This window comes from Pimephales promelas, chromosome 21 (assembly GCF_988280905.1).
Source record: "Pimephales promelas chromosome 21, fPimPro1.hap1.1, whole genome shotgun sequence".
Classification (NCBI taxonomy): domain Eukaryota; kingdom Metazoa; phylum Chordata; class Actinopteri; order Cypriniformes; family Leuciscidae; genus Pimephales; species Pimephales promelas.
Window position 1 is genome coordinate 6,426,011 of NC_142789.1, and position 60,948 is coordinate 6,486,958.

The following is a 60,948-nucleotide window of genomic DNA, read 5'->3' on the forward strand; positions in this document are numbered from 1 at the left end:
GAGCAGAGCTGCTGGGGCCGTTTGTGGGAGGTGATGAATCTCTCGTGATATGCAATGTTTTTCTCTTCTCTGCTGCAGCCAGTTACCATACAAAATCATTGCACAAATTGCAGACTTTAGCTAGACACGATCATCTTTACCTTGGGTGTTAACTAATGGAGGACTTCACAACAAATGATTTGTGGTCTCTAATAGAGCGATTTACTTGCACAGGCAATCTGTATTGTTTTACCATTTCAATTGCTGAAAGAATTTTGCAAATCAGATAACGGCAATCATTTCCAATTATCTCATTATCTTCCCTGCAAAAACCTGCTTAAAGGAGAACTCCGGTGCAAAATGAACCTTTGGTCTAAAAACACATTGGTACCTAGTCAACCGTTCTCATGATAATCGAATGTAAAGAGTTTTATCTCTAAAAACTGTTTAGTGTATAATGCTAGTATATGGGGGCATATAATAAGTAAAAAGAAATTGCTAGTTAATACGACTAACATGGCTCAAAATAGCCCCACACTGACACAATAACATAATGAGGGTCCATACACGCAAAACGAAGCATTGAGAACTTTGTAAGAGTACAGACCGTTTAATAAGAAGATACTTTATAAAGACAGTCCACTTCGTGTATATCTTTGGAAAACAGTCTCGATAAGTCGAACCACGAACGCTGTTCATACAGTTCAGAAGTTCGCTGAACTTCATACAGTTCAGCTCATTTGGCACATCGTTCGTGGCTCGACTTGTCGAGACTGTTTTCCAAAGATGGCGCCTCCTGTATACACGAAGTGCACTGTCTTATTAAACGGTCTGTACTCTTACAAAGTTCTCAATGCTTCGTTTTGCCTGTATGGACCCTCATTATGTTACGGTGTTAGTGTGGGGCTATTTTGAGCCTTGTTAGTGGTATTAACTAGCAATTTCTTTTTACTTATCATATGCCCCCATTACTTGCGTCATACACTAAACAGTTTTTAGAGATAAAACTCTTTACATTCGATTATCATGAAAACAAATCTCAGAGAACGGTCGGCTAGGTACCAATGTTTTATTAGACCAAAGGTTCATTTTGCACCGGAGTTCTCCTTTAAATCAACCTAAAAAGGTTTTCGAGCCTTTCTCGTTTAAGCGGGTCTTATGTGGTTTAAATGGATCTAGCTTAGCTGTTTTAGGCCCTGTTTACACCTAAGATGCGTTTTGGTCGTAGACAAGTAGACGAGGGAGACACATGCCCGTTTACACCTGGTGTTTTAATCCGTCTCTTTTGTCCACTTTCAACCACTTCTGTCCTGATTTCTTCGAGTAAATACTGTATGTGCGGTGGGGGTTTCAGATCTTTCGGCAGCCGCAAGACCAATGCCGAACGCAGTGAGTGTCTATTAGAAATCACACTGTAAAAAATCTTTTCAAGATTTGTTATCACAACATGTTTTCTTTTGTCAAATCAACTTTATAATAATTTATTTAGTTGAGATAACTTATTATTTTGAGTTTCTAATGGTTAAATTAATCTCCTTCATTGTATTAACTCACTTTTTCCAGTTCAATCAACTTAAAATTTGAAGGCAACCCAGGTTACTTACTTTTTTAAGTTAAACCAACAACATTTTTTTACAGGGTAGTAATCACAACATTTTTTCTTTTGTCAAATCAACTTAAATAATTTATTTAGTTCAGATAACATATCATTTTGAGTTTCTGATGGTTAAATTAATCTCCTTCATTGCATTAACTCACTTTTTCCAGTTCAATGAACTTAAAATTTTAAGGCAACCAGGTTACTTACTTTTTTAAGTTAAACCATCAATATTTTTTTTACAGTGCAGGAATGGTGAGAGAACATTGTGCTTGGGATGTTTTTGTCTTCAAACCAGACTTGGGTCTACAGCCAATAAAGTTTAAATTCAGCCTGGCTAGTGCGCTTCCCGTAATGTTTATGTATTAGGATCAGAAGGAGGAGAGTAGACGGCCTTTTGTGGCACATTCAATCACACGAGCGTCTACACTGCGAAAACAATCCGGTCAAATGCGTTTTCGACTGGAAGTGGTCGAGAGTGGGCCATTACCATTTTAGACCCTGTTTACACCTGTATTTAGCGTCATCCACTTGTGATCCGATCGACCAAACGCATCTTAATACCAGGTGTAAACAGGGCCTTAGAGGCATCCGGCGGGGAAAGCGCTCAAAACCCCTTTAAAACAACCGACAGACCAATCTGACCAGGGAAGACCTGCAAACCAGTTTAGGCTTATTTAAGATGGCTTTTCAGCTTGTAAAAGCAAGAGAGCAGATCTGATGTCTGTAGCATAGGAAGGAAGTCATGTCTGAAAGTCATTAACAGTCTGTCTGTAGTGTTGAGACCATAAGGAAGAAAGATCAGACGGCCATTAGCAATAGCGCTAAACAAGGTCCTTTTTTTGAACCTGTCTGAGTCCTGTTTATATCATCTGGAAAGTCTTGCCCCTCAGTCGTCTTGGCACACGAGCCAGGGTTTTCCCTCCGTGAGTCACTGCTGACTGATAAACTTTCTCTCTCCCCTCTACCCTGCCACTTCTTTCACTTTTCTCTCACTCGCTCTCTCAGCAGACCGGGTGTGCCGACAAGGAAGACACAGAGACGTTGTGAGTCGTGTAGGGCTGAGCTACGGTCTGGGAGACTGGGAGGAGACAGAAAAAATTACACACAGGGCAGGGCTTCCCTCTGACTGTCTCACGCCACGCAAACACATGTAGATATTTTGCAAATGTCTTTTCTTGTGAATGCAACTTTTGCGGGCTTATTCGAAACTTAAAACTGGTTAGCTGAGTCAGAGGTTTAAAAGCTACACTGACTTCCCTTAGATTTCAGTTAATCATTTGTCGTTTGAAAGTCTGAATAGGTTTCGCTCTTTATCATCATGCCTGGAACATCCTGCACACTTATACACACTCGCCTGGGTTTGCAGACCATGACTTACCTTCTGAAAGTTTTAATATTTGTGGAGATGGTGTAAAAGCAGTCAGTGTTCCTAGTGTACTTCACAAATGCCTTACTGCACATGACCCTATTTAGCTAGAACAGAATGTTTGTACATCATGTGTCTCTGGTGTACTGTGTGTCTGGTGAACATCTGGCCCGTCATATACTCTAAAAAATGCTGGGTTATTTTAACCCAATTTAGGGTCAAATATGGACAAACCCATTTGCATTTTTTTTTTTAATCCAACAATTGGGTTTGTCCATATTTGACCCAAAAGTGGGTTAAAAAAACCCAGCATTGTTTTAGAGTGCAACCTATAAAAAGATTTTCCCTGAATAGTTGATCTGTACTAGTGTAATCCTACACTGTTTTTAGTTACTCTGTTTTTAAAGTGGAATCTGTATTTCAGACTGCACTTTGCACTAAAACGAGCTTGTTAAGAAAAAAAAATAAAAAAAAAAGACAGTGAGCTGACTATCTAGTCGGTATTTTTAGGCATTATAAGCGTGCTCCTGACATGAGCATGATTATACTTCCTTCTAAGTTACCTTATTTTGGTTCAAATCTAAGGCAGTGTCATGTATCCTTCATAAAGATGTTGAACTAAAAATATGTGAATCTAATACACTATTTATTGTGTATTGTAATGCCAACTTGTTACATGCTAATGTCAAACTGAAATGTGAGGCTGAATTCGGAACAGCATTCTAGTAAACCCCTCTTACTATTTCTCTCACATCTTATTACACAAATAATAAGAACAGTTGAGTCTTTCATACGTCATGCAAGGAGTTAGCCTGGCTAACGTTACTCTAAAAAAGTAATTAATTACTAGTTACTAATTACCTCTTCAACAGTGTAATTAGATTACTGTACTAATTACTTTCTTTAAAAAGTATTTAATTACTTTTAATTACTAATTACTTTCAAAATCCCATATCAATCTCAACCAGCTGAATAATACAAGGATAGACAAAAATCTGTTTTAATTATTGCAAATAAATACTATAAAATTGCATGAATTATCCTTAAACTCACCAAGGTGAAGAAGGTTACATTATAAAAACATACTTTTTAGTATCAGACAATACATTTTGATGTTAAACCCACTATTGTTTTATGTCTGATCTCATGACATTTCACACTTTCTTCATACATATTTTAAAATAATTCATTCGAATTTGTACGAGTGCGGTCTTAGACACCTCATAAAATGCATACGAATCACTGTGAGATCGGATTGATCTATACACAGTATTTACCTCAATTACATCAGAAGTAACTGTAATTAAATTACAGATAAATGAAGAGTAATCCCTTACTTTACATTTTCAATGGAAAAGTAATTAAATTACAGTAACTAATTACTTAGTAATTAGTTACACCCAACACTGCTAACGTCAGACATCGAGATTGAGACGTGGTCTGGGAACCACATGTTCATTTTCTCGTAGCCTGCACTGTAAAAACTAAAATTGTAATTTTTACGGTAAAAAAAGAGGTAGTTGTGGTTGCCAGAACTTTACTGTCAAAAATACGGTAGCAATGTTATTGGTTTTACAGACTTAACTTAAAATTTAGTAATAAACCGTATTTCGTTATCTGATATAATGTCAATTTACCAACCTATTAATTCTTTGCGGTCACGTGACTACCATGGATACCTGGCGGGCAACAAACAGTTAACCAATTGACAGTTTTGCACAGTAGCATTTTTACAGTCTTTTACCGTGAAAATCACTATTATTTTTTACAGTGAGAGACGTGGTTTACGAATGCCCATTTTTATTGGGTGCTACGAATGTCTATCAAATGCGCCTGTTCGTAGCCAATCGTTTCAATTATACCAGATGTATGTAGAGCGACAGAAATTAGACGAGGAAGATGGGTCCGAGATTTATGTGTTCACGATGGCGCATGTATCTAAGTCTTCATCGAAAGGTAATTTCGCATCTGCTTTGGTGTGTCACATAGACATCGTCATCGTCAGGTTGGTTTAGCTGCAGTGACTGAGTGACTTCCATGATGGCGACTGGCTCTTTTATTTAAAAGATCTTTAATTGAGTCGTCATACAGGACATTTCAGTTTATCCTAATCATAAGAATACGAGTAAACTCTCCTGGTCAATACTGTTTTTGGAGGCACACAGAGCTGCTTTTGTTAATGTTTCAAATCTTTCCTGATGTTCAATTTGTTGTAGGCTTAAAATATCACAATATTAGCGACATGCTAATGTTTTTTTCACTGTGTTTATGCTTATTAGAGTAGGCATATCACATTTGTGTCATTAGCCTAGCAGCATGCTGATGTTTTTTTTTTCACTAGATTTTATGTTTAATTAGCAACACGCTAATGCTTTTCATTGCTGTTTTAATTCTTGTTGTGTCGCAGAATTAGCATAGCAACATGCTAATGTCAATTCTGAGTCTCCCACATTTGTGCTTTATCTAAGAAGTACCATTTGTGTAGCATGCATAGCTGCTACGTTTCAAAAATCTCATGATGTTTATGTAGCCTTAGAAGAGAACTGCCTCTAGACAAAACAAAACAAAAAACGAACTGTCTCTCCAATCAACAGAACTGAACTGTTAAATATTAAAGGAGTAGTTCACTTTAAAAAAAAAAAAAAAACTTTTGCTAATAATTTACTCACCCCCATGTCATCCAAGATGTCCACATCTTTCTTTTTTCAGTCGAAAAGAAATTAAGGTTTTTGATGAAAACATCCCAGGATTTTTCTCCGTATAATGGACTTCATTGGGAACCAAACGGTTCAAGGACCAAATGAGAGTTTCAGTGCAGCTTCAAAGGGCTTCAAAACGACACCAGACGATGAATAAGGGTCTTATCTAGGACCCTTCGAGTCATGACTCGAAAAAAGATTTGTTCATTTTGATGAACGAGTTTGAACAGGAAGGTCACGAATGCTCATCACAGAAAAGAGCAAGGCGAGCATTTGTGCTTATAACACTTAAACTTTTTTATTTATTTTTTAAATGACCGATCATTTCGCTAGATACAACCCTTATTCATCATCTGGTGTCGTTTAAAGCCCTTTGAAGCTGCACTGAAACTCTCATTTGGACCTTGAACCGTTTGGTTCCCAATGAAGTCCATTATATGGAGAAAATCCTGGAATATTTTCATCAAAAACCTTCATTTCTTTTCGACTGAAGAAAGAAAGACATGGACATCTTGGATGACATTGGGGTGAGTAAATTATCAGCAAAAGTTTTTTTTTTTTTTTTTTTTTAAGTGTACTAGCCTACTCCTTTAATAGACCATTTTTAATCACAACATTAACCTGTGCACATAGTTGTGCATATCAAAGTCAGGATAGGCTATACGCACACATAAATGTAATTAATACAGAACTCTGGCAGAACGGGAAACTGAATAACTCTCTTATAGTAGTCAATTACAGTTACTATGTAAAATGTCGCAGCATCATCACCAAAAAAAAAAAATCCTGAGGTGACGCATGTTGTTGCAGCGGTAAATGTGCTGCAGGCTTTTAGAAAGCTGATGTCTGTTATCTGTGTAGTTTCTGCTGAGTTTCTGCTGTGTGTGTGTGTGTGGTCAGCAGCAGGTGTGTTCGCATAGTGACGCTGTTAAATGACAACAGCTGCGTGTCTTCTTTAAAAATGGGAGGTACCAGATTCAGTCACACCTGGTTGTTCTGTTTCTAACTAAACAGTTACTCCATGACTTGACCTCTTTACCTCCTCATTTTCCACATCATCACAACAGTGGACAGTGTTGGAATTATACAAAGATTTTCAAAGGGTCAACAATTTGTAATTATTTTCTATTGCTATTTTGCCTTTTTTTTTAACAGTTTGGCTCACTCTACTCAAAAGTTAATTTGGTGTTCTTATAAAAAGATGCATAACATGGCACTTGTGATGAAGAGTAATATGTCATGTCAGCTTGCCAAAAGTTTTTCACCACACATTTGTGTTATGTATGAATATTAAAGTCATAAATAATGACAGTACTTATTTGTAGCAGATGTCCTGATCCTCATGCAAAGCTAATGCAAGTTAAGCATTTATCTGTGGAACATGTCAAGTAATGTTATGAAAGCATTGTCTTCTCATACAAGGCCACCCAGTCTGGAGAATAATTATGACACACCAACAAAAAAAATAAAAATATCACTAAATTAACCAATTATGATGAAAAGTTCAAATAATTAGAACTGTCTTTCATTATGTTCACCACATATATATCTGATAAAACCTCGAAAATGTGTTTTAGTTTCATGACCCTTCCTAAGTTCTAACTTTCCATCGGTATATAGACCGAAGGTCATTTCTCTGTCTCAGTTCTGTTTTCTGTGGAAGTCAAGAGAAACTGATTAAAGAGAAAACTCAGTTATTTCTAGTGATTCTACAAGTACATTTTGGTACTTTCGATTTGAAAGACATCATGTGGCGCATCTTTGTTCCCATCTTTGTTTAAACTTGACTTTTTCACTTTCAGAGTTTAATTTGCCTTAAAGGAGTAGTTCACTTAAAAAAAAAAAAGACATCCATGTCATTCTTTCTTCAGTCGAAAAGAAATTCAAGGTTTTTGATGAAAACATTCCAGGATTTTTCTCCGTATAATGCACTTTACCGGTAACCGAACGGTTCAAGGTCCAAAAGACAGTTTCAGTGCAAACTTTTCAAAGGGCTTTGAAACGATTCCAGACGATGAATAAGGATCTTATCAAGCGAAACGATCGCTCATTTAAAAAAAAAAAAGTGATGCGCATTCGTGACTCTCCTGTTCGAACTCGTTCATCAAAATGAACGAATCTTTTTTCGTGTCATTTGGTTCATTCAACGAACTAAATAAATGAATTGACTCGGAAAAAGACTCGTTCATTTTGATGAGCGTGTTCGAACGGGAGAGTCACGAACGTGCATCGCAGAACAGAGCAAGGCGACCATTTGAGCTTATAAAACTTAAATTTTGTTATTTATTTATTAAATGAGCGATCGTTTCGCTTGATAAGACCCTTATTCATCGTCTGAAATCGTTTAAAGCCCTTTGAACAGTTTGCAGTTCGTACTGAAACTATCTTTTGGATCTTGAACCGTTTGGTTCCCACTGAAGTCCATTATATGGAGAAAATCCTGGAATGTTTTCATCAAAAACCTTAATTTCTTTTCGACTGAAGAAAGAAAGACATCTTGGATGACATGGGGGTGAGTAAATTATCAGCAAAAGTTTTTTTCAAAAGTGAACTACTCATTTAAACCCAAAGAGTGCACAAAAAGCAACTTTTCCCACTCTTAAACACATGTAAATGACCTGAAAAAAATACTTATGACAAATCTGTTTAAAATGATACACTCTTAAGCTTTAGAAATCAGTCTAGAAAAAGTGGGGTACCGCTCATGGTGCCAATAAGTGCTACTCACTTTACCTTACAATTGAATGCTTGGTTGTGGAATAAATGAATAATTAGTGACAAATGCAGCAGGAAACAGAACATTAAAGATGTCAATATAAACTCCAAGTTTAAAATACTTAGTGCGCCTTTCAAAATGATGTGTGAGTAAAAATAAAGAAACAGCTTACATTAGCCTCCTGTTTCTTTTTCTTTTTTTTGAGTTGTACACACTGCACCCTATGCTGTAATGGCCAGAAATATCCCAGTTAACACAATATCAGAAGTGATTGTTCCAGTGTGCAGCCCAGAACTAATTTTAGAAGGCTGAGACATTTGTGTGGGATCAGTGTTTAGGCATAGATATATATTTGTATATGGATAATGAGGGAGAAGCTGTCTGGTCAGACTCATGCACGTTCCCGCATTCAGATCGGCGCCGTTCCGAGGAGAGTTTAATTGTGCATAGGCCAAATAGGCGTATTAGGGCGACTTGGGTTTAGCCAAAGTCTGCAGACGATCAAAACGATTTAAATACGGAGCTTCTTTCCACTTTTCTCCATTTCAACCACTGAGAGGAGGGTTGTGTTGTTGTGGTTATTCTCACAAAGCACCCATTTCCATTTCAAGCCACTGTGTGTATGTGTGAAGTTTATTTAGTTCCAGTAGTTAGGCGGTTATTACTCCTATGATGGCCGGGTGGAAGCACTTTCTGTCCAGACGTTTTTCCCAGCCTGTGGCGTGAGTGAGTCAGCCAGGGATCTTTCGGTGTGTGAGTGTCCATAAATAAGCAGATTAACATGTTTCCCAGTCGTAGCCACCGTACGAAACCTGTCTGGAATGTTCTGGCCTTTCTGTTTTACACATTCCTCCTCACCTTTCAGAGAGCAACTCTCCATCGAGAGCCATTGGAAATGCTAAATATATCCTGAAAAGGATTCTGGTTTCTGGATGGCGGAGTTTCAGGCAGTAGCAATTGTGGGACAATTGAATGAGTCAACTTTCCAGTGCTACTCTTCCATACCCCCCATACAAAACCATATACACACACTGCCCCTCCCAGCTTCTTTTTGTTGGTCAGAAAATAGGGATAACAAGAGGGTGTGTGTGCATGGCAATGGGGTCGTCTCTATTTTTAGTGTCGGTTGAGTCAGCCCTGCGCTTGAGGTCGGGGGCTCAATCTCTTTGATCGTAATTATAACTCGCAAACTCATAGCTACCAATTCTAAAGCAAAATATAAAATGTCTTCGGCGCAATTTTATCATCTTGACATTTTTAAGCATATCCTGCATTTAGTGTTGCACTACTTACATTTAACTACAAGTTAAGAAAACTACACAGAGCACGTGAATCTAATCCGGGTTTTGTTAGGTAGAATGACACAAACTTACAAGACTTTGAGCCTGTGTTGTGGTGTGTGTTCGAAGAAACGCACTTTCCATGGAAGCTTATGTGTAAGGCATTGCAGCAGAATACATGTCAATGCTTTTAAAAGTTAACCATTTTATGACTAGTGTCATAAAATTGCTTACTTACCTACTTTGTGCACAGTTAACGTCTCATTAACGGTAATGACCATGTAAAGTTAGTAAACTTTGTCATTTTTACAATGCAAGCAAAATTGTAGAGGCAACAGTTCATAACAGAGTTGCGCTACTTGAACTCACACTCGAATATATCACCACAAAACGGTATTTATTGTTTGAATTTCTTAAAAATTACAAAATTTGAAAGCTGAGACTTTATTTCAAACCAAAAGTAACCTGCTCGGTCTTGTCTGATTCCTCTTCATTGTCAGTGTCCTCTTTGCTCTGCAATGAATTTTTCACTGTGTGAGAACATGATTTGTGGGTGAGAGTGGAAAAGCTTGTCGTACACTGTAAAAAAAAAATATTTCCAATTTGTTATCACAACATTTTTTCTTTTGTCAAATCAACTTAATTTATTTAGTTGAGATAACTTATTATTTTGAGTTTCTGATGATTGTATTGACTCACTTTTTCCAGTTCAATCAACTTAAAATTTTAAGGCAACTAGGTTACTTACTTTTTTAAGTTAAACCAACAATATATTTTTTTTTCAACAGTAACTAAGAGGGGCAGGTCTTTGTGATAGGTCGATTTCAAATCATTTCAATCTTTCTGGACTCGGTCGGACAAGACACAGACTTGGATGATAAGGACTCGGACTCAAGTCTGACTCGGCCCCAATTTGATTGGCGGACTTCACTGTAAAAGAACAATGAGTAAAATTTACTTAATTTTTTCAAGGCAAGTTTTTGCACTGATATTTTTTGAGTGAATTTCACACATATAATTAAGTTAACTATACTTAACTAAGTTATGCTAATGTTACATAGGAAATGAAGTCATTTTTACTTAGGTAATTAAAGGTTGAGTAATGTTTATTCTATTTAATTGATTTTTCTTTGTACAACATTTCACTCAAACAATACAACTTTGAATTTGACCACACTTTTGATTTACTCAGAAGTGTTTAAGTAATCAATACTTGCAGTGAGTCTCATCACTTTTTGATATTTATATGTGTGAACGCAGACCTCAATGATCATTTTTGTGTTTGAATGTGTCATTTTAAGTAGTAAATTAACTCCAAAAATCACAAAATTACTAATCCTAACAACAACAACAACAACAAAAAAAGATAAAATAGTGTAAATACATATGGAAAACAGTTAAAAATAAACCTCATTAATTATTCATGGCCCAGTGCATGATGGGAACATAAGTATCAAAAAAGTTGAGTACTTTTACTTAATTTTTTAATGTCGATATTTAAGCTTTTATTTCTACACGATTGAATTCAGTTCTACTATAGAATTGACTTCTTTTTTTTTATCCTTACCTGAACTAACTTTTTTCATGTAAATTGCATTGTTTTTTTCTGCAGTATGTACTTCACCACAAAATCATTTTTATCAGTGTTGGACCAAACACTATTTTTGTATAACAGAAACAATGGTTACATTTTACAATAAGGTTTAATTTGGCAATGCATTATATGATCAATGAACAACAATACTTTACAGCATTGTCAAAGTAGGTTCATGTTAATTTATACATATGCTATTAAACACTGGAATTCATGTTGGTCCGTAAGACATTAAATAATGTTATTATTTTGTTATTACATGTAGAAAATGTGAGCATTAACTAAGATTAGTAATGTTGATTAAACATATTGTTAATTGATATTTCATGTAAGCTATTGCATTGATAGACCTCTACTATAAGAATTGTTATCAATAAGCGCTTCACAATTCGTCTGAAAGGGCTTGCCACGTACATAAACTTGTATTGAATTTTCCAAGAAATAAAGCAAGAAATCAATGCAAATAGTAACATTCATTAGATAAAATTCATCAAATATCTTTTATCTTTCATTTACCATTCAGTGACGTCCAATCTCACTTGTGGTCAAGATTATTCCACTGGGGATACCTCTGTGGCATTAAGAAGAATGACTCCCGTATCCTCCCTTCACCCATTTCAGCTGTTTAACTTCAGTCACCACAACATGCGACTCTCACTCACTCTCCCACCCCATCCCACAGCCGACCCAGCCCCTCCAACCCCCTATCCACTGTGGCTGGGGCTCGGGACGGCTGAAGTTCAAATGGGTTGCACTTAAGGATTCCTTTCAACTCAGTGGGTCAGTCAGACCTGTTGGCGTAAGTGCAAAACCTCACTCTGGAAGGTCCACATCACATGAAGGCCATGTGTCATTAAAGGCTTCCTGCCGCTTTTGCACGTTCCTTTCAATTAACTCCCTCCTCAAACAAAGACACAAGCACATGAGGCCAAACAATGGCTTCTCTTGTGTCAGTGAAGCCTGAGGTGAAATTCCACTGTTGGTTAATTTGAGTTAACTTTAAAAGACCTCAGCAGAACACAGAGGACGCTTTAAGTGCACAACGCCGTTTATGTGAAAGGCGTGCTGTGCTTCAAAAGGAAAACAAAATCATATATCTTACATGCGTGAAATGCATGCATGTCCATCACTTGGAAAAACTAAAAATATTGCAATATTGCAACCCCATATGTGGTGCGTTAAAAATAGAATGCAGACTTTTTGTAAAACATGACACAGTATGTGTTTTCTCAGCATTTCTCATACAAAGAATCTTGGTAACACTTTAAAGTGCAAACTACAGTAATATTGCAACCCCATACTGAATTAAGTACATGCGTGATACATCCAAAATAGTACTTACAATTCGTGACTTACAATAGTAACAGTATATTTTGCATAATAAAATTGTGCACAACTAACCCTCAACCAAATCCTAATCCTACCCTGACCCTACATGTAGTTCATTAATATTACTCAGTACTTAAATGTATAATTACATTGTAACAGTGGAAATACATGAATCTCAAACTATAACAATGCTGCAACCCCTTAGTAAACATAATGCATGCATACAATAAATAGTTTTGTAAACAGCATGAGAAAAATTCCATCAAACATCAAATACTCCCAAATATAGCACTGAAGGAAATGCATGTGTGCAATGCATTTAAAACAGCATACAAATGTATTGCAAGGCGTGTTGTCTGTCAGCAAGGACAAAGCTCATCACTTGGAAATACATACAAGCTGTACAGTATACTATAGCAAATCTGCAAACTAACTGAAATAAAAGCATGTGACACATGAAAAAAACTTTATGCAAGCTGGAGAATTTGCTGTTGTATAGACCCTTTTACAGTTGGTAAACATGGTGACGTTTTTTTGTGGGCGGAGCTTAGGTGGAGGCAGAAAGATCCATCTGGCCGCCTCACTAACGCTAGTTAGCAAGGATTGTTAGCTTGTTTTTTAACAATGACTGGAGAAAATCCGATAATATCTTAATGTGTGAGGTCACTCAGTGTCCAGGACCGCGATTGTTATTTCCAAAAGTTATTTTTAACGGACGGAACCAAATTGGCCGACCAGTAGCCGCCTACACGCACACTCAATGCATGGACGATCTGACAGGATTAACGTACGTTACCTCGGGAGAGTGGCCTGACTTCTTCACCTACCTTATAGAGAAACCGATCGTAAAGAGAAACTGAGGGCATATAAATCTTTAGATGCCTATATGGTCCTGTACAAGACTTGTGTGTACGATCCGCAGTTCTGCCGAGTCAGCGCCGAGACCACGACAATGTAAAGAGTGACATTACAGTGCGATTTTATTGTGAATATTTTCTAGAAATAAAAGTTCCAGATCCAGCATATTCATTTTTCATCAATTCTTGCACCAAACAACACAACAAGATGACATTTAATAATAGTAACAATTATTTAAGCTCCTTATTATGTAGCCGAATCTGTGCTGTTTTGCATTGACCGCCTCCAGTTTTCACTTTGTTTTGCCTCCAGCTAGCGCCGTGACTTGACAAAGCCCATCACTTGGAAAGCTCTAACTAACCAATTTTTAAAATGAAATACATCCATACACTGCTTGATAAACAGCATGCGTTGTATTGTGTTTGTTTTTTTCGTCAGCATTAATAAAACCTATCACTTGCAAATACTTAAAAGCTGAAATTATAGCAATACTGCAACCTCATACTGAATATTTAAGACTGGGTTAAGTGTAAAGTCATAAAAGGCATTTAAATGAACAGTAGAAACCCCTGCCATGTTGTGCTTGTTAAATAAAATCTCCACCAGGAGCGAGCAATTGCCCTTGATCTCCCCACTGTAAATGACTTTAAACAGAACATATTATTTTTTTTTTCTCGGGTAGAACTTGCCCATAACACTAAATGAGACCACCCATGATCCAAGGATCATTTAATTGTTCCCATGACATCGCTCTCTGATTCACACTCGCATGCATGCTTGTGCCAGACTTTACACTTACGATGTCTCTTCTGAATCAGCACATGCAGTTCTGACCAAGATCCAATTTAGTTTCTTATCTTATAAATATCTCAGCTGGATGCAATTTCCCTCTCTGAAAGTGATCTGGAAAAGGACATTTTAAAACGATACATCTTACACAACACATGTGATCCTGATGCATCACTGCGGACGGTCTGACACTTCAGTGAAGGCTGAGTCTATTGAGCTCTGGAGGAGGTCATGACTCATGAGAAGAATGGGCAGTGCTCGTAGTCAGAAGTCTGCCGATGCTTCTGGATCGAAGACCAAATTAGCAGCAGATCTCTCAAAAGCTAAGACATCAGAAGTGCCGGCTTACATAACAGGCTTTACAGCGCTTTCAATGCAAAAGAACAAAGATTTTAGCTGGCCAGGAGCATTGAGACCACAGTCAATAGAAGAGCAAAATTAGAACTGCTCACATTTCTGTTTTAAAAGGTGTTTTTCAAATAAATTTTATATTGCAGATAGTTCCGGTTTTGGATGTGTGCTGCCTTCTCACATTTTCGGCTACCTTAGAAGGGCATCCAAGATGTAGGTGTCTTTGTTTCCGCAGTATTTTCAATTTTGATATTTTTAGGTCAAACCGTTCTTGTCTGTCAGTCATGCAATGCAGGTCTATGGTCACCACCTCAAAGAGCATGCACAGAGAAGTCCAAATTAAACATGATTTAATGACTCGTAAATGTAAGTACACACTGATGGCCTAAGACACGAAACAAGTGGTTTGAGTGTGAAAATGAACAGTATTTATATCGGTTTTACATCCAGCCACGTCCAAGTGATCTGAGGGCGCGGGCGCTTCGGTCTGCGCAAGCGCCGGAAGTAATCTCTCACGCATGTACATCACTCATTTTGATATATCAACAGAAAACGAATAACGCGAGAGATCACTTCCGGCGCTTTCTGACGCTTGCACAGACCGAAGCCCCCGTGCCCTCAGATCACTTGGACGTGGCTGTGGTTACATGAGGTAAAACGATATAAATACTGTTCGTTTTCTCACACAAACTGCTCATTTCGTGTCTTAGGCCATCGATGTTTACTTACGAGTCATTAAATCATGTTTAATTTGGACTTCTGCATGCTCTTTGAGGTGGTGACCATAGACCTGCATTATATTACTGATGAAGCTTTGACCTAAAAATATTAAAATTGAAAATACTGTGGAAACAAAGACACCTGCATATTGGATGCCCTTGGGGTAAGCTAAAACATATCAAAAATTATTTTCAAAGTGATCTATCTCTTTAATCTCACTTTATTAACCAATTTCTTTGTTGCTGACCTTTGATGATCCAATTTATACAGGCTAATAAGCAAAAACAACATTAAATATCTTTCCTTTCCTTTTTTTTCTTTTTTTTAAGTAAGGCAAAGTAAGAGTGTTATACTTTCTTCTCCCGTGTCCTATTCTTCCGTGATCCCGAATGGCAGCACAGCTGAAAGGTTTGAGCTCTCAGGGGTGAATTTGCATTTCCTTCAGCCTGAGGCTTAAATTTCACTTTTATTGTGACAGGGCCTTCACGTTTGCCAACAATAGACATTTTGCAAGCCCAGCCCTGGTGAAAAAGTAAAGTAAAAGTAATGTATCGTATCGTATCGTTTCGTAATGTAACGTAAGTAAAGTACACTGTAAAAAATAAACCGTAAATTTTACGGTAAAAAAACGGCAGCTGTGGTTGCCAGAACTTTACCATTAAAAATATGGTAGGAATATTAATGGTTTTACAGACTTAACTTAAAATTTACAGTAATAAACCATAATTTTTTTTCTGATAAAATGTGGATTTACCAACTTATTGATGTATTGATATCTGTTTTAGACCATTGAAATATACTAACAACCATCAGTCATCACAGCAGTGATGAGAGTTACATGAGCAATCACAGCTCATCACAAGTGAATACTTGTATACGGCAATACTTAATTAAAGAAGCTGCACAATCTCATTCACACAAACATTAAGCACCATCATGGTAACACACATGAAATAAAAAAAAAATGCAATAAACATTAATTTAACAACATTAAATGTAACATATAACCCTAATGTACATAACTGATTAGAAAAAAAAAACAAAAAAACTGAGGAACCATAGTTCAACAAAAATACATAAAATGTGAAGTGTCACACAGGGAATTGTGGGAATGTCAATTTACGTTTTTTCACTGTAAATTTGTTCTTTTTCACTTTCAAAAACTGTAAATTTAATCGTATTTTACTGTAAAATTATATCACAGTTATTTACCGTGTATAGTATGGAAACTTTCTGTTAACCAATTAACAGTTTTGCACTGTAGCATTTTTACAGTATTTTACCGTTAAAATCACGGTTATTTTTTTACAGTGCGTGTAAGGATCTAAGGATATATAGGATATAGGTATGCGGATGCGGATCCGTGTAAACCCTCATGTGTGTAATGTTCGGTAAGTCTCATAAAAATATTAGACTGATAAATGGAACTCCAAACTTCATAACATTTGTTAAAAAATACTTCTTAAAACCTTTTAAATATTATTTTATTTTTAATAAATAATTAAGTATTCAAACTCATGATTATTTAAAACATGACGTCTATTGAAGTTTAACAATATACTGTGTGTGTGTGTATATACTGTATATATATATATATATATATATATATATATATATATATATATATATTAGGGCTGTCAAATGATTAATCGCTCCCAGCCCTGGTGAAAAAGTAAAGTAAAAGTAACGTATCCATAAAAAGTAACTAACTAGTTACTTTTTCAAGGAGTAACGCAATATAGTAATGTACTTTCCCCAACAGTTAATAACTGTGAAATGGATCTTTAGTCTGTCACTTGTTTAAAAAAATATATTATACGCATTATTATCAAAAAATAAAAATAAACAATGCTTTAGATTAACCTGGTCATGTATATTCAAGATAAAGGGAAAATATAATTTTGCTCTATACTAAACAGTTATGTTACCAAAAATTGAACCAAATTGAACCGAGTGATTGAACCAAAACTGTTAGTCTTTCAAAAATGTAAACCAAATTAAACACTGCGACTGTCACTATAACTTGACTAGATTTTTATTCCTGCTCATATTGGACACTCTTATTTGTCCTTGACCCTAAAACATAGAGGTCATTGAAATAGGCGTGGTTCTATTTAATTAAAGACAAGTTTCATGGGGAATCACTGACATATGCGTTCATATGGTGAGCAGGGGGGTGTGCGGGTGTGGATGGACGGGTTGGTTACAGTTCGAGGTAAATTACGTGGTAGGGGGGCTTAAAACAAGTCTATAATTATGGCTAAGACGCACGGCAACTGTGTATCCCGGCCACTCCTGCAGCCGGCCAGCACTGCACACCATATGAAAAAGAAAGGCTCTATTTCTCTCTCAATCAAGGCAAAAAAAAAAAAAGTTGCGGACCAATTCAAGAGAACCACAGGAGGGGCAAGAGAATCTGTCTTGGTTTTTTTTATGTCCATGACTGAATCAAGAAGCCCCTTATTTTATCTGCAAGGCCACCACTCCCTGAGATATAAATATAGCCCTGTTATGCTAAAAATACCCCGGCAAGCCTTTCTATTAATAGCCCTGCCGTCTGAACTAAATACTGTCAGCAACTTTAAATCAGCCAGGGCTTTTGCCAAGGAGAAGAAAAGGCTCTCTGTTTCTGTTACCGGGCTCCCCCCCTCCCTCTCTCGCACTCTTTCTAACTTGACGTCAGCCGTCACCAGCACTTTTGACTCCAGTCACCAGTCTGGTGTTTTAAGCCACTGACGGGTGCTGCCATTGTCCTGCAGTGTGACGCCTCTAGGGCTGAGCACGCGTGCGCTTTTTCCAGCAGTCTGGAGAGGAACACACAGCTAGCTATTGTCTGGTCAGCTGCACAGCGAGTGTGGCGTACAATAGCACATATTCTTAAAGCTCACCCACTCTTTGTTTCCACCGTGACTGCAACAAGTGACAGACTAGACCTTCAATTCAACGCTTAACCAGTCATGAGCTGCACCGGGCCTCAGAGAACCTCAGGATGGGTTTCATAAAGTATTGCCACATTACTGTTCTTTCTAATGGGTCAATGATGAGACGAGTGTTATTTTAGTAGCACTCATATCATATTTTATTTTATGTTCATATTTTTATATATATATATATATTTTGTTTTCACTTTAATTTTAAACTTTCAGTGACCTTAAAGATGTGAAGGTGGAAGGTGAACTTGAATTAAATGAGGATAAAAAATGTTCAACTCAAGTTGTTTCAAACCTGTATGATTTTCTTTCTTCTTCTGAACACAAAAGAAGACATTTTAAAGAATGTTGGTATTTAAAACATTGACGGTAGATGTTGACATCCAAAGGGAAAAAACACAATGGAAGTCCATGGCTACCGTCAACTGTTAAAATACCAACATTCTTATCTTAAAATATATTCTTTTGTGTTCAAAAGATGAAAGAAAGAAAGAAAGAAAGAAAGAAAGAAAGAAAGAAAGAAAGAAAGAAAGAAAGAAAGAAAGAAAGAAAGAAAGAAAGAAAGAAAGAAAGAAAGAAAGAAAGAAAGAAAGAAAGAAAGAAAGAAAAGAATTGGATCAATATGTTTCACTGAGCACAAAACCAAGCATCTGCCATGGCCGTCCCAGTCCCCTAAACTGAACTCTATAGAAAATGAGTGGGCTGAACTGAAGAGAAGAAGCGCCAACATAGATCTGGGAATCTGAAGGATCTGGAGAGATTCTGTATCTCTCCAGATCCTTCAAATGATCTCCGATCTCTTGTCAGGTGTTCTCCAAACTCATCAGGCATTATAGGAGAAGACTCAGAGCTGTTATCTTGGAAAAATGACATTGCAAAAAGTAAGTAATGAACATTATATCTCTATTTTCATATATATATATATATATATATATATATATATATATATATATATATATATATATACATGAAAATATGCCATGCCATTGGATAAAGCCATTTTGTTATAATGCAAAATACAAATGCAAAACCATAAAACTTCAATAAATCACAAAAGATCCATGTAACCCTCATGCGTAATGTTCGGTAAGTGTCATAAAAATATTAGACTGATAAATGGAAAAACCTTTTAAATATTATTTTATTTTTAATAAATAATTAAGTATTCAAACTGATGTCTATTGAAGTTCAACAATATACTGTGTGTGTGTGTGTGTGTGTGTGTGTATATATATATATATATATATATATACATACAAATTTGGTCATATTGGACACCCCATTTGTCATTGATCTTAAGACCATAATTTCCTGAGAGCTTTTAGCAATATGCTTGCTCCTTGTAAGAGCCCCTCTCTCTAAAAAGACTGTCAACATCTGCTGTAATCTCGCAGTTGGCAGTTTTAATTAAGCATGAGCAATGTGTTTATAGTGGCGAGATAAAACGCTGATTAAAGACTCTTACAGTGCAATGAAAACGTGAGCATTCACAAGCTATGATTTTATTGTCTATTTCATTTGGTCTGCCCTGCAGGATGGGTCATAAACTTGTCCAGAGTCACGTCTTTGGGTGTGTGTGGAAAGAAGCGCTGCTGCCAGCCTGAGTGTACCTGACGACCTCAGAGACCCGAGTCAAACAGAAACACACTGGGTGGCACAGAGTCATTACAGCGAGCGCACAGATCAAGGCTTTATGGGAAGGGAAAATTCAGCAGGGGCCGCCGAGTTTCTGCCTATATGTGCTTTGAAAAAAAAAAACTGAATACTGGTCTCTCTTTTTCGAGTCAGTAAGTGTAGGTGTAGCCTATTCCTGTACATACTTCTACTTTGGTCATGCTTCTAATAAAAGGAGATTTGAGATGAGTTTTGAACATGTGATATAGAAACACAAACCATTTATGTGAATTTCAATGTATCTTTTACAGTCATAACAATTTGCATTGTTTTTGTTCATTGTTTATCTTTTTATTTTGTAAAATGTGTATTCATGTAATATTTGTAATGTGCCTTGCTGACCAATTGAAAAATTTTGTTTGATTTGGTATGGTCACGAAGACGTGAGTTTTGTGTTATAATTTGAATTAAAACATTCCCATTTTGCTATAGGAGCCTATCATGAATTGATTTATACTTGCTTTGATGATTGCTGATCATGTCAAACAAGAAATTAAGTTGTGGAAGATATATGTTTAAAAACAATTCATAGCCTATATTGCATTTCATATTTCAGAAAAGTAGCCTGCGTCTCAAATCAGCGTCAGGTTCCCATTGAGACTATAGTGTGACACCATTCAATGCTGCATGTTTCTGTTCAGAAGTTGTTGTTTTTTGTATCAAAATATCTATATACAAAAACTGATTTACAAAAAATAACCTATCCTGAGAAATACTCACTGGAGTGCAATGACCATCCTTCCGGTTTGGAGATGTTTGTCATATTGAAATGAGTGTTTTCAATTAGACTATGGACTCATTCCCGTGATCACGATAACACTTATATAAAAAAAATAATAAATAAAAAAAAACACCCTGCTTCATTCTCGCACCTTGTGGGAAACAGCCAATGCACTCACGCGCCACTTCTATGCAAACAGGCTCAGCGCCACTATTTCCGCATTCCTCGCATACCGGCGGCAGAGCGCTGGGCACGACTCACCCGGAGAGCAGTTAGGAGATGCCCTATCCAAACAAACACGAATATTGTGATACTTTAAACGCCAAGAATGTGGCTAGAATCGTGATATTTCGCTCTAGTGTTTGATAAGACTCAACGTGCTTGGCGTTTTCAGATTTGCCCTTAAATGGTCAATGACGTTTCCGTGGTTCCACTGCGTAATCAGAGACTACGTCAGACGCACAATCTCTCAGGGAATGCCCGAGAAAAATACTTGGATGCCTTTCATCTCAAATGAGACTAATTTTGGAAACTCTGATTCCTCAATACTATTATTATCCCCTGATAAATCTATATCGAGTTCATTTTGACAGTGACTGTACAATACTAAGTGCATTTGTTGATACAGATTAGCATTTAGCCTATGCCCATGAGAGCACAACAAGATCACACCAACAACGTGTTTGTGATTCTGAATAATCATCATCATATTGACATCATATGAACAGCAAGACGAAGGTGTTTTGTTGAAACAATATCTCATAGGATGTACTGTTTGTTTTATCAGCAGGTGTTAGCATGCTGTTCTTCGCCTCTCAGGGTTCACAACAGCAACTGAGCTGGAAAAACAAAGCTCACAAAGAAGTGTGTGCCAGAGTTTTACAGAAAGGTGGTGGTGCTAACTTAATGCGTTGCACTAGTAACCCAGACCTTTTAGATTCAAACCGTGAAAGGATGAAGCATGAACTAGCATTTCCATTGTGCCCTTGAGGAAGACACGATCCCAGGATGCTGCTAGCTAATATGTGAGGCGGCCTTTGCAATTCGGAGGCCCCCAGCATATTCGTTTAGAAACGAAACATTACAGTGTTGCTCAGAGACGTGCAACGGCTCTGGATTTGTTTGGAAATATTTTTGTTGGTAATAGTGCAAAAACAGACAATGTTCTAAGACTAATGAATCACCTAACATTACCTTCGTGTTTATTGAACTGTAATATGAAATCAATAGGCTATCACATTTGCAATCGCACCGATTTTAGGGAAAACAGCACTCTATGGCCTGTAATAATACATACAAGGACATTTTTGACCCATATATCTTGAATTTTGGTGGCATTTTTGCCCATATTTCTGTGATAAAGGGGGCAGGGCTCTTTTTTGGAGGCCCCTTCAGTTGTGAGGCCTGAAAAACATAGCAAAAGGCCACTGTGTACTGTAACAAGTTCTCTGCTACACAACTATTACAGGTTGTTCAAGAAATAAGAGATGAGTAACCAGATAAGCTTACCTGTGATAACCTCTAATGACTTAGCCTACTGAAAAGTGCTTTTATATATTATTTTCTGGAGGTTATATCTAAGCCCTGTGCAGTCTCTCTATGGAGGAGTGGAGCTTGCGAAAGCATACGGAACTCTGCATAAATAACTCATGTCGGCATTCCTGTCAGCGCAGTGTTGTAATTAACTGTGTCAGTAAGGATATGACGTTGATTCCAGGACAAGAGGATACAAAGACTATCCTTTGGCAAACTGTGCGATTTGTTTGCACGTCACTTAGGGCTCTTGTTCTTTCTTAACATTTCCACTGAATTCATTCACACCTCAGTGGGGTAAATCCCCCCCACTCACTCCTATAGCTGTACACTCCATCAGGCTAATTTTGGGAAGACACTGTATGGGATTTGCAAGGAAGTTAAACCAGGAAATTCTTTGTTATTTTAAACTTTGACCATGGTAAGTGAATCTGCATGGCCCATTTACAATTATGTACAAGTGCCACTACAAGAAACCTATTGAATTGTCTACCACCCCTAAACCCCCCAAAGCAAAACATAAGACAAAGGAGTAAGTCTCAAACAATAATTTATTGAAACAATGTTGCATTTGACAAGGGAAGCAATACATATATTACTCTGTTTAAATTACTGGAAATAACTTAACCTAAAACAATTCATAGTATGTATGCATGTATGCAACTCAGCAGAATTCATGTTGTTCCACCTCTCAGTGCAGTCTAACAGAAGCGATTGCAGTCCATGTGTAGCTTGACATAAATGCTACTGCAGTTCATAGTTAATCGTGCCCGGCTAATACACAGATGATTCACTCAACATTTCAAAATGTTCGTTCCGCAGTCAGCGATAGTGACGTACACTCATCTCTTTCCAACCCATTGCACATTATGAAACCGGGGGCGCGCGCGCGCGAGCCCACGCCGCCTGCGTGCGAGTTCTCCAGCACAGCTTAGCCTTTCCCACACCTTGTTCCTCCGCTACCAAAGCGACCACTTTTTCCTTTTCCCACGGAGGACACGACAAGCTGGAGGGGCAGGGGGGAATCATGTACCGGGCGCACAGTTCCAAGAGCTCCGCTTTCTCTCTCACACAGCCCCTTCAAGTGACGCAGAAGAGCAGTCAACGGCGGCTAGTGCAGAGCCCTTTTGCTTTCATTCACAGAGAATGACTCTTTCATCCTTTCCTTGCAGCAAAAGCATCACGACTCGTTCAACGTTCTTGCAGGGACAGATAAGGAATCCATTGATTTTTGCAACGGCTCTCTTCACAGTAGTTGCCCACGTCCTTCAACGCCTGGCATTTGAGTGGTTGGCATTGAGAGTTCTGTGGGAAAAAAAGAATAAAATGCAACGTAAGTCAACGTCATATGATATTAAGATTCAAAATAATTTGCCTACGCTGAGCAGTGTGCGAATAGAAGTGTACTTACAGTGACTAGGATGCAGTGGAAGTCTCTGGGCTCGCTGTTATCAACGGTGGCCGGCTCGTCGAGCACCTGCGCGAGGCGCCTCAGACCAGACACGCGCAGGATGTTGATGTCGTTGTCGCAGCAGAACGCCTGAATGAGCGTGAAGTGAATCTGCAGCGCAATATCGTCCTGGTCCTCCTCATCGGTGGCCAGAACGCATAGTACGACACAATCTGGGTCTCTGTGAATCAAATCAAATGCAATTAGACTCCTGTTTTGTGGTGATATCGCAATAAAGCAACACCAGTCTTATATGGAAAGTCAGATATAGCCTACAAGTATATACTTACACATTCATTAGTTTTGCAGACTCGTAAACGCCGACTGTTAGACAGTCTTGTCTCTGTGCTGCTACCAGCAGCTCTTCCAAAGCTTGGTTCACTGTGTCCATTCTGTAAAAAACAATGCGACTATGGTAAGCGAAAAGTCGGATAATTCTCTATATAGAAAGACACCTATTGAGATTCGCAGTTGATATTTATGCATGCAATAAATAACTTACTTTTTATCAGTTATGTTGCATCCAACGAGTTCTTCCAGGGTCATTTTGCTTCAAATAATAATCCACAAGTCACCAGGAGATCTTAAAATCCAGTCAAAGTGTGCTGTCCAAAAGTATAATCCAGATAGCTTGTCACTTGGAGTTATAGTATTCCTTTGCTGTCTCAGAATTAGTTTCTGCCGACTTCAAGCGAAAGGCGAGTTTATATACCGCGTTCGAGTGGGCGCGGCATAGCAAACGCTCGTCTTTCTGATTGGTTAGAAATTTTCCAAAGGCGTCTTGCGCTCGCGCAACTATTGGTTGTGGGGGAAACTCCTGCTTTCACCCCACGTGGGCTGATTCGCGGAACGTCTCGAAAACTACCAATGCAAAACGCACCTAGCAGCTTTCAATTTGTTTGGACTGAGACCGATGGAATTTCCTTATGGAAATGATGGAGTTTCCCTATTGCTTTCGATGTGCATGTTGCAGTTTTATCTGAAACCTTTGCATCATGTAGGCTACAGAACGTATCAAGCCAGAATTTCATTTTTTTAATGCAAGTATCGCCTACTACATCTGTGGGAAAAATAATAGTCATTGTATCATATGTTTCTTAATTCTATAACATTTTACCACGTCCTGAAAATGCACGAGCTGCTTTGTCGAAACTCCCTTATATAGGCTTATATGATGACTCGTGACTCCTGACATCCTGTGCACAGTTCGGGACGAAAATGATGCATTAAAATCGACGGCGTTGTTTATTCATGCCATCTTTGCAGAATACACCGTGTTGTTGATTTTTTTTTTTTTTTTTTTTTGCACAACACAAATCGTCTGCACAGTTTACTGAGTTAATGTCTCCTTCTTGTTACCTGGAACTTTCATCAGCCAAGCTGTTCCAGTTCTCCCGGCTAATAATAGACGGTGCAGTCACAGGATCAGAGCTGTTGATGTTATCATGGGACCTTGTTGTGCTCGAGTTACGAAACCCGCCGCTGGACTGCATAAACACTGGGGTCAACTTCGTGCACTTCAATGTTTCCTCGATAGAAATGCCTTCAGGGTCATAATATGACTGTCATAAAATCATCAGCACCTTGCATGGATGTCCTTGCTGCAAAAAACACTTTCAGATAGCCTATGTTTCTGGTTTGTACAGCGAAGTGCATTTCTGTGCTTCTAATGAATCTTTCAAATCAGTCAAACCAATCAATAACTGATCTGGAATGGATCAATTAACTGTTCTAATGCGCCATCTGCTGTTAGATGACTATAAACTGATAAGTTATCGGAATAACACTTTTTGGGAAACGACGTAGGCTATTGTACTTTTGTATGACATAAATTGGAATTAATAGTAAATAAATGCTATGATCTTAATTTAAATATGAAAGAGCGTAACGGGTTCAAGCCAAGTATTTCAGCCATTAGTCCTTTAGCAGAATTATCGTCTATCAACGAGTGTCCCCTACTGGTTATGATATGTCACTACAAATTAGTTGTAATAACGGCTCAACGGGTACATTCTTGTGTAACGTTGTCCTCTATACTAGGGTGATTTTAATGTTAAATAAATAAAAAAAGTGTTAAAATGTTAGATTTGCGAGATTCTGTTACCATGGAATTGAAAAGTATCAGGTGACCACTCTGTATAGCCTACAGTGACAGTGAAATCATAAATGTAACTAAGTGTAAGATTGTTTACATTGTGATATGTTTGGGTAAGATGCTGCAACTAGTGCTGTTATTTTTAAATTGAATAATTATTGTAATTAATGGGGTTAATATTCAGTATTTCCATGAGATCTTTGCTTCTATTAAAACCTAGTTGATTGAAATTCATACCCATATCTTCAATTAAAATATGGGCAATTAAATACGTAAACATTCACATGTCTGTATATAGAATATCATATAGTTTAACCTTTCAGATTAATCTATTTTTTAGGCCTATTCTGCTTTGTCTGGCATTTTCTAAATTGTCAAAATAAAAATTATGAATATATGAAAATTGATTTATATAGTCTGTAAAAGTTTATCCCAGCAGGCCAACTTTTAATATTTGACAGTTCTTGTATAACAACTAAATTAGCAATTGTTTCTATTCTATTTATATCCTTATATCCTACTGCACATGTTAATGATATCTAAATATGTTACAATTTAAAAGTAAATCCACATTGTTCAACTAAAAAAAAAAAAAAATGCCACCACACATTATTTACTAATATAGCCTATACAAAATGATTCCCTCACACATGACATTTTCCCATTTGGAGACTGATCAGTATCCCAATTACCTTTAGGCTACATGTAAGCTTCTTAGATTTGTTTTGCCTTGCAGGTCAAATGACCTGATCATATCGTTCAGAAAACGCGAAAATGTTTTTATATTCTCGTCATAGCAGATTCCGGTCGCACGTTTACAAAAGCAACCGTTACTGTAATTATAATATTGTTGAGCCGCCACATTATCCTAGGTGTGTTTATTGGCTGTGAATCTTGTTAGTTAGCCTAATTAGCAGGACTTCAGACTACCATCGTGCTCTTTGAAGAAGGCCACAAAAGTGAGGAATAACTTGTCCGGGGATGTTTAACAGTCCTAATATACAGGAAGCTGAGTAAGGGGGTTGGCAGGCAAGCAGTCCTGACTCCTGCACGTAGGCTATACCGTCTCACGGATCCCCCTGTGGGACCTATTCATCTGGAATACACTTTACACTTAATCTTGACACCTCACCTCTCACAGTACACACACCAGTCGGGTCCATGGTGGGTTTGCATAACGTCTACGCTCAACAGGGTCTCAAAAATGCCATGATTCGCAAAGTAACTAACACACCCATTAGTAAAGTCTTGGGAACAGAGGCTGTGTGTAATTGAGTAATTAAGAGAGATTAAGTGTAAATAATCATGGCAGGCTCTACGAGAAAAAAATATCAGGTGGAATATGCTTTTGCGTTCAATGCGCATGTGCACAGGCCTATATTATTTTCAAGTAACCATTTTCCGAATGTTAAAATACAATGTATTTAAAAGGTCTGGAAGATTAAGAAACGTTTTTAAACTTTTTTAAATGACTTTTTAGCTACCAGAAGATTTATTTGTGATTATATCAATCCTACTACTGAACAAGCACACGTCGCCCAATAGACATCTTATTTCAATTGTGACGTATGGACGTTTAAATCAGGATTCTAAAATGGGATCACCTGTTTTCAGGAGCTGTGTGGCGGTAAACCGGGAAGCAGACAGGGAAGTCGCCAGGTAGGCTGTTTAACAACTAATGTTTAATTATATATACATTTTCAGATTTTTAATCTAGTTGCCTACATTTCAGTCTTTGTTAACAGCATGTCCTCACCTGGTTTTACTGACATCTTCCATTGTGAGGACACTCCGCAGTCTAAGGGACCGTTCTCATACACTGATGATGGGCTAAATGATAGTTTGGACGGGTAAGACACTTGTTAGATAATTCCTGGGATTTGGTAATATATCAGTGGTTAACCAAAATGAAACGTTAAAAGCCCTTTACTATATTCTGTAATATTTATTATAATAAAGGGGGAGGGGGGAAGGAGAAGAAAATGCATTTCAATGATTTTTATTATTTAAAGAAAAGCATTTTGTCATGTCCCTGAGGCGCTTCACTGAATTTACAGTTCTACTTAGAAAATATTTCACAAATGTGTAAGTGTGCAGCCTAATATGTAGAAATATTGTTAGTATTTATTTCTTGTGAAAATATTTTATTTTTTAAAAAAGACTCTGAAGTTATATCACTTAGTCTAAACTCAATACTTCATGCCAATAATTCTCCACCTGTAATAATCTAAGCTCCACCCATATGTGACATCATTTACTAGAAATGACATCATTCAGGTCTCTTTAACAGTGGTATCCTACTTTTTATTCACTTTTTTAGGTGTACTATATGGTGCTTTCGCGTGCTATGGAAAATATATTTTCAACTTGTGAACTGGTGTTTACTAGTGTTTCGTTCAAGTGCTTTTGTTGTCGTAATAATGTGGTAAAACGATGGAGATCCAGACCTGTTCTTTAGCTAAAACTATTGTAGACTGCTTGATCTGCTACAGCAAGAAAATGATTTGTCAACTCAAATGGTATATAATCTGTTGTATATTTTCTAGATCATGATTCGTACATATTTTTACCATTCACGACTCTTGCGTTGTTCTCCGCCATTTTGAAAAGGTCAAAGGTTATCTCATCTCGGCAGCTTGTGCATCAAAATATTCTACGGGCTGCCCTGTGGAAAGTAACACATGAGGGGGTGTTCATGTGTATTGTCCATTATTTACCATAGCACGTGAATGCACCAATAGTCACGGGGGAGGCTACTGTCAAACTTAAAGGGATAGTTCACTTTGAAATTAATTTTTGATGTGTTTTAGCTTACCTCAAGGGCATCCAAGATGTTGGTGTCTTTGTTTCCGCAGTAGTTTCAATTTTGATATTTTTAGGTCAAATCGTTCTTGTCTGTCAGGCATATAATGGAGGTTTATGTCACCACCTCAAAGAGCATGCACAGAGAAGTCCAAATTAAACATGATTTATTGACTCATAAATGTAAGTACACATTGATGGCCTAAGACACGAAACGAGCGGTTTTTACCGTTTTACGAATCATTAAGTAATGTTTAATTTGGACTTATCTGTGCATGCTCTTTGAGGTGGTGACGATAGACCTCCATTATATGACTGACAGGCAAAGAACGGTTTGACCTAAAAATATCAAAATTGAAACTACTGCGGAAACAAAGACACCTACATCTTGGATGCTCTTGAGGTAAGCTAAAACATACCAAAAATTGATTTCAATGTAAACTATCACTTAAACTAAACCCAATCACAAAAAATAAGTTTATATACATATTTATATATAATGTACTTATTTAATTGTGCACATCTGTATATTTCTCATTGTTTTGAGGTTGTAAACTTGTGACAATTTTTACACTTAATTTATGAATAATTTTAATAAAAAAAGAGAGACCAAAAAAAAAAAAAAGTAAGTTAAGTCAATGTCCCTCTTCAGACCTGTTAACTTCAACCCCATCACACTATTCTCAACAGTTCTTTTGGGAAAAAAAGGGAAGATGATAAATGAAGGCATTATAGCTGATTACCACCTGACAAATTAATAGACCAACACAATAACATTTTTTTACAGAAATAATGGCACCACAGATTATCATAATTTGTCTTTGTTTAGGTTTTTTTTTTTTTTTTTTTTGCTTCAGTCCCATAAAAATTAGGAAATTATCATAAGTGTTACATTTGTAGTTATTAATTTATAAGGGACACGAGTAGTATGTAAAGTTTTTATTTGTGTAAAATTTAACCTATTCCATTTTGTCCGATACAGAGTTTAGAATAGAAGTTGTTTACGAAAAAAAACCCTGAAAATGATAAAAGGTCTTTAATGCCTGTGGTGGGAAAATTTGATTTGTTGGTCTGATGTGTCTAATGATTTCCAGTACTAATATGAAGTGTTTTTCTAATGGCTAATCCATTTCATTAAAAAATAACTGTTTTTCAGGAGTTCGACTGAACTGATTGATGTTTTTGAAGAAGAAGAATTCTGTGAGGGTGAAATCTGGATTCCTCCGAACGAAGATTTGACACAAAAAATCATGGCCCAGCTCGAGAACTACTTTTCAGATGAAAATCTATCAGATGATGCTTTTCTGCTTAAACATGTCCAAAGAAACAAGATGGGTTACGTTAGTTTGAAGTTGCTGACATCTTTCAAAAAGGTGAGATCAAAAAACCGAAACCACGATCCGAGTAGAAGTGCGGCCATCAGGAAATGTTCTTTTCGTTGTCTCGTCACAGATTCGAGATCTGACGCGTGACTGGCGGACCACACTGGCTGCTTCGAGAACCTCTCCGCAGCTGGAGGTCAATGAGATGGGAACCAAGGTGCGACGACGCACTCCAGTGCCCGATTGGCTCCTGTGCATTCCCACCAGCAAGCTGCTCCTGGCCTGGAACTTCCTGGGCGGTGTTGTCCCAGTCAAGGATGAGTTGAATGGGTCGCCGGATGGGGAGCAGCCAGGCATCATGGAAGCCGCAATGCGGGTGTTTTCCCCCTACGGCACCATTTCATCTCTTCGCATTCTGCGCCCTGGCAAAGAGATCCCTGCAGAGTTGAAACGCTACACTAAGAAACACCCGGAACTGGGGCGCAAAGTGTGTGCCGTGGTGGAGTACGAGTATCTGGAGGGCGCGCGTAAGGCGTACGACACCCTGAGGGCAGAAGAGCGGCAGCAGGGAGGAAGGGGCGTTTGTGTGGTCCTCTTGGGCAGCCGTGGGACTCGTAAGCCGGGATGGAGCCAAAACCTAGAGGAACAAGAGTCAGAAGAAGGTATTGACAATGACAGTTTAAAAAAGCCCACCAGAAAAGCCAGGCGGTACCTCTACACTCTGGAGGACTCGGCTGTTTGCAGCTCCTCAGAGTCTGATTTTGCGCCCGCCTCACCCCGGCCCAACCGCAGGGTGTCCCGCCCTCAGGCCCTCTACGGCAGTCCGCTCGCAATCCCGCGGATATCCACTTTCCACTCGGACCCTTACAGGAATCCTCTCGGCAGTCCCGTCGGAAGCCCCCTCTTGCCTCGCAAACTTTTCGCTTCCAGTCATGTGACCTCTCCTCTGGCCACACATCTATTCAGCAGCACGCCCACTGGAGCCGGGACATCCTCCTTCAGCAGATACAAGGGCTCGGATGAGCTCTCTCCGGATGACACGGGGTTCACTGGAAGCCCGTGGGTCCAGAGACGGAAAAATGCCGCCCAGCCTGAGATGGGAAGCTTGCTGTCACCTGATCAGATTGTGAGGTCTTTGGGTGTCCGTGTCGTGCGCCAGCCTGTCGGCCCGGACGGGAGCAAGGGTTTTCACAACTGCATTGGTCGAGGGAAGGTGCTGTTACCCCACTGACCCTGGCAAATACATTATGAAGTCTTTTTTTCACTGAGCCTGTATTTGTGCAGCACAACAGAAGCACTTTTAATGCAACACAATTACTGACAACTTTATTTCTTCGATCAATGAAAATGTGAAATGTCATGTAAAAAAAGTGTATAATTAAATATTGAATAAAGATGAATTTGTATTCCAATTTTCCTGAATATTAATTTAATTAGGGGCCAAGCACCGAAGGTGCGGAGGCACCTATTGTATCTGTTCCTGTTCTTATTATTTTTCTTTCACTCTTGGAGTCTATGAAACCAATAGAACCGATTGCGGGAAAGTTGTTTTGGTTTGACATTCTGATTGAAGACAGTCCCAACATCAAATACACCAATTTTGATGTTTCTAATTCAGTCCCTCTAGCGGTACCACCTGTCCAAAGTTTCACTTTTATTATGCTAATAGCTTTTGAACCGTAAGGCCTATCAAAATTCTTTTTTCCCTTTGTTCCTGAGCTCATGCCGATTCAATTGCACCCTATGACGTCATTTTCCGTCATGAAAATATGGTCGCCATCTTGAATTTTCCAAAAAAGCTACTTTTTTGAACTCGTCCTAGACAGGTTAGTCAGATTTGCACAAAAATTTAATCAGATCATCTACAGACAATGGCGACAAAAAGTTAAAATTTAGGTTGATTCACTTAACCGTTTTTTGGTAAACCTACGAAAAATTTTACGTAGCGCTTGCAAAAACAGACATAAGGCTGTATCTCCACAACACTTTATTGGATTCAGACCAAACTTGGTACAAGCATGACCTGAGGCAACATGCAGCGTTTCGGCGCAGTGCCACCTACTGGTCCAGAGATAGGAAAAATGGCTGTTTTTGCTTATAACTTCTGAACAGTTTGTCCAAAAATTATAAAATTGGTTTTGTTAGATTCAGGGCATCATGCTGAGTCGACTGATATCCAATTTTCTCATATCGGCCATTTTGTCTGTTGGACATTTTGAATTATGTGCTAAAATGCTGTATTTTCTGAACGCATGAACGAATTGTTACGAAATTTGGTATTGGTCATCAGTACAATGTGCTGAAGGAGCCTGAGAAGTTTTTTTCAACTGCTTATAACTTTGGGTGTGGTCGACTTATTTTCACAGGAGTCATCTTTTTGAGTTCCTGAATCGTTGCCGAGTCCAACGATACCAAACATGCTGGGTTTCGTCTTACGGTTTGTGTAGGGTTGCGATTTAGCGCGAAATAAAAACAAACATTTGGCCTTAGCTTTGAAACCGCTTGTCCGATCGAGACGAAACCGCCGTCAGAAGTTGGGAAACATAGGTCGATAGTTAAACATCATTGCCCAAATGCGAAAATATTGATAGTAAGGGGTAGTAAAATTCAAACAAAGTTATGTGTCCGTCATTTTTTTCATATAAATGTCTATAACTCTAAAGCGAATTGAGATATTTTCACCAAAATTGACACACATATGTATGGGCTCACTTTGAGGACACATAAAAAATTGTGGGGCTGAGCCTCTTTGTGACATGAAATTCCCATTGACTTCAATACAGTTTTGTGAAATAAAATGCTATACTAAACAAATGCATTGGTGTAATATTACGAAACTCAGAATGTGCCAACAACATCATCCCCTGAAGGTACTCAAAATATTTCGAAACAGCCTTGTGGTCAAAATTTATAACAAAATTTCCAAAAAGGCTAATAAATTTTGAATAAATCTGCCTGTTGAAATGCCACTGGTCTTAGTAGATTCATTGGGTCAAGCTGAGAACATAGATACCAGGTTTTCCTTATTTGGCCAAACTTCCTGTCCGCCATCTTGATTTTCAGTCAAAACCAGCTTTTTCGAACTCCTCCTAAACCGTTTGTCCGATTTTCACCAAAATCGAATCGTATCATCACCAGACCATGCCGACTATAAGTTAAAGATTTCGTGTCGATAGATGAAACCGTTTTCATATAGCGCAGCAGCAAAGTTAAGGCATGATGCTAAAAGCACTATTTAGGCTTTATCTCTGCAATGCCTTGACAAATTGACGCCAAACTTTATATGTGTCATTGTCACTTCCCTCTGACCACATCACATCAGTTTTGTAACTGCGCCACCTATTGGTCAAAAGTGATAATCCATTAAATCATATTTTTATTTACAGTTTCTATGATTTTTCAGCCATTTCGCCTATAATTGTCTTTAATTGCTCATTGTTGGCATGTCTTGTCGTCTTATGCTGCTTGCAGCTATATTATTTTTATTATTTCCTTCATAGACCGTGTTTCCGAGTAAGTACTGTACACAATATCGATATTTAGCACTCAAGAATAACAAAATAATTTATTGGAATTTTTTCAGAATAAATAATCCCATTTAACAAGTAACCATGAGTCTTTTAGGCACTGTTTTACTTCTGAGAAAACACACTTCTGTACAGGGCACTAACAAGACAAATATGACATGCCCCAATATGTAAAATTACCATGCTGTAGTTCAGTACCACATGTAACTCTTAAAACGAACACGAAAATATTGTGTAACCATCACATCGTAACAGGACAAATGACACGCTGTACATGAATAATGCCCCATCGTCAGTAAACTCATTCACTAAATTATGCGGCTCCCCTCTATCTGGCTCTCCACACAGATTGACTGAATAAATATGGCAAAATATAACAGGCTTGCATAGATTTCATTTAGCAAGGCCAAATTAAATGTTCAAGAATAACTAAATTCATTTGAAGAAATTAGCATCACATTATCATCTGCAGAACTGAAATAATAGCAAATGTAAGGACAGTTGTAAAAGGTTATTCAACCATGAAAGCAAGTGCTTTTACACTCTTTCTCAAACATAAACCTGTAATTGTGAAAGCTTGGTTGGAATTGCACCGTTTATGTGGTGTGCACTATTTTAAGTGCTAGCTGTTTTATTAAGAGGCTCTCAGAGAACAACTTCACTTCATAGATCACTTAATTATATACAACACGTCTTAAATTACAGTGCATGTTTGGTGAGCACCACTATGGCACTGTCACCCCGTCACGTAACAGCCTTGAGCTCCAGCACTTTGCTCCCTATCACAATGGTGGTAGGGTCTCTCAAAAACTCAGTATCCAGCACGTATCTTTAAATATGAAATAACCACCGCTCACCACATTGAAAGAAAACATTTTCACAATTGTTCAGTTAGCAGCATTTGTCTATAAAGCAGCTAACATGAAATAATTAACTTTTACAGGTTTTATTAATGTTATCATCATCAAAACGCATCTTAAAAGGAGAACTCCGGTCAATTTTAACATTGAGCTCATTTTGTTGTACATTTGGAATGCTGTCAGTAAAACACGACAAAAATCGGTGTTGCCTATACAGTGTTATCCTCGCACCCTGTTGACTTCAATGGGGCATGTTCTAAACCTGCTTTTAGCCTCTTAACATCCTTGATTTGTCATTACGAGTGCACAGCCATGTGAGTGGTGTTATTAAGAGAGACCACGGTCAATCTGACTGCAGTAGATGTGAAAGATATTAATAAAAATTATGTTAATTAGCCAGCCAGAGCACATTCCTGTATTTACTTCCTGTTTTCGGTCGAAGTCCACAGTAGTAGATTGTCGAGTTCGCACGCGCCATCATTGGTAACTAAGCAACAGTGGAGACTCAAGACTGTCAGCCGATGACGGTGCTGTGTGGTGTTCTGAGAAAATCAGCTCAAATGGATAGTTCATCCGAATCAGATGTTGAACATCATTTAGTTAACAATGATCGCACGCACAAACTCGACAATCGACTACTGTGGACTTTTGACCGAAAACAGGAAGTAAATACAGGTATGCGAGCTGGCTGAATTAACATCATTTTTATTATTATATTTCACATCTACTGCAGTCAGATTGACCGTGGTCACTCTTAATAACACCACTCACATGGCTGTGCACTCGTAATGACAAATCAAGGATGTTAAGAGGCTAAAAGCAGGTTTAGAACATGCCCCATTGAAGTCAACAGGGTGCGAATTTTAAAAAGAGGATAACACGGTGTATGCAACACCAATTTTTGTCGTTTTTGTCTGTACTGACAGCACTCAAAAATGTAAAATAAAATTAGCTCAATGTTAAAATTGACTGGAATTCTCCTTTAATACCAGGTTTAAATGGCTTAAATTCAACTACTAAGGCTCTACGAACATGTTAGTTTATACTAAATCAACAATGTTGTTCATGACAGCAGATCTAAACCAGAATCCATCATGTGTACGTCAGTGACTGTTGAAATTGTTCACTGAGAGACTCAAACAAAACAGTATATTACATCTCTAGATATCCAAAAAATGGAGCAATATTAAAAACATTTTTAAACAGGACTGGATCACTTTTTAAAAAATAAAACTGCAGATGAACTGCATGTAACCGTAAACTGCAAGTAAATTTAAAACACTTTTTACTCTGATATTAACTTGACCTAATAAAATCCAGGTATAAATAGTTGAGCAAAATATCACAGTATTTGAAAATTTGGAAAAACAAGTTAACCAAATAAAACAACTAGGTAGCCTATTTAAAACTGTGGAACTCGAGACATGCGAAACAAAAATTATATTGGAGCCACGAATTAAGAATTTATTCTCGTTTTAGTAAATCGTGGCCACGTTGAATTAATTCGTTCCCTTGTTTTGAATTGATTTAACTAAAACAAGGAAGAAAATTAAGACAGTGGACACAATTTAGTAAATCGAGGGTACATTTCGTACAATTTACGTAAAACAAAGTAAAATGTGCTGGCGTAAGAATTCTTAATTTGCGTCAACAAAATGCATGTTTTTTATGTCGTACTCCGTATTAAACTGACCCTAATTAAGGCCCCGTCCACACTACTGCGTTTTCGTTTAAAAACGGAGAATTAAAACGAATACGATCTTTGTCCACACCAGCTTTTTGTCTGCATATTAGAATTGATAGTCCACATTAAAACGACTAAAAAACGCGGATCACGTGACCATTCACCAACACTGGGCATGCGCGCGAACAGTGGTTGGCGAATCAGGGAAGGACACGTCATGACTGATGACACCCAATCATAGAGCCGAGCGTGAGCCTCTGCGTCATCGTTTGTAAACTCCTCCGTTTTGTCTCGTCCATATTAAAACGCCCTCCGGAGTTTCAAAACGCAGCTGCAGTGTTTCTAAACTTCTCCGTTTTAGGTCTTCGTTTTTCCCGTTTTAGTGTGGACGGGAGGTGCAAACGTAGCAAAAGGTCTCCGTTTTTAAACGAAAACGCAGTAGTGTGGACAGGGCCTAAAACTGGTCTGAGGGACAAATCAAAATGATGGTGGCATACTTGTATCACTATCCTCTAGATTCAGCCAGAATTGACCAGGCATTCTTTCTTTACAGTGGAATCCCATTCACAATGCAGTAACCTGTATTACGATACAATGGCTATTTTATCAAATATATGACCAGACACTGAATCAACTGTAACCATTAAAACACACAGGCTGCTAAACCTGAGACGAGGACCAGTGCAACCGAGGCTCTCATACAGTGGTCCCGAACACGACCCCATCCAATTCCTGATCGTCGGAGTCGTCCTCGCTGAGTGAGAAGTCTTTGTGGTTGGAGAGGCGGCTGGGACTGCAGTTGGACTCTCCGTCTGTCAGAGAGCTGTTGGTCGTGGGCTTCCCCAAATCTCTGACAGGCCCCATTCTCTCTGCCTCGGCCATCTGGGACAGCATGCTGTCCAGTAATGGACGGCTTTTGCAAATGTTGTCCAGCAGCTGACATCGGTGTTGTAACTGTCCAATTAGGGAATCTTTTTCCTTAATCGTTTGGTTGAGTTTATGGATGGACTCCTCTGATTGACAAAGCTTCTCGTGGAGGAAGAAAATCTCTCTACGTGAAAAATAAAGATAGCATTTTCAGTCAGCAAATCATCCTATTGATTAAATATGTTGGACACAGTTTGCATGCCACTAGTTGCACCAATCGGAATAGTGCTGTTCGGTCATAACGTCATGTAACGGTGGCTGCCCCGAATCAATTTTGGGTTTTTTGATACACGTAAATGTAATTTCAATTGTTCGGGCGGCAGACAAGCCAAAACTTGTCAATTAAAAAAAAAAAAAAAACCAATTTTTTTTCAAGCAGTTGTTGATTTATTACAGTCTTTGGTTTATATTACTGGAAAAGATTTTCATGACTTGTTCTACAAACATAAACATCTCAGTGTAACCACAAATACAAAGTTGCTAGGTAAGGACTACAACACTTGTCCGATTTGACAATTACTTAAAGGGATAGATAGTTCACTTTGAAATAAATTGTTGGTATGTTTTAGCTTACCTCAAGGGCATCCAAGATGTAGGTGTCTTTGTTTCTGCAGTATTTTCAATTTTGATATTTTTAGGTCAAACCGTTCTTGTCTATCACGCATATAATGGAGGTCTATGGTCACCACCTCATAGAGCATGCACAGAGAAGACGATAAAGACGATATAAATACTGTTCGTTTTCTCACTCAAACTGCTTGTTTCGTGTCTTAGGCCATCAATGTGTACTTCCATGTATGAGTCATTAAATCATGTTTAATTTGGACTTCTCTGTGCATGTTCTTTGAGGTGGTGACCATAGACCTGCATTATAAGAACTGTTTGACCTAAAAATATCAAAATTGAAACTACTGCGGAAACAAAGACACCTACATCTTGGATGGCCTTAAGTTAAGCCTAACTTAAACATTTTAAATCATAATCTGGACTACAACATGCCCTAGATATTGACTGAATTTTTTTTTTGATTGTTTATTGTTCGGCCACACTTCATATTAAGGCTCCAATAGTTAACATTAGTTAATCCATATAGTTAAAATACACTTAAATATTTATAAAGCATTTATTCATCTTAGTTAATTTCAACATTTTTATAACACTATTAAAATCAAAAGTTGTATGTAACTGAATTATACCACAGGGCAGTTGAATGCTTGAATCTGATTGGTGGAAACGCAGGGCTAAACTACTTCCAGGCAGGTTTTGACTGCATTTCAAAGGTCCATCTTTACAGACTCTCACCCAGTAAATAAATATAGTAAACAATGGGATAAAAACAAATAATTATTTCCACCTTTTTTGCCACAAAATTACGTATAATTATGTACGGAATGGAAAGCACACTTTCTTTCTCCCACTCAAAAACACAGATACGGACACACACTCGCACAGAAATGTGTTGTCAGTGTTGCTCTGACGATTTTATCAGTAAAATAGTTTGACTACATAATTAAATTAAATTAAATTAAAAATCTCACTGCTTTCTCACTAGCCAAAACACTGTTGAGAGACACACAGACTAAGGTAATTAATATACGCTTAATCTCTCTGCATTAAAAACTGCTTTAGTCTGTTATCATTGGCTGAATCCTCCACTCTTAACCTGACAAACGTCTTGAGATAAATCGGTAGAACAATGTTTTGAGGTGTGGTTATCGCAGTAGAATAAATTGACTCCGGGCCGTTAAATTACTGAACAATAATGCACACCCGAGGTGTTCTTTCTTATTTGTTATAATTCAATGGTCCGGAGTCAATTAATGGACCCGAACTAAGTGAACAAACCCTTGTATTCTTTTAACTAAAATTAACAAAAAGTAATAACTTCTGTAAAAAAATTTAGCCATTGCTCATTGTTTATGCACTACCTAATGAGACCTTATTAGTAGTGTTAGCTGTTGTTCTTTATAATTCTTTTGCACTTTAATCTATTTTAAATAATGTTTACACATTGCTTTATTGCATTTAAATGTTTAGATAATTTTGTTATAAAAAGAAAGTTATTAAACATGCCATAGTATGAAAACTAGTGCTGGGCAACGATTAATCGTGATCCAATATACAAGTTTGTATTTACATAATACATGTGTGTGTGTGTGTAATGCGTATAATTATTTTGTATATATAAATACACACACTTGCATGAATATATTTAAGAAAAAAATGTGTTATTTATATATAAAATACTAATATATATATATATATAATATAAATTCTGTATAAATATACATACAATATGCACATATTTCTTAAATATATACACGCATGCGTGTGTGTGTGTGTGTGTGTGTGTGTGTGTGTGTGTGTGTGTGTGTGTATTTATATATATAAAATAATTATATGCAGTACACACACGTATTATGTAAACACAAACTTGTATTTTGGATGTGATTCATCGTTGCCCAGCGCGAATTAAAACACGTTTAACAAATGATTTGAATATCGCGATAATACCGTATAACTTATACCGTGATAAAAGCTTTAGCAAATATCGCAACATGAAAATTTGATATCACATTCATAACTGTGCTAGCTACATACAAAATACACTAGTTAAAGCAGCTTTGATGGAGCTTTTGATTTAGCACAAATTGATTTTTATTAATGGTTTTCGTGTCAAATAATCAAATAAATAAAACTAAGTTAGTCACGATTGTGTAGAGGAAGCAAATTCTTTCCCCTACTTGTCCTTGGCCTCTGTGATTTGTTGCGTGGCCGCTCTCAGTTGCTCGTCTTTGCGGATGAGACTCTCCGCCTGCTCCCGCACGGTGTTCTCCGCCTCCTCCAGCCTGTGCTCCAGCTCGGAGACCCGCCTGTGCAGCGCGGCCAGGTGCGCGTTCGCCTCTCGGATCTGCACCGGCGATGGGGATGACATGTCCCTGGACGTGCTGCTGCTGCTCGGGATGCGGAAGACAAAAGCACCGGCCCGGTCACCTCTCTCACCCACGAGAACGCCACGCTGCCGGGCTGATCATCTTCTATGGGTCTCGGACGGGTCCAGGTCCAGATTGAATGAAGCTGAACTATCTCTCGATCTCAGCATGCGTGATGCATAAGCAGCGCCGTGGGTGTCTTCAGTAAATCTTCACGTCTATAACACACTTACACTCGGCAATGCGCAGTTAAAAGCAGCGCAGAGATTTAAAACATTGTCCAATATAAGCAGGTTTAGCAGTTTTTGTTTTTCCAGGCAGCTGACGTGTCATCTCCACCAACTTCATAGCAACCTGTAGCTGCTGACCCGGAAATGATTTTAGAGCCTCGGCCAATCAGAGTAGCAGAAAATGAGAGACAACATGATTACTGACTGCACTTTCCCTGCAAGGAACTAAATAAACGGACTGGTTATCTTTATGGACTGTGCCCTTATTACAATATTATGTTAAGGCTGACACTTTGCTTTCTTTATAAATTATTTTTGTAATGTGTTCATAACTCATTTTTTAAAATAGCCTACCTAGGCTAATTAGGAAATAGGACAAAAACTACATTTAGATATTTATATAGCCTACCAGTGATTAAAATACAGTGTTTTTCCGCCATCACTTACCTCATCAAATAAACCAGCAACTCTCTGACACGAGCTGTCTTGGATTTATGAGTAAAATACAGTCTGTGGTTCCCATTATTATTTAAAGCGATGTTGGATAAAGATGTTGGCCCGCATCTATCTGGAATCTGATCCCTAATGCTGTTTTTTTTCTAAACTAGGGGGTTTAAAATTCTTATTAACCTGTAATTAACATAATGAAAATCTCAAATTATCCCTTTTTCACAGGCAAATGTTATTAGCTTGGTCCCTCATCTTTAAACACAATTTTACACCTCACTCTTATATAATTTGGAATAATAAGGACCCACTGTAAACATAAATCTATTTTCTTTTGTCCCCTTTTTGTAAGATTTAAACTTGAAATGAAAATGTACTTTGAATCTATTGAGTTTTCTAAAAAAAAATGTAAAAGCTATAAGAACAGTGGCTGCGTTTAAGGACTTGGCACTTAACCTGGAGTAAAAAGACAGAAGGAGCTTAATCTGGACTGAATTGTATTATGTTATAACAATGACAATAATTGTTGTATATGTCTTCTTTTTATTTGTTTGTTGTTGTTTTCTTTTACGAGCATTTAATAAAAAAATTATTTAAAGCGATGTTTACATATATTACGTAGAGTCAAACCCCAATTGTGATTTTAGAGTTACTTTACTTTTTTAAAAGGTTTAATTAGCTTTTCGAGATTTAATGGGGTAAGTTAGATGACAATGCGATATCGTTCATTTGTATCACATAGAAATAGACATATTTTAGTTTGTTTTAGATGTTGTTTTTTTTTTGTTGTTGTTTTTTGGACGTTGATAAATACTTTTTTCAGGTATGCTGATTTTTCCTGTTTTTTAATTGTTATTAAATATTTGTTGTTAAAACTGAATCGCAAAATGAAGCCAGCAAATTGAACTTGTTTATATTCAGGTAACTTACAGTCAGTAGTTAGTTATGCATAACATGCTTTCTGTCAAGTAAATAAATAAACCAGAAATGTGTTGCAGTCACTGATCTATGGTTGCAGTTCCACACCACGCCGACGGGGGTCGGGGGTCAAAGAAACACTTCTTGAACTAGACCACATAACAGCGCTAGAAGAAGAAGGTCGTGAAGAAACTCTCGCGATATCTCCTATATCTCAGGGTGTCCTTGATGCGGAGACAGAAATGGGCTACTGGGATCTAGAAGAGGGCAAAGACTGCGTTGCTAAAACATGGATCACCACGAAAGTAGCCACAGCCATAGGTTAGTCTGATGGACGTCTGCTCTGTAGGGTTTCTAAAGGACCATTTGAGCGTAGTTTTAAACCTGTGCATTGATTATGCGCCATAAAGGCTAAGCTGTTAGCATGTACACTCGTTAGTCAGTAGTGAATACAAGCGCACTATTTTCTCATGCCTCATATTCATATTTTTTCCGACAGTTGTTTATTTGTTTCATACTTACTGATTGTATGGCAATGTATAGCTCTCAAAATGACCAAAGAAGTGGTTATCGAGATGGTCACTGATCATGTCCTGCTTTATAACACAAAATCTAATGTCCTTTAAAACTGTTGTTGTTGTTCTGCAGGGCTGGTAGGTTCTGCCTACCACATTGTGGCTTTTCAGCCTGAAACAGCCGTCGAGGCTTTGACCAGAGCAACATCAGGCACTGCCACCATGGGTAAGACAAAATTAATCTGTGCTCCGATTTATGCACACTGTATGCTGAGCAGAAGTGTCATACAGAGGGATTTCCTTGAACTATATCGAAATTATACGAGGAAAATTAAGTCTATTTGCATGTAGTGGTTCACAGAAGTTAGTTACCTAACTTATCTACCTCCCCTTTTCTCATTACTTACTGTAAATGCATATATATATATATATATATATATATATATATATATATATGACACGCACACACACACACACACACAAGTTTGGAAACATACTACCATTACTAAATAAATCTCTTATGTTCATCAAGCCTGGATTTATTTGATCACAAATACAGAAAAAAAAACAGTAATATTGTTAAATATTATTATAATTTTAAATATATTGAATATACTGAACATATAACACATGGAGCCATTACTCCAGTCTTAAAGTATTAGTTCACTTTAAAAAAAAAAAAACTTTTGCTAATAATTTACTCACCCTCATGTCATCCAAGATGTCTTTTTTTCTTCAGTCGAAAATAAATTAAGGTTTTTGATGAAAACATTCCAGGATTTTTCTCCATACAATGGACTTCACATTTAGCTCCAAAGCTCTGGAATAGCCTTCCTGATATTGTTCGTTGCTCAGACTCACTCTCCCAGTTTAAAATTAGATTAAAGACGCATCTCTTCAGCCAGGCATTCATATGACATTTTTATCTCATAGTTACTGTAAATTTGGCCTCTAGTTCATAAACGCCAGAGGAACTCCCAAGGTTTTTTTTTTTTTTTCTCCATTGGGTCATCTGATGGAGTTTTAGGACACCATCGGGTCACTTGATGGAGTTTTTCGGTTCCTTGCCACTGTTGCCTTTGGCTTGCTCAGTTGGGGATATTCAAATTAAATGACCCATCATACCATTGATCAGCTCTACCAAACTTGGATGTCTTTTTTTCTTTTCTCTTTTTTTTCCAGTAATAAACAAACACTGTTAAGTTGTTTTGATTGATACTGTGAAGCAGCTTTGATACAATCTGTATTGTGAAAAGCGCTATATAAATATATCTGACTTGACTTCATTGGGGACCAAACGGTTCAAGGTCCAAATGAGAGTTTCAGTGCAGCTTCAAATGGTTTTAAACGACACCAGACGAAGAATAAGGGTCATTTCAAAATAAATAAAAAAAAAACTAAGTTTTATAAGCACAAATGGTCGCCTTGCTCTGTTCTGTGATGCGCGTTCGTGACTCTCCTGTTTGAACTCGTTCATCAAAATGAACTAATCTTTTATATCTAGTAATTTTGTTCGTTGAATGAACCAAATGACTCGAAAAAAGATTGGTTAATTTTGATGAATGAGTTTGAACTACTGTTTATAAAGAAATGAATACTTTTATTCAGCAATAATGTGTTAAATTGATTAAAAAAAAATTTAATAGTAAAGATTTGTTGGTAAAGATTTATGTTTTGAATAAATGCCGATCTTTCGAACCTTTTATTCATCAATGAATAGTTACTTACATATTCAATTTTATTGTAGGCTGTCAGAACATTAGATACATGAATAGAATGTTTTTAGTTTAGATTGTGTGTGTGTGTGTGATGCGAACACATACACTTGCTGTAATAATGAATTTCCTGTTTGCTACCCCTTCAGCTGCCATGGGTGCCATCTTTGGAATGGCCACTTGTCTAAGTGCACATGCCCGAGATGCACCTGAGGACCCAACTAACTATTTCATTGGTGGGTGTGCTTCAGGCGTTTTCCTCGGGGCACGAAGTAAGTACAGTATTCACATGCGCTTGCCGCTTTTTAATATTTTCCTTTTCGTGACGGAATAATCTAACAAGGTTTTGTTGCTGTTTTGAATGTTTAGCACACAGTGCCATCACAGGTACTGCAGCGTGTTTAGGTCTGGGAACTGTGGCTATGCTCACCAAGGTTGGAAAAACAGAAGGCTGGAGAATAACGGGACCCCCAAAGCTGTGACCTGATACGTCCCCTAGAATTCGATGTGTTCATATTGTATATTGCTCTCATAAATGTATTAAGATTAAAAATAAAATAATCTCTGGATGTACTCCTTATGTGTTTGACACAGAGTATTTTCTGCTTATTTATTACAATGTGTCTTAGGCCTGGTTTCACAGACAGGTCTTAGATAAAGCCAGGATTAGGCTTTAGTTCAATTAGGACCTAGTTTTATAAACATGCATTTACTGGTGTGCATCTTCAGACAAAACAGTGACACTGACATATTTTAAGAGATGTGCTCATTGCTTTCAGTTAAAACAGCTCAAACATGCATTTTAGTATGGGACTAGTCGCCTTGTCTGAAATTGGCCATTAATGTTAGCCACATGAAACATTAAAACATTGCATAAAATCCAGACTAATACACAGCAGCCTGCTGGCTATAGGGTCAGTCGTGTAGTGATTCTTCTCACCAGCAGGAGGCGCTGTGAGCTACACTGACTACGAGAGCAGAGCGCCGGTGTCCTCAAATATCAAAACAAACATCGTTATCGCTTTTTGAAGGTTGTAACATACTAACTATTTATGTTAAATTAAAGTAATACTGTCTGTATGTGCTTTATAACAAAACCTCAACGGGGGGCGGGATTGTTTTGCACAATGAAACTCCCCCAAAAGTTCACAAAATTCCGCATTTGATGTAAGGATGCTCGTCCATTTCCGGTTGTGGAGATTAAAGCGGAGGAAAACCGAGGAAAACGGGATTATGGCAGAGTCTTCAAAATTTACTGTCCTCCAGTCTTTGAAATGAAACGTACGTTTAGATGTAATTTTATATATAGTTATATTTATTTAATATAATTTTAAAAAGAAGCATAAACACAACGAGGGGTGTCTGTTTTATCTGTTTTTGTGACTAACGTTTCTTTAGTAGGCTATAACCATGGAGTATAAAATTCAATATAAATTCTCGGTATTGCATTGGACTCTACGATCGGCGGAAGTTATCGAGCATCCCTAATTTTTTTTTTTTTTTTTTTTTTTTTTCGAGCATCCCTAATGCTTCACCGGAAATACCGCCGTGCATAGAGCCCACACACAGGCTACTTTCTGCTTTATAACCCTAAGGAAACTTGCAAGCCCAATTAATGGTAGCAAGAGTAATTTTCAAGCACAAACAAAATGCATCATTTGAAGTAAAAAAGTTGTAATAGCTGTATACAGTAGCCTATAAACATCTAAATCATTTAAAAACTTGTCATAACTTATTAATTATCCATTTAATTACAGTATAATAATTATTCATGTTAATAATAATATAGGGAACCCACAACAATAAAAAAAAACATTGCCTTTTTTTAATTAATAGATAATAACAAATGAGATTTCAGTGATATTTTTACCAGTAGGACATCTCAGTTTCCATGTCAGAAATCTGGTCACCTTACACTCAAATTGGACATAAAACCCATAAGCCCATAGCACAACATGGCAGTAGTTGAACAGATAGAATTAGAATATGGAAAAATCAATGACAAATTAGCCGATTTGTTGGCCATTTGATATTTTAATGACATATTTTATAAATTTTCTTGCTGTTTTAAGTATTGTTCTGTTTCAACATTGCCATTGTTTATTGTTAAGTGGCAGCTTAATCTAAAGGCTTTACAAGAATACACTATCAATATAGCTACATCGACTCAACTGCTATATACAGTATATATATATATATATATATATATATATATATATATATATATATATATGAAGAGTTCAGATGCAAAAGCCTCTAAATGCCATTTCAAATTTTCTTCTTTAATGATGATTTTTATCAGACTTGTATATTTAAGTTCAGTAATTTCACTTAAATAACAATTAATAGGTAATTATCATTGCCATTTAAGTGGAATCACTGAACTTAAATAAACAACTTGATAAAAAATGATCTTTCTAGAAGAAAATTTCAAATGGCACTTAGAGGCTTTTGCATCTGAACTCTTCATATATATATATATATATATATATATATATATAGTGCGAGATGTTTGTTGAATGCACAAGTATAGCACATGACGAACGTTGTGGTGAGATCTTAATGTAGCCACAAGATGGCGCTGTTAAACCACTGCCATTTTTTTTTTTTTTTTTTTTTTTTGAGGGAAAATAAGCCTAATAGAATTCAAATAGGCCACTCATGTCAAATGATTACGATTGCATGAATCACTCACCATTTCAAATGCCAAAATATGTCCGTAGTTTGGAAATCATTTAAAAAACACATTCCTGTAAAGCTTAATATGGGGCCCCCAACTTTAATTTGTTAGAGCAGTTGAGTTGATATTAGAGGTCTGGGCCTCAAATAGATTTGTTTAGCAGTTTCCATTTGTTCTATTCAGGGAGAATATATAATTACTGGTTTCTGGGGTGGTCTTGTCTGGCAGAAAGTAGAGGTGTGTGTGTGTGTGGCAAGCTCAGAGCTGGAAATCAAACAGTAGTGAGAGTCTCCTCATGTATGTGTGTGTTAAAAGCAACACAGCTCCATTATCACCAGCTCTATTATGAAGACCGTTCCAAGGTGTTGGGATTTTATTAGAGACCCGTTGAGTTCACTGGACCGTATTTACAGGTGATTAGCACAGCGTTTACTGGGAGGCTTTTAAATAATTAATGAGATGTGAGAAACAGCTGTTTGCAGTTTATTTGGTCTCGGCAGCTGGAAAGCACAAGAATCTGGGAGATTGATGTGTTTGCTTTGGCATTTACTCTGTTGACAACCACAGAAACCAAAAAAAAAATGTGTCAATTATGTCCACCAGGCTACAAGCCAAACGGTGTAATTAGCAGACATGTCCTCATCTGGGCCTTCTCAATCTGCTAATAATTTGATCATGATATTGAAGTTGCAAATCAACTTCTTCTGTAAAGATGAGCTACAGGTTTTTATATATTTCATCCAATAATAATACCCATTTGGAAACACTTAACACATTTTCTGAATTTGAAAAATCGGGGCGTTCTTAGTAATTTCCTATTCAAATATGATGACAATAAATGATAAGAATGAATTAAACTCGATAGAGCTTAAAACACGAAAGAAAATGTTGAGAGAACCAGCCTCTCTCACTCGTGGGACTAACTATGGTTGTTATGTGAAATTTGGCTCATGGTGACATCATGTGACTGTAATAATGAGCTGGAAACTAGAGTTCCATTTCTTTTATTTAACGGATTACAGCTCCTACAGCACTGGCAGTGAAATCCGGATTTTAAAGGTGAAGTGTTTAATGTTTTACATTAAATACTTTCTCCCAAGATGCTTTTGAAGCAATGGTGTAGCTACGGCAGCAGGGGTTTTCAACTTTTTGATATCAAGTAACATCAAAAAAGAATGAATGATGATGATCCCCAAATATGATGATCCCTTGTGAGCTACACCTTTTCAACACACTCTCATTGCAGTTCATAACTACTTTACATTTTAGCGAGTTGCAAATACGCTTGTGATTTCATTCGAACGTTTCTGTAGAATCTGCTTATGCCCCAGTGATTTTTATTTTTAGGGGTGAGATTATTTATGTACTGTATTTTTATACTCAAAAGATTGAAAATAAAATAGCATAATCGATTATTTCTGACAGTTCACATCACAATACAACAAGTCGACAATAGTAATCTACTAAGAAGTGTCAAACATTCAACCCTGTTACAACGATTCAACCCTGTTTTAATAAAAAAATGTGACCGGGTTGAAGTTTTTGGCTAACAGTATAGCCATAACTCCGTAGCTCAGACAGTAGCACCACATGACATTTAGGACATCATAAAATTGTAATGTTTTGCAAAAGCAAAACTATTATTTAATTCTTCTTAAACCGTTGTTTACTATCAGTTAGTCATACAACTGAGTTGAAATGTTGAGCCTGACAATCTTAATCCGACAGTGAAAAACATGAAATATAGGTAAGAAAAGAAACTGACACTTGCCTTTCTTTGCAGCATGTTCAAGAGACTTGTCTTGTGGGATGTCACTTCCTGGATGAGATGCCACAGGGATGAGGGATTGATCCATTATTATAGGGGGTAAATAGTATGGCAAAAGAACGTAGGCCTATATTGACAAGAAGTGAAAGCCAAAAGAACGTTCCATTGCAACACCAGCGCCCAGCAGCAGCCCTACGCTTCCGCCATTTCGGGGTGAAAGCGACTCGGCATTCATATAATATAGGCCTACATATATTTAGTCCAGTGCAGAGATCATTTTTAGGTTGAAATAATTAGGCTAGGTGATTATTTAACTCACAACAGTTTATAGCAGTTAAAAAAGAAGTTGCTACTTAACCGGGCCCCCACACAACTTGAGACAGGGAAGATTTAATTCATTATATTACTCTCCACATTAAGTGTGATAGGTAAGAATAAAGTGATATCAGTTCATAAAGTTATAATAACATAGACCGTTTCCCGGGAGGTACACATAACGTTACTTACAAAAATAAGTTATCAATGAAATAAATTCAGCAAATGAATGTTGTACTAAAATGTAAATGTTTGACAATAAATATATAACAGCAATAGAATAGCTTTACAGTAAACTGTTTTTTTTTTTTTGTTTTTTTTTTTTTTTTGCAGTACTAATATCTTATATTAATGACGCAAGACCATGTAAACAAACAAAGAAACACAGCCAATGTCCAAAGTGGCAATTAGTTATAGGATAACGGACACAGCGCATCAATGATCATCATGTTTGTAGCATGATCCAGGGGATTAAAACGTCCAAAATATATTTCAGGCCTAGTGGACTTGGTAACTAATAATAGTTGTAAAAGTGTAAAGTTGCATACAATGGAAATACTCACTAATGCAAGAAAAAACTACCTCAAAAAATGTTATCTGTTATCTGTGCTCTTGTCCAGTAACTCCAGTTGGAATTTTCACCCCGATATGGCTGCCGCGCTACCGAAGCGCCATCTAGTGCCTGTTACCAAAAAAGCATCAGAGTTTCGCCTCTTGTTCTTCTATACTCTTTGGTATGGCGTGACGGGGTTAAAAACAATCTGGAGGACGTATAAATATTGCAATTTAATATATATATATATATATATATATATATATATATATATATATATATATATATATATATATATATATATGAAGAGTTCAGATGCAAAAGCCTCTAAATGCCATTTGAAATTTTCTTCTTTAATGATGATTTTTATCAAACTTTTATATTTAAGTTCAGTAATTTCACTTAAATAACAATTAATAGGTAATTATCATTGCCATTTAATTGAAATTACTGAACTTAAATATACAAGTTTGATAAAAATCATCATTAAAAAAAGAAAATTTCAAATGGCATTTTGCATCTGAACTCTTATATAGACCATTTCACAAGATGTAAACAACACTGGTCCAGAAGCACTTCCTGTTTCAGTTTTTTAACACTACACAAAAGCTGGGATAAAATACAACCAACAGAACATTTAAAACTGAATCAAAAAGTTAAACAAACATCTTTAAGATATTTTCTTTACATGTGAAATAAAGAAAACAGTTACAAACTGAAACAGAAAGTGCTTCTGGACCAGTGTTGTTTACATCTTGTGAAATGGTCTATATATGAAGAGTTCAGATGCAAAAACCTCTAAGTGCCATTTGAAATTTTCTTCTAGGATGATCATTTTTATCAAGCTTGTATATTGAAGTTCAGTGATTTCACTTAAATGGCAAAGATAATTACCTATTAATTGTTATTTAGCCTAAGTGAAATTACTGAACTTAAATGTACAAGTTTGATAAAAATCATCATTAAAGAAGAAAATTTCAAATGGCATTTAGAGGCTTTTGCATCTGAACTCTTCATATATATATATATATATATATATATACTGTATATATATGCAATTAAGCTTGGTCCTTGATGTCACAATAATAATTGGTTTACCTCTAAAACAAGCAGAGGATTGTAATATGAAGTATCTGTCCTGCAGTTTCTTGTGACCTTTCGTTCTAATGGGTTTGCTGGAAAAAGAAGCTGACATGAACTTTCTTTTGCCACTCTGCTTTTATTGATCAACTCGCTGGCTTGATTTCCTTACAATTGAATGCATAAGTTGGAATACAGGTTCATCTTTGTCAGAAGTGCTGAATTTCAATTCAAAAGGCTACTTGGTTTGGCAGATGAAAGAAAAAAACTATTTCTAAATATGGTATCCATATCCTGGTGTGTTCACTACATTAGGAGATCTGGGAGAGAAGCTCGCTCAGCATATTAAATGTAGAAACGCCTCCGTCTCAGCGGAAGCCCAAAAACAGTTAGCATCGACCCAGAGCTCTTGTGCGTCAGGGGCATCATTCTTCCGAGTCAAGAGTCCGATTCTGCAGTTCCTGATGGCAGCAACCTACTCTGTGATAAATGTGCAGATCAGAAGGGAGAGAGTGGCTCTCGTGGAGCTGTTTTCTTCATAAACCAGCTGACAATCTCTTCAACTCTGACCTGAGATATATGCACCCGGCTTTAATGGATGTGCACTTTTAGAAATGTTTCTGATATCAGAGTATGTTAAAAGCCTCTCTCCATTATAGCTGGCAGTTTGATAAGCCGCTCAAGGGCCTGTAAGACGGCACGTCCTTAGTTATAATGAAAGTGACTGTGGGACTTTTATTCGGCTGGCTCTCCAAAGTCCAAGATGTGACATTAATGAAGTCTGTGTTGATAAATAATGAAGATTTATAGCTGCTTATGTCTGCTGGTGATGGTTCAGAGTGGGTGTGTGATGGACAGCACTATTGACGTCCTCTATCTACTTAACCTAATGGACATAATGAACTAGATGTCCAATGAAATGATGTCCAGAGTGTACATTTACTGAAACCAAGAACTAATCGTTTTCATTTGTTTTACAGTCGGCAGGTAATGCATAACATAACTCCTATGGGCGGAGTGTACAATATGCAAACAGTATACCTTGTGGATAGTTATGTCATGTCCCTGCAGACTGATCTCATGAAGTAGCGTGTGTATGACACGCCAATTCGTATTTCCATTTTTGGCGTGCTATCAAGACGCATAATCGCCTTTCAGCGTGTTTATGAACACCGTTGATTTAACGTTATATAAATATATGACTTACCTCAACCCCGTCCCTAAACCTAACCGTCACTGGGGTTAATGGCATTTATGACTGTTCCCTTACCATAGGTAAAAAAAAGATATGACTTACCTCAACCCCATCCCTAAACTTAACCGTCACTGGGGTTAATGGCATTTATGACTGGAGATTTGACTGCGTGTACAGACACGCGGAATGACGCGGACGTTAATGGCGTAGACATATACGCATACACGTGGATACACGCGGATAGCACAAAATGCGTGAAGATAACACGCCACCTGACTCGAAAGTGGCGTATATGTTTACGCAAAAGTCATGATGTCATGTTGGTCCCTGCATGCTATTCTTGCATGTATCATGTGAAAGTTTCTGGGTTTACTGAATTTACACGGCTAATTTATGCGAATTCATACGAATTCGTACAAATGACCAACCCTGACCCCGCCCCTAAACCTACGCATCACTGGGGTTTAGACGAATTAGATGAATTAGCCACCTTTTACTCACACGTACGAATTCATACGAATTGTTCTTGACTCGTGAGATAGCGTTGGAATTTTTATAAAAAAAATATAGTGGGCTTTTCTGCACCTATTTTTAAAATATATAAAATACGGTATGTTACTAACTAGGGTCCCTCCAGGGAATATCGGCCATTTCCATCACTGCTTATAACTATAATTTTGTCTTGTATATGAATGTTTTTTGTGGGACAGAGTAACTTGCTGCTTAGTCTTCCATTGTAAGTGCATTACTGTAACATTTGTTTGTTTTTACAAACTTGGTAACTAAAAAATATGTTTTGTGGCTGATAGAAAAGCAACTTTGACTGAAATAACCACTCGTTACAACCGAGGTATGCAGCAAAGCATTTGTGAAGCCACAACACGCACAACCTTGAGGCAGATGGGCTACAACAGCAGAAGACCCCACCGGGTACCACTCATCTCCACTACAAATAGGAAAAAGAGGCTACAATTTGCAAGAGCTCACCAAAATTGGACAGTTAAAGACTGGAAAAATGTTGCCTGGTCTGATGCGTCTCGATTTCTGTTGAGATATTCAGATGGTAGAGTCAGAATTTGGTGTAAACGGAATGAGAACATGGATCCATCATGCCTTGTTACCACTGTGCAGGCTGGTGGTGGTGGTGTAATGGTGTGGCGGATGTTTTCTTGGCACACTTTAGGCCCCTTAGTGCCAATTGGGCATCGTTTAAATGCCACGGCCTACCTGAGCATTGTTTCTGACCATGTCCATCCCTTTATGGCCAGCATGTACCCATTCTCTGATGGCTACTTCCAGCAGGATAATGCACTCAAAGCTCAAATCATTTCAAATTGGTTTATTGAACATGACAATAAGTTCACTGTACTAAAACGGCCCCCATAAGCCCCTTTTCCACCAAAGCATTTTGAGAGCCGGTCCGTAGCCGGTGCCTGCACGCGAATCACTTCTTTGTGTTTCGACAGCCAAAGAACCGGTTCTCGGCCAGGAGAACTGGTTCCAAAGCGGCACCAACTCTTTGCTGGACTAGAACCGTTCTTTTACCACGTCATGCTTACGTCGGGGGCTGGGATGGGTTTAGATGTGTTCGAAACATCTTTTCTGACCATAATATAGGATCGCAAAGCCAGGAGAAACATTTGCAGAAACACGATGGTGTCCGCCTTTGTAATTGTTATGCTTGAAGTTGGCGCAAGCGTTCCTATTTTATTTTTTTTTATTGAAAACATTATAAGCAAAGAAGAAAACAGTCACAATATAGAACAAATAAATGGAAAGAAAACAAGACACAAGACAGGGATACATAATTATCAGAAAAGATTACATATCAAACAAAAAGATTAAAAGACTTACATATTTCAATTGTTTTTTAAGCCTTCTTGGTACACGAGTTAGAGATAGCGTTTCTAGATAAGACGTATGGCCATATACACAGTGACGTAACAACGTCGTTCCCTGGGCGCTGTAGTCAGTGGAAAAACAAACAGGTTCTGAACGGGTTCGCAAGTTGAACCAACTCCGAACCAACTTTGAACCAGTACCAGTTCCGAACCAGTTCTTTTTTGGTGGAAAATGGGTAATAGTCACCAGATCTCAACCCAATAGAGCATCTTTGGGATGTGGTAGAACGGGAGCTTTGTGCCTTGGATGTGCATCCCACAAATCTCCATCAACTGCAAGATGCTATCCTATCAATATGGGCCAAAATTTCTAAAGAATGCTTTCAGCACCTTGTTGAATCAATGCTTGTATCCTCTTGGAATTATTATTGACAGATCGTTTGTTTCTAATCCTACCAGAAGGCTGATTGCTCTGCCTAGAGCATTAGCAGCGTAACCTCGAGATCAAAACCAAGGACCCTTTTTGGACCAAGGACCAAGTCTTCTGTGTCTCCAATGGTCGCACCCAGCCTCCCTCTCCCTCCCCCGAATTAAAAGTGAGAAGGTGGAACTTGTGGATAGTTTTAAATATCTGGGGACAATTATTGATAAAGGATTGCGTTTTGATGTGAACACAGATGCTTTGTGTATTAAGGAAACTACAGCGCCTATATTGTCTGAGAAAATCAAGATAATTTAATATAGACAAGACATTGATGGAATTGTTAGTCTTAAATAAGTCTTATATAGAGCCGGTGCTGTCCTTTTATATAACAGTGTGAAGATCATAGGTAAAGAACAAAGAAGGAATTTCTTTAACAGGAATGCTTTGAGTCGAGTTCATTCTGTGATTCTAGACAGTGGCCAGTCCACTTCCTATTCCCGCAGTTTTCTATACTCCCTGCAGGTCGCCGTTATAGATTGGCAAAGATGAAAATAACCGTCCGGCTCCACCTAAGTCCTCTGGCACCATGGCTCCACCCCAGACATTTGTCACCGCGGCTCCGCCTGGGTCTCCACCTCCATTGGCTCAGTGTCTGTCTGTCTTCCCCCTGGGTCTGCCTGCTAAGTCACCACCATTGCTCCTCCCTCTCTCAACCCTACGATGGGCCTTCCTCCTGTTCCTCCTCTCGTCTCCTCCCATCGCCATAACCTGGCTTCTTCCGTCAACATCTCACCTGTTCCTCACCTGTTCTTCTGTTCACTGTAAAAAAATATTGTTGGTTTAACTTAAAAAAGTAAGTAACCTGGTTGCCTTAAAATTTTAAGTTGATTTAACTGGAAAAAGTGAGTTGATACAATGAAGGAGATTAATTTAATCATCAGAAACTCAAAATAATAAGTTATCTCAACTAAATAAATGATTTAAGTTGATTTGACAAAAGAAAAAATGTTGTGATAACAAATCTTGAAAATATTTTTGTCTAGAAGTTTCCTCTGTTCATTGTCCGATGTAATTTTAGTTAAACGTGGTTGTGTTATTCTGTTCTACTGCTTGTATTCTCTTGGAATTATTATTAAAAGACTGTGTGTTTTTAATCCTTTATCATCGTGTGCTCATTACAGCCACACAGCGTGACCATATTCAAGGTGTAAGGCAAATATATATATTTTTCTATATTCAGTATATGCTTTTTGTTTGATTTACAGAACCATATGAAACCACCTTAAATAAAAGATTTGGTTTCAAAGAATGTGGCATATTTTAAGCTTGTTTCCGCCACTGAATAAAAAATAAAATAAATAATTGTGACTTTTTTTAATTGCGAGTTATAAAGTCAGAATTGCGTGTTATAAAGTCAGAATTGCGTGTTATAAAGTCAGAATTGCGAGATATAAAGTCAGAATTGCGTGATATAAAGTCGCAATTCTGAGAAAAAAAGACAGAAGTGCGACTTTTTATCTCACAATTCTGACTTTTCTTCTCACAATTGCGAGTTTAAATCTCGCAATTCTGACTTTATAACACAAAATTGCGAGTTTATATGTCGAAATTCTGACATCTTTTCTCAGAATTGTGAGAGACTTTTTTCCCCCTCAGAATAGTTTAAATCTCACAATTCTGACTTTATATCATGCATTTCTGACTTTATAACTCGGAATTCTGACTTCATATCTCGCAATTCTGACTTTATAACTCGCAATTCTGACTTCATAACTCGCAATTCTGACTTTATATCACGCAATTCTGACTTTATATCTCGCAATTCTGACTTTCCATCTCGCAATTCTGAGAAATAATGTCAGAATTGCGAGAAGTAAACTCACAATTGTGAGAAAAAAAGTCAGAATTGTGAGATAAAAAGTCGCAATTACCTTTTATATTTTTCATTCTATGGCGGAAACAAGCTTCCATAACATTTAAACTAATATTCATTTATTTACTATTTTCAGAATCGTGAACACTGTTGTGCCATGGACCATATTCATTGTAAGATTTAATTCTGACAATCACTGAGGTGCTTTGAATGACTCAATGCAGCACTGTGAGCAAGCTAAGATAAGAAAAGAAAGCTCTGTTAAGAAGAAACGACCATTCTTTAAATTTAGATTGTGCTGTTGACTTTAATACAACCTCAGTTGATTCTGTGAACACCAAGTGATCCTGTTTAATGGAATTTCAGCCATTCGTGCCCAGAGTTTTCAAACTGTAGTAAACATTAGCATACTTGTGCATTTGTGGATTTAGTACAGCCCATGTTGTCTTGTTTTACTTAGTTTTGGGTTTTAGTGTTATGCTACCATTGATTTATTATGCTTTTAATTACACTCTCTGTCTAAAGAACCAAAATCACCCTCATCTCAGTATAAAAGATGAGTTTGTTTAGTGTGAGATAAACTCAGAGTGAGAAATATATGAAGTTGGTCTTTAGCTAATAAAAACCTAAACCAAGCCAGTCCCACGGCTGAATAATTTACTGTGTGCTGAGTGGAGGGAATCCAATACACTGACACCAAACTTCTCAAATTTGACCACTCACAATCCCCACCCTCCTGAACACACATATCCTCACACACAAACATCTGGGATGCAACGTCTGCAGAAAATGATGAGGCATAAGTCCCCACGGGTGAGATTGCGGCTTTTTAAAGCGTTCTTTCCCCGATCCCGGTACCGAAAACATGGGACGTTTTGCAGATATTGAGTCCTGAAAGCGAACTTCTTCTTCAAAACACCTCATATCAGTGTGTAATCCCTGGAGTCAAGCTATCTGTACTTTAACCTTTCTGCAAATTCATTTAAGCGAGCAAATTGCTTATATACATTTTCAGTGCAGGGGACTTACCTATTCAATCTGTGGTGGGGTTTTCTAGGCCAGTTTGATACAATTGGTCTCTCTTTTGGCTGCTTGGCAGCATGAACTTGTGCTTACTTTGAAAATGCCAAGAGGAGCTTTTCTGTGTATGTAAATATTACTGTGAACTGAGAAACAAAGTATAAATCTCAGAATATTTGTCAATTAACAGGAGCGGGAATATGGCGCAAACAAAGCAGAAAGCAGAACAGATGTTCGATTTGAATTATTCTTTAACCTCGCTACATTGGTGTCCAAAAATGGTTTAAAAGATTCATTCGGTCTGAAGAAATGGCTTTAATAAAACGGCTTGCGCTAAGATAATTATAAATCTGTCATCATATTCTCATGTGATAAAGCGATTCCACAATGATAGCAAAAACATCTGTTTCATGCTGTTCACAATAGGACTAACACAGATCATTTGACCCTTTGTTCAACACAATATCACTATCAATCTGACTTTATCTCTGAAGACGCCTCACGTCTGTTGAAGATAAATAGCCAAAGAACATCTTTAGATATAATCTGGATTTCCCTAGAAAGTTCTCATGCTTTTGTATGATAAAGCACCAAGTGGTATATCATGTCCCACTTATTTGTTTTGGATATGTTTATGTTATATGCATATGTGTGTGTCAAGCCATATTTATTTATAGATCGCTTTTTACAATATGCCGACAGATTGTTTCAGATAACCAAGTTTGTTTCCAGAAGAATATACACTGTAAAAAATATTTTCATGATTTTTAATCAGAACATTTTTTTTTCTTTTGTCAAGTCAACTTAAATAATTTATGTAGTTCAGATAACATAATATTTTGAGTTTCAATGAATTTAAAATTTTAAGGCAACCAGGTTACTTCATTTTTTAAGTTAAACCAACAATATTTTTTTTTTTACAGTGTAGCATCACGGTCCAGCTTCAGACAGTTCAGTGATGCTTCATTTCTGTTGTATAAAAAGTTATTCATTTAGTTCATTTATATATATATATATATATATATATATATATATATATATATAGCAGCTCTGAAGAAAACCATGATGTCATCGTCCAGCTCAGTTCAGTTCTTAAATAATGGTGTCAATGCAGGTAGATCAATAATATTGTTGAATATTAAATTATAAGTTTGTAATATTTGATAAAATTAAAGTTTAAATATATATATATATATATATATATATATATTATATATATATAACTTGTTATGGATTAAAACATGAAACATTTTATTTATCATAATTTTTGGCACATCTCACAATGTGACTTTATTTCTTATTTTAATCTAATAAAAAAACAACTTTTAGGTTTTACCTCACTCTTAAAAATAAAGGTTCTTTATTGACATTTATATGGTTTCATGAAGAATGTTTAACATCCATGGAAACATCTCACTGCACAAAAGGTTCTTATAGCGGGAAAAAGAAGGTTCTAATATTTAAATGTTCTCCTCATGAAGAAAAAGAGATTCTTTGAAGAAGTGATCTCTACGGAGCCCCTCTAGTCCCACTTTGGTAAAAAAAATTTATTATAACTATCTTGTGGCCTCAAGATAGTAACTCGTGGCCTCAAGATAGTAACTCGTGGCCACAAGATACTAACTCGTGGCCACAAGATAGTAACTCGTGGCCTCAAGATACTAACTCGTGGCCTCAAGATAGTAACTCGTGGCCTCAAGATAGAGTTACTATCTTGAGGCCACGAGTTACTATCTCGAGGCCACGAGTTACTATCTCGAGGCCACGAGTTACTATCTCGAGGCCACGAGTTACTATCTCGAGGCCACGAGTTACTATCTCGTGGCCACGAGTTACTATCTCGTGGCCACGAGTTACTATCTCGTGGCCACGAGTTACTATCTCGAGGCCACGAGTTACTATCTCGTGGCCACGAGTTACTATCTTGTGGCCACGAGATACTATCTTGAGGCCACGAGTTACTATCTCGTGGCCACGAGTTACTATCTTGTGGCCACGAGTTACTATCTCGAGGCCACGAGTTACTATCTCGAGGCCACGAGTTACTATCTCGAGGCCACGAGTTACTATCTCGTGGCCACGAGTTACTATCTCGTGGCCACGAGTTACTATCTTGTGGCTACGAGATACTATCTTGAGGCCACGAGTTACTATCTTGAGGCCACGAGTTACTATCTTGTGGCCACGAGTTACTATCTTGAGGCCACGAGTTACTATCTTGAGGCCACGAGTTACTATTTTGAGGCCACGAGTTACTATTTTGAGGCCACAAGTTACTATCTTGAGGCCACGAGTTACTATCTTGAGGCCACGAGTTACTATTTTGAGGCCACGAGTTACTATCTTGAGGCCACGAGTTACTATCTTGAGGCCACGAGTTACTATCTTGAGGCCACAAGATAGTTATAATTAATTTTTTTTACCAAAGTGGGACTAGAGGGGCTCCGTAGATCTCTGAAAGGCTCTTTGTGGAAACATTCAATGCCATTGCTGGGAAAATCTTTCGGAACCTTCATTTCTAAAAGTGTTGGAGGCTTTTATGTGTTCTACGTGTCTCTTTGTGTGTGTGCTATTTTATTCTTACATTCTTATTTTGAGCTTTTTTGTCATCATGACATGACGTTCAGAAACACAGCGATAATATTTGATTTTATTTTACAATGATTTTTGTTTTAACTAAACCACTGAGCTCAGTGAACATTCAGGAGACAATTAAATAGGCAGTAAAATAACCTCCCACTAACAAATGAAACTTTAAGCAGAAAATTGTGGTCATAAAGTAAATGAAAATGAGGGCTTATTAACTGGAAATTGTATAACACGCCCTTTTCCTTGTTATATAGAATTTTCTCACCGTTTTTAAGGAAACACACACAAGTAAGTAAATGGATGTTTTGTTGACACAGTGATCCGACAACTTTTGTTGTATTTCCAACTAATGCTGGACGGAAGTCTGCATTGCAGGCCCAGTGGTTCTCCTGTACACACACACACACACACATCTTCCAAACATTCTGAAGGTAACAGCATTATCATACATGGCTCCTCTGAGCGGAGATGCACAGCTGTGAGTTACTGTAGTGTTTACACCACTGCGACCCTCTTCATAGCCTCACCTGCTCGCTGTCCTCTGGCCAGCGCTCAATCTGACCTCCCATTAGAGAGAGGGAGGTCCGTCTCTTCATCTTAATAACGGATGATAAACTGACGGCGGTGATTAAGAGTGTTGGAATGCAAAATCGCTCAGTTCTGCTCAGGCCTCCAGCTACAGTGGCTATTTTATGGTTTTTGCTTTTCAAAGAACTGAACAAAAGTTTGGCCTCTTGCATGTTTCTACATTTCCTAGAAACCCAAACACGGCGTGAGATGTATTTGGTGTCGCAGACCCATAGAAGTCAATAGGGTCAATACGAATGCCTTGGCTTGTTTGTTTTAGAGAAGTCATTTTTGGTCCAAATTTAAACGTTCTACCAGTAAAAGAAATATGTGCGTCTCAAACTAAATAAATACATTTGAAAATATTTTGGGTGTCTGTTTGGAAAGGTATCAGGGTTGACCGTTTTACAATTTAATTTGACATTACAAGCCTTTTAAGATCAAAAAAGTTCAAGTGCTTCTTGAAAATGTTTCAAAGAACTATTCAATATTGTGAATATCCAGTCTTCAGTGTCACATGATCCTCGAAAAGCACTTCTAATATGCTGATTGGTACAGAACCCCGCACATTACATTCGGGAAAATACATGGTTTAAGAATGAAAGAATTTGTTTCCATGACTTACTAATATGTCAGCACGTTTAACTAATACGTTGCCTCACTTTAATTAAACCAGGCGCACTATAAAATAATTTGTTCCCTCGTTTCACTAAATTGTGGCTACGATAATTAGTTCCTTTGTTTTGATTGTGTTTTTAACAAAATGAAGGAAAAAATTAGTTCAACGTGGCCACGATTTACTAACATTTCCTTTTTGGCATAAAGTGTTCTTTAAAATTTAGTCAAAACCCCTATGATTTTAAACCCCACTGAACCTTTTTTCCCTTAGATGCCCCTGCGAGTTGCTAACTGCTAACATGCTAACCAGCAAAACTTTGGCTTCTTGAGTAGACCACACAAAAGTTGTTCTTTTGATTCATGCTAAATTCCTAGTCCTCGTGTGAGAGTACAGGCTTAAATGTAAATAGTTATTTCCTGAAAATCTCATTCGCTGCATGTACATTCAGATGGCACGCCAGGTTTGGCGTCAGTGATCCGTGACCATCGCTGATGTCAAAACTGGTGCAACACGTCTTAACACGTGTAAATTTCCATCCGCTCCTCAACACAAAGCAATCGTGTGGTTTCCGAAGATTTGGAATATCGTCAAATCTCTATGGAGCCTGACAGCCGCTCTAAGAAAATAAGATTAAGGAAATTAAATTTTATTAAGGGGTGCGCTGTTCCTTTAATTCAGAAACTTAGTAGACTTATACAATACAAACTAAAAATGTCTAAAGAGGGATTCTTTAGTAAGTCATTTAGTCTAAAAAATGTTTGGATTCTGGTGTGTGCGATTCACATTGTGCTTTCAACTCTGATATCCATGAACAGGTCAGTGATGTTCCTGCACATACAGCACTCCCAGTCCCACAACCA

The 60,948-nt window shown here is 37.5% G+C and overlaps 4 protein-coding genes and 1 long non-coding RNA gene across 6 annotated transcripts; 3 read left to right on the forward strand and 2 right to left on the reverse strand.

Moving 5' to 3' along the window:
- Positions 1-22,672: 22,672 nt before the first annotated feature.
- On the reverse strand, positions 22,673-24,269 carry gadd45ba (growth arrest and DNA damage inducible beta a). The gene is made up of 4 exons (XM_039667379.2): positions 24,092-24,269; positions 23,880-23,981; positions 23,551-23,770; positions 22,673-23,444 (listed from the first exon to the last, which is right to left on the reverse strand). Exons 1-4 carry the CDS (start codon positions 24,133-24,135, stop codon positions 23,331-23,333), a joined length of 480 nt encoding a protein of 159 aa, XP_039523313.1. The 5' UTR covers positions 24,136-24,269; the 3' UTR covers positions 22,673-23,330.
- A 2,773-nt stretch (positions 24,270-27,042) lies between these two features.
- Positions 27,043-31,220, forward strand: larp6b (La ribonucleoprotein 6, translational regulator b). Of its 2 annotated transcripts, none has more exons than XM_039667380.2 (4): positions 27,043-27,343; positions 27,430-27,534; positions 29,643-29,859; positions 29,939-31,220. In XM_039667380.2, the coding sequence occupies exons 1-4, from the start codon at positions 27,279-27,281 to the stop codon at positions 31,037-31,039; spliced, it is 1,488 nt and encodes a 495-aa protein (XP_039523314.2). In that variant the 5' UTR covers positions 27,043-27,278; the 3' UTR covers positions 31,040-31,220. The 2 variants fall into 2 exon arrangements, with proteins under 2 accessions (XP_039523314.2, XP_039523315.2); XM_039667381.2 differs by having other exon boundaries at positions 27,067-27,343; positions 27,417-27,534.
- Positions 31,221-36,422: 5,202 nt separating this feature from the next.
- Positions 36,423-39,884, reverse strand: vmac (vimentin type intermediate filament associated coiled-coil protein). Its single transcript, XM_039667418.2, has 2 exons — positions 39,551-39,884; positions 36,423-36,930 (listed from the first exon to the last, which is right to left on the reverse strand). The coding sequence occupies exons 1-2, from the start codon at positions 39,739-39,741 to the stop codon at positions 36,576-36,578; spliced, it is 546 nt and encodes a 181-aa protein (XP_039523352.1). The 5' UTR covers positions 39,742-39,884; the 3' UTR covers positions 36,423-36,575.
- LOC148970100 (uncharacterized) lies at positions 39,793-40,210 on the forward strand. Its single transcript, XR_016148708.1, has 2 exons — positions 39,793-39,930; positions 40,057-40,210. It is a non-coding gene; the product is annotated as an uncharacterized LOC148970100 (long non-coding RNA).
- A 1,285-nt stretch (positions 40,211-41,495) lies between these two features.
- On the forward strand, positions 41,496-44,144 carry ndufa11 (NADH:ubiquinone oxidoreductase subunit A11). The gene is made up of 4 exons (XM_039667348.2): positions 41,496-41,655; positions 41,983-42,075; positions 43,714-43,836; positions 43,934-44,144. Exons 1-4 carry the CDS (start codon positions 41,577-41,579, stop codon positions 44,044-44,046), a joined length of 408 nt encoding a protein of 135 aa, XP_039523282.1. The 5' UTR covers positions 41,496-41,576; the 3' UTR covers positions 44,047-44,144.
- Positions 44,145-60,948: the final 16,804 nt, after the last annotated feature.

Excerpts from the sequence above, each read along its gene's own strand:
- gadd45ba (XM_039667379.2), bottom strand. The coding sequence starts at position 24,135 with ATGACCCTGGAAGAACTCGTTGGATGCAACATAACTGATAAAAA. Across the intron at positions 23,771-23,879 it reads TCTGCAAAACTAATGAATGT|AGACCCAGATTGTGTCGTAC; the intron begins GTAAGTATATAC and ends TTTGATTCACAG. Across the intron at positions 23,445-23,550 it reads TCCACTGCATCCTAGTCACT|AACTCTCAATGCCAACCACT; the intron begins GTAAGTACACTT and ends TTTTTCCCACAG.
- larp6b (XM_039667380.2), top strand. The coding sequence starts at position 27,279 with ATGGGATCACCTGTTTTCAGGAGCTGTGTGGCGGTAAACCGGGAAGCA. Across the intron at positions 27,344-27,429 it reads GCAGACAGGGAAGTCGCCAG|CATGTCCTCACCTGGTTTTA; the intron begins GTAGGCTGTTTA and ends CTTTGTTAACAG. Across the intron at positions 29,860-29,938 it reads TGCTGACATCTTTCAAAAAG|ATTCGAGATCTGACGCGTGA; the intron begins GTGAGATCAAAA and ends GTCTCGTCACAG.
- vmac (XM_039667418.2), bottom strand. The coding sequence starts at position 39,741 with ATGTCATCCCCATCGCCGGTGCAGATCCGAGAGGCGAACGCGCACCTG. Across the intron at positions 36,931-39,550 it reads ATCACAGAGGCCAAGGACAA|AGAGATTTTCTTCCTCCACG; the intron begins GTAGGGGAAAGA and ends TTTTTCACGTAG.
- ndufa11 (XM_039667348.2), top strand. The coding sequence starts at position 41,577 with ATGGGCTACTGGGATCTAGAAGAGGGCAAAGACTGCGTTGCTAAAACA. Across the intron at positions 41,656-41,982 it reads GAAAGTAGCCACAGCCATAG|GGCTGGTAGGTTCTGCCTAC; the intron begins GTTAGTCTGATG and ends GTTGTTCTGCAG. Across the intron at positions 43,837-43,933 it reads CGTTTTCCTCGGGGCACGAA|CACACAGTGCCATCACAGGT; the intron begins GTAAGTACAGTA and ends TTGAATGTTTAG.